General features: G+C 45.8%; 1 protein-coding gene across 3 annotated transcripts; it reads right to left on the bottom strand.

Annotated features, from left to right (window-relative positions):
• Positions 1 to 43,672: 43,672 nt before the first annotated feature.
• Positions 43,673 to 60,026, bottom strand: LOC117217478 (uncharacterized). Of its 3 annotated transcripts, XM_033465109.2 has the most exons (5): positions 58,996 to 60,025; positions 57,491 to 57,648; positions 53,645 to 54,013; positions 48,687 to 48,764; positions 43,673 to 48,047 (listed from the first exon to the last, which is right to left on the bottom strand). In XM_033465109.2, exons 3-5 carry the CDS (start codon positions 53,801 to 53,803, stop codon positions 46,845 to 46,847), a joined length of 1,440 nt encoding a protein of 479 aa, XP_033321000.1. In that variant the 5' UTR covers positions 53,804 to 54,013; positions 57,491 to 57,648; positions 58,996 to 60,025; the 3' UTR covers positions 43,673 to 46,844. The 3 variants fall into 3 exon arrangements, with proteins under 3 accessions (XP_033321000.1, XP_033320999.1, XP_076381586.1); XM_033465108.2 differs by lacking the exon at positions 57,491 to 57,648; XM_076525471.1 differs by lacking the exons at positions 53,645 to 54,013; positions 57,491 to 57,648 and having other exon boundaries at positions 58,996 to 60,026.
• Between the last annotated feature and the right edge of the window lie 922 nt (positions 60,027 to 60,948).

The following is a 60,948-nucleotide window of genomic DNA, read 5'->3' on the forward strand; positions in this document are numbered from 1 at the left end:
AGGGTATAAGACTTTAATTGCCGACATCATCGAGGGAAGCCGGCTGCGAGGAATCATCGTAACGAGCGGAGGAAGTATCGGAATTCCACCCACCAATTCGTAGTTTCTCGTAGCCGCGCGGCAGGACAAGATATAAACGTTTTTCCGGCGAAATTAATTGCCGGACTTTTTACCGGGGACACGGCCGCGGCTCTGGCCGAGGCGACGTGACCGAGCGTAATGGCCGGCGCACGAACTTTCTGTTCCGTGAACCACGTGTCAGATCGAGCCGATTGGTCCGGCACATTCGGCTCTGTAGGTTCGGATCGAAATTCGTATCTAAATTGGTCATCGATACAATCGGAGCGCTCTTCCTCCCTATCCGCCACCTTCTTCCTTCGACGATCGCGATGCTTTTATTAAATTAGCGACGCTCGTCAGGCACACGTCGCGTTTCGGTTCAGCTGCCAGTCAGAAGAAAGAGGCGATGAATAGTCCCTTCGACCTGGTATCCCGTCGGAAATGTCCCTTAATTGTTTTCGAACGATCGATTCGTCCCGATCATCTTTCTTCTGTACCCTTCCCACTTCTTTTACTCTACCACCATCTCTCTTTCTCTCCCTCTCTCTCTCTCTCTCTCTCTCTCTCTCTCGGTTCGTTTCTCTCTCGCTTGGTTCCCCGGGATATCTTCCGTTTGATTTGTACGTCGGTGCGTCTCTCGGTCGCCAAAGAAGTCGCCTAGGTATCCGAGGTATCCCAGCCGCGCCAGGCACTCGATAATTGTCGATCGTTACCGCGGACGATCTTGTCAACGCGATTGAAGACCGACAGCGCATGCATTTTCATGGGTGTTCGGCTGTGTCGCGTGTTTAACGGTTTTGTTCTCGCCGTGGAACATCGACGGGACTACGGGTACATGCCCGATCTGCCGCGGGGCACCGGTTCCGGAATTTATTTCTGGACAATGTAGCCGACGCCGCCGTCACATTGTAACGTGGCTGGTAAGCACGCCGGTTCTCCGGCTAAATATGAGATATTAAAGCCACGAGCACCGGCGACTATCTTCGAAGTGCAAATTGCTCTTGAAGCGGCGACATTTTAGATACATAATGGCCGACCGGCAAACAGGTCTCATGGAAACTAGTTACAGAACGCGGCTGGAATTGTTGGATCTACCTTTTCACACGGGTACATTGGAATTTCAGCGCTACGACTGGAACATCCAACACGAGGTAAACAAAATTCCGATTTATACAATATGTGTGTATGTGTGAGAGAGCGAGAGAGAGAGAGAGAGAGAGAGAGAGAGAATTATCAGTAAACTGCGGATTTTCTGCATTTGCGATAACAATAGATTGGCAAATATTTGAAACTGTATAAAGACCAAAAGAATTTAAGATTATTCATATATTATTAACAATTGTACGTTGCAATTTGCGAGGAAGATTTTTATCACTGGTTATCACTAATTATTCCGGTACGTTAGCCATGCCTCTAAGAATACTGAAGATTTTTACGCACTTGCATCACGCGCAAACTTGAAAGCTAATCGTTAACGATGACGTTTTATTTTCCTGTTAGAAATACTTTTTAGTCGCCGAAAATTTTCCGTAATTTCTCAAAACAATTTCCAGCAACGTGTCTGCCATCTTTTGCCCAGACTCTCGGTGACTCACTAAATCAAACTTCTAATATCCGATCAGACGATCGCAGCCATGAGAACGAAAATCTCCGGTCCTGATTAGCGGATAAATTAATTAACGGTCATACCTGCGACCGGAGCGAAGACACGGAAATGGCGGATACGCGTTTCGAACGGCCGCGCAGTACTCCGCGACGTATTCCACGAATCTGAAGGGTCGCCGTCGAAGGGTTAGAAGGTGGAGGGTCGATTCTACTTCAAATACGAGCCACGCCCATCCACCTCCGGCCCTTTTTCTTTCTCTTATACGGCACCCGACCTCTGACCCGCCGAGGTAACCCGTACCGTACGCGCTCGCGCGTCCAGGTCCACGCAAGCCGCGGCTCGGAACGGGGAGATAGATAGACGCGCACGCATCTACAACGAGCCACGGTACTTCGAGGAAGAAAAGGGTTACACGGGGAGGAAGAAGAGCGACGGCCGGAATAAAAGAGGGAACAAGAGTGGGGGCGGGGAGGGGGGGACGCAGCGGCGAAGAGAACGCGAAAGGGACGGAACGATGAAACCGCGGGAACATACTGTACATAGAAAGGAGACGAGCGGTAATTGAAGAATAGCGGATTTGAGCGTATATTATAGGCGGACGGGGGAGCCTCGATTTTTTTTTGGTCATCGTAAATAAGTTACGCAGGAATCCCATAAGCCGTTAATGCGAGTGAACGTCCTCCCGCTGAAACTCATGCGCCGCGGAGCCTCCACGCTCGAACACGCGCGTCGCTGTTGATTCTTGTAGGGGAACGCGTCTTATCCACGATAAATTCATCGCGATTCATCTTGATCGTATTAATTGGCACCGCTCCCCTATCCCCGGACCCTGCCCCTTGATGAACGCTCGATAACGATGACGCCTTCGACGTTGATTGGACGTCGTTTATCACCGCGAAGGGAACGCTTAAATCGCAGTGGCCGTCCAATGGTCTAGAGAATAGGCGGGATTTGAATTGGTTTGGTAACACGGCGATGTTACCGTCTACCACACAAGTTATTTGCCTCTTTTGGACGGTTTATCGATATTTGGAAAGTGGCAACTTTTTCATTTTCGCCGGTGCAGTTGCGAAGCCAAAGGCACCATCGAATTGATCACTCGTCTCCGATAAACTGTTTCGAAGGATCGTCTGACTTTGACTCTTGTTTGAAAAAATAGTTTGGGGTTTTTAGCGATCGATCGAAGCAAGTATACTTATATGAAACTTGGGGAGAGGCATTCCTTAAATTTTTTACTTGGGGATTTGATCTTCATGAGGTCACCGAGGACATTGCAGCGGCCACACACGTTTAATAGATTAAACAGCATAGATGTGGATTTAGTAACGCAATGATGTTACTGTTCACCAAGTTATTTGGTTTTCTGAACAGTCAATCGATATTTGGAAAATGGCACTTCTCGATTTTCGGCGCTGCAGTAGAGAAACTTTCAAATTAATCCCTCGTGTCTCCATAAACAGTTCCGAGGATTCATCCACCGTTCATTACATTCGTCTTCGCTTTAAAGATTAGTTCAAAATTTTAAATGATCGATTCGAACTCGAGAAAAGGGAACTTCTGCCGACAAGAATAAACATGGTCGCTCTTATCGGCGTTATCGTTATTTTCCGGCGAACACGAAACAGAATAGATTCAAGCATGTGTAGATCTGATCTTTAAGAGGTCACCGAGGAACGCAGGGGTTCGCAGATCCCGTTGCCATATAAGCTGTGACATTATTTAACCTCCTGTCTGACCGGGTTTGACAATAGAACCTTCCCCGTGGCAGATAATAAGAGGCTAAGAAAACCATATAAAGCTGCGACCGAGTCCTTTCACATTTCGCAATGATTGAAAAGTACGGTACCCAGGGATAGGTCGCGGAAGGCGGCATTATGGATTTCCAGCGGGTCTGATAAAGCCAGAAAACCCTATCGATCTTCCAGCGCACCGGCGAGATGGGACGTTTTGTAACGAGATAAATGTCGTGCCCGGCCGATTGGGTGAGGAGGATCCAACGGATATCTCCCTACGGGAAATCTATGTTTATGTTCTTGCGCGGAGAGCTGGCCGGGTCAGGTTGTGTTAAGAAATTGAACTCCGCCGAACAAGAAATCGCACGCATACAACGCGTACGGTACACTGACAGCGTACACACTTTTTCAGCCGCCTCACTCTGTTCCCATGTATTAAACGTCTGGTATCTCCGACTACCATTAGACTCTTGCCGCGTGTAACGTCGAAACTGGAAGGCCTGTCAGTGTTCCATCAATTTGCACGTTGACTGAGGAGATCGATAATTCAGTGAGATGCTGGATTCTTGGGCCCGATAGCTTTACAAATGCCGGCATTCATTGAAATAGTCGGGCAACTTCTTTGCTCTAAATCTACGCTTGGGACGACCTCCTTTTCGAATTCATCGAAATTCAACGGGACTTTACGGAATTCATTCTTCAAGGACTTCGTATCGCAGAAGTTGCAAGCCTGCATTTTAAAGATGCAAATAAGAAAAGACGAAGATTATTAATTTTTCCTACTATTCAAGTCTTTCATATGTAATTTAATTCACTGAGGAAAATGTTTGTTCATAGTTTAGAAAATGCCGCACAGGGTTATTTTACAAAATTAAATTTAATTATTACACAAGATTTACCAAAGTTCTCCGCGAGAAAAATAAATTTTTGACAATTTAATCCAGCGCAACTCCATGCGAATAGTTTCTGTTTTTATTGAATAATATTTATATAAATGGGGACCCATTTCATTTGTACTAGAGCAGACTAATAAAGTAACGATAACGTTAAATATAACTTGAAAATTATCCCTTTTAAGTTACAATGATGTTAAGAAAAAGAATTCTTAACATAATTGAAATTATTGTGAACAAAATGTACAAACTATTTCAATTCCTTTTTAATATCGTTGATTCTCCAACAATTCATTACAACTATTATGACAAAATTTTAAACGGATAAAAAGTCAGTAGAATGTACAAATATCACGATAATTTCTTTTTTTAACAGCTAGAAAAAATGTATACGGTTTCTAAACATCTAAGTACGCGGCGGTCGTCGTCCATCAAATTCAAGTTCGGCACAGAAAATTGTGCGCTCAGAAAAATGTTTCCGGACAAGACTCGTCGCTCCCACTTAAGGGGTTAACACAAATTGCGACACGATAATTCGTGAACGCCGTATGAATCCGAGGTTTACGCGAAGCTAGTTCCCTTGAAGCAAGTCGTCGACAAAAATCCTACTAGAAGAACTGTACAACCATCGAGTGGGAAGACACTACGCGCATTGTCCGAGCAATAAACATTTAAGCCGTGAACTGGCCAGTGCCGGCTGAGAGCGACACGCGTACGGAGAAGGCAAGGGCGAGAGAGTTTCGCGGAAAAGGGCACGAAGAAGGACGAATCGCGGCGCAAGAAGCGTGGCTACGTTTATTACGGGTAAATCGTCGAGACCCTCGGAAGTACAGCCGTTAATCTCGGCACGTCCGACGTGGCCGTCGATGGGGCCATACCTGGTGCACCTTCTCATCCCTCTCCCTCTCGTTCCTCCCGCCTCGGCCGGTCCGACGCGTTCGTCTCTCCCCTGCGCTGCGCGTCGAACCTTTTCCCTCCACGCTCACGCGCTTTGCTCCGCTCGAGCGCCGCGAAAATTAGCTTATTAAAATAACAATTATGGAGTCCCGTCCAGCCATTGTACCTCGTGTCAGGGGTTAAGCGCCAGTCGTTGTAACTTAACGGAGAGACGCGGCGCAGGTACCGGGCAGCGTGCACCAGCCTCGCCGGATCCTCCGGTTTCTTCGTGGAAATCGCGAATCGTTTCACGGTGTTTGCTAAACGCTCAAGATTATTCCGTTCCGATCGACACGCTCTTTTTGCTTCGATTTTACGACGCTCTACATTATCGTCGCTACGCGTGCATTACCACCACCCCCCACCCTCGGCAAAAAGTATTCGAACACCTTTTAAAACGCGATAACGTTTTTGGAACTGGACCAAACGACTTGAATTTTCTTTAGATTTCAGGGGGACTAGTTTACTGTACAACGACTAAAATACTTTTCTTTTATTTTTGCTATTATGTGGAATGATAAAAAAGAGTAACAAATACCATCGTTTGTCAACCTTTTTAGCCGAGCCTGGAACGAAAATTTAGAAAAATGCTTTTCGTAAATCTCGGTAATTTATGTGACTACATTATCGTCGCAACGCGATGCATTACCACCACCAACCCCCTCCCTCGGACAAAAAGTATTCGAGCATCTTTTAAAGAGCAATTATGTTTTTGGAACTGTGGACCAAACGACTTGAATTTTCTTTAGATTTCAGGGGGACTAGTTTACTGTACAACGACTAAAATACTTTTCTTTTATTTTTGCTATTATGTGGAATGATAAAAAAGAGTAACAAATACCATCGTTTGTCAACCTTTTTAGCCGAGCCTGGAACGAAAATTTAGAAAAATGCTTTTCGTAAATCTCGGTAATTTATGCGCCTTATGAAAATTTCGTCGAAATTGGTAGACGTCGTTGTGAGTTGTAAACAATTAGAGATCATTAAAGTCGCTGTTTTTTTACGAATTTCAACCTTTTAGTAGTTGTAGCTTGACCACGTGTCGACCGATTTCAATGAAATTTTGAGTATCCATATAATTGGTACTCTTTTACAAATAGTCCAGCTATTACGACACTGAAACGATATTTGTAGAATCGATACAAATGATTTGCGAACCGTATAAGTAAACAAGATTCGCTAACTTGAAAAGGATAAGGATCTGCATTTATTCATTTTAATTTATTTCAAAATGAGCAGCCAGTTGCAAGTAAAGTTTTAACGCTTTGTAATACCAGCAATAACAAGTGGTGAAAGCGTTTTGCCCGGCAAGCACGAATTCACCGGCAGCAGTGTTTAACCGACGAAAATGACGGCGAATCGGTGAACCATAAAGGATTCGTTAAATATTATCTTTACGCGGAGCCCGTCCGAATGGAATCAGCTTTTACTCAAAAGGTCCGCGTCACTTTCGAACAGATTTACGGTTCATCACGGTGAACCGGTAGCAGAGGCTGGCAGATGCGCGGGAGGTATTAAATGCAAACGAATTACGACGTTAAGATACCTCAATGTCGCCCGTACTCTCCGGCGCATCGAGTTTCATATGACGTACGATGAACCCGCTTTCTAAAAGAGATTACAAGAATGACGCTCATAATTCCCCACTTTATCTTACGCGCGGAGGACCGTCGCCTGGTTCGCCTGGAAACGACTGCCGTATTTTTCAACTTTATTCCCTTACAGGAGCACGGCGTACTCGTCGCAGGCGAATAAATTAAAATCCACGAACGGAACGGAACTCGGCTTCCGCGTGATCGCGACAACGTGGTCGGAAACAATGCCGCGGCTGCGAGAACGGGGAGACAGTAAATTGCTAGCCGCGCCGCCGTTAGATATCCCGGATGTGACGATCCAATTACGTTCTCGTATTTATATTCATTCGCTTCACGCCCGCTCCGACGTTTATCCCTGGTCGCGTGCGCGGGTTAATGAGCGCGGATCGCTCGCGGCGCGCGAAAAAATCCGCAGAATTTATATGGGGAGCCGGCCGGGCCCTTGATCATGGCATCAAACCGGCGAACGCTATCGGGATCCTACGAAAGAAACACGGACGTCTTAATGAGCCTTTCGGAAAAGATTGCTCTCGATCGCGATGGCCCCGAGACGTACTCGGTGCTCTCGAAAATTAATGCTTCCTGATCATTCTTAAACAGCGCTATGCTCTAATAAAGAGTATCAATTATATTGTTACATTGTACAAAGGAAAATTCTGAATTAGAAACTATTTGAGTCGTTGTTTTACAAAAATGAAGCGTTTAAAAATGAAGCATAAATCCAGTGAGACGAAACTGATGTCAATCTTTATGTCCAGAAATTGACATGTTATCTTACCTTATACTTTAAATGTGCTGTATATCTAATCATTTTGAGTGATACCGGTCCGCCTGTCCATCAGAGAATTGTTTTAAATCAAATTTGACGTCTTAATGAGCCTTTCGGAAAAGATTGCTCTCCATCGCGATGGCCCCGAGACGTCCTCGGTGCTTTCGAAAATTATTTCTTCTTGATCATTTTTAAACAGCGCTATGCTCGAATGAATAAAGAGTATCGATTATGTTATTAAATTGTACAAAGGAAAATTCTAAATTAGAAACTGAGTCGTTGTTTTACAAAAATGAAGCGTTTTTGAATCGAATATGGTACACGTTTCATAAATCCAGTGAGACGAAACTGATGTCAATCTTTATGTTCAGAAACTGACATATTATCTTACCTTATACTTTAAATGTGCTGTATATCTAATCATTTTGATTGATACTGGTCCGCCTGTCCATCAGAGAATTGTTTTAAATCAAATTTGACAGCCTTTTGCACCCGAGGCCATTTTAATGTCAGGCCTCTTCGTACAATGGCCAGGACGTTCTGTCAGGACGAATGTCATCATAATGACACGATAAATATCGAAATACTGTGCCGGACAAAATGACAGGACGTTTGCCATTTTTTAATGTTTCGCATAATATAGTGAACTATATGTACATTGTGCACACCCTATATATTGGAAATGCCCTTTAAACTGAGCACAGTAAACCTTAAATAAGCACAGTAAACCTCATGTATAATATACACGAACGAAGCTGGAGGAAAAAAAGGAAACATGAGCTGATTTCACTCGGTCAAAATGATAAAACACATCACATATTTTACATTATTGCGTTCTCTGTCAGTCGTTTCTCAACATTGACTAGATATGAACGTGTTAGTCTGTCATTTATCTACAGTATCTCAAAACAGAAGTTACAAACATGCAATGTCAATACGTACGTAAGGAAAAATCCAGCCGTATTGTTCACTTTGTTCATTACTTACGCCTCTGTACATAATCTAGTAAGGTAAATAAAGAAATGGAACTAACGCACATTGTTTTATAATACTGGCAAGATTGTATTGATTCGAACTTCCCACGATTTCCATTATAATGTAAGCTTGAATAAAAAAAAGTTCGCCTAAAAATATCCCATAGAAACGGTTTTTGCTGTAATAATAATATCAGGAGCTGTAAGTGAGTAAACCAGGAGCACAACAACACAGTTCCGGCGTTAAGAAATTCTCGGGGAGGGTTAAAGCTTTAGAAATAGATCGGACTGAGTAAAAAGTGCCTAATCGCCGGCGAAGCGTTTGGAACGCGTCGAAGACAGCGCGAACGGTTCCGGTTCGAGAGGCTCGAAGGATTCGAGCAGTTCGACGGTCGAGGATGATAAAAGGTGTCCCGGTAGCAATCCGGGGGTGCTTTCACGCGTCGAGAACAGGATCCTCATACATCGGAGACGGTCAGGCGCTAACGGGCGTAAAATGAATTATCATTTATACGCGCGCGGCCGGTCGCGTGTAAATTTGCGTTGACGGTGTCGCGCGGCGGCCGCTGGGCCGTTGTTCGAGCCCCACTTCGCACCTCTCCGCGTAAACGGTGCCCACTGTCGGGATATATACCCGCTTATTTATTCCGATACGAACCGGTGGCTTTATGGCGGAAAATTAGCGAGGGTTACGCCGGTTGAATGCCGGCGTCATCACTTAGACTGGCCGGTGCATTCAAGGCTTTTTTAATGGGCGGCGACACGCCCTCCTTAGCGTCCTTTAACACCTCACGACCTCCTTTAAAGAGCGCCTTTTGGCGAGACGATCTTTGAACGCGGCCGGCAAACCACCGCGCGAAAATTCGCGAGCAACTCGTTTGACCTGCCTTCGCTACGTGCTAAAGACCAGGGCGCTCTCTGCCCGGCCGGATGCTGTCTGCTGTCTTTTAAGGGCGACGCGCGTCGCTGTCGCCGCGACTGCTTCGACGAGTTTTCGGTTAATTCGAAAGTCGATAACTCGCACCGCTATTCATTCGCTGTCGATAATGCCCGGACATACGATACACTTTTTTCTTAATTTTGTGGAGCAGTTGTGAATAGATCGCTGATTTCTGTGCGACCTTTTTTACTTTGACAGCTTAGTTTCTATGTATTCGATTCGAAGAACAATTTCTTTCGTTGATTGGATGATGCTATGTAAGAATGTTAGATTAACAGTGTTATTAATTTTTGGTAATTTTTGTGTTTCGCGAATTTACCAAGTCTCTTGTTACTGGACATTAATCCTCGCACTGCTCTCATTTTATTTTCTTTAAATCGTTCGTTGCTGTACGATCGGCGTAATGATAAAGATCAACGAGAAGTCCAACTTTGTGGATTCCCCGGTTTCGAAAATAAAAAGCCCGAAACGTACGTTTTGAAACAAGATTACTCGCAACGCGCGCGCATCTGTAATAATAAAACACAAGGTGCAGAACAAAAACCATTTACTTAGGATCCGAAGAAACGTTGCGAAGTTCATAAAACTTTACGGCGCAGGAACTAACGCAAAAAACGTTTTATGGTTCCTGATTCCTCGAAAGCAATATCTGAAAGACTTTTACGCACTCTCGGAGATGTACATTAGAAAAATTCTGTATTAATAAGAAATTAATATCGGCAGTCCGCGCAAATAGTTTTCGACGGGACAAAACGAAAGATAGAAGCGGGGAGTCGCGATTCATATTTAAGATCGGAAGGAACGTTTGTCGAGTTCGTGAGACGGGGTATGCCCGCGGAACGAACGGCGAAAGATATTTTACGACGCCAGATTCCTCGTAGGAAAATTCTAACAGAGTACGGGGATCCTACATTGCAGAAACACTGTATTAAAAAGAAATTAATGCCGGGTGCTCGTGCAAATAATGTTCGATAGAACAAAAGGGAAGATATGAGAGTGGGACGTTGCGGTTCACCGTGAACAATAAAATAAAGGTTAGCTTTTTTTTCCTAGGCGGTGGTACAACGTGTCTGGAACTACCGCTCAAAGCCGCGGACCGGAAAAAGAGTGTGAACCAGCGGTACACGGGGTTATACCTGTATGGTGGACCGGGCGGCACTCTGCCAGCCACTTCCAGATATGATCGTCGTAAAATAAATTGCCGGCGTGCAAGGGCCGCGTGGGAGTAAATTACGAGAATAAATAAGGCGTAAACGACCACGGAGGGAACTTTGAACCTCTTTAAGCCTAGGAACCCGAGTGTGGGCGCCGGAGACTTTTAGATCCGAGCAGGGGGGCATAGGTGTCACGAAGACAGGGCCGTAGCGAATGCAGCTTCGCCGACAGGTGAACCGTGTACTCCGGTCGGGCTGCCTCCGAAAAACTTGTTCGCTGTTCACGGTGGCGAAAACTGTCATCCTACTTTCAATCTTCAACCACTTAACCAGTTAGCTGTTGCAATCTCTTCGAAAAGTGTGTGAGTTAATGTTAGTGTCCTGCATATATGTTTGATTCTCCTCATACTTCTTTTCAATATAACACTTTTACAGTATTTTTTCTATTTTTATTCTTTATTTTTAAATTATCTATAATTTATGTATTTATTTATAATTATATATTATTATAATTATATATCCTTTTTAACCATTTAGCTATTTTCGACGAGTATATTCGTCTCGAAGAAATGTCAACATTTTATGTTACGACGAGTGTACTCGTCAAAAACACCTAACTGTTTAACAGGAAATATATGACAGTTGACAAAGTGCCACAAAAATGGCCTAGTTAACAATTGTCTACTAAAGGCTGCTCTATTTTTCAGCAAGAAAGTTATTCTTTATTTCTTGAGATTAAGTATTTGTGGGGACAATTTCATAGCATTCAAATTATTATGCACATGATCAGCTATAAATTTCTATTCGGAGCACTGTTTGAGACTGCTTGACAAAAATCTCACAAAATTAATGTAATATTTAACCCTCAAAAAAGGACATTTTTTTTTTTCGCGGTAGACTTCTACTCCACGCGTAATATTTGCATTCATAATTCAAATACGATAAATAGAAACAAATTCGAAATATAGTACAATATTCATTACATACCTGATTATAAGAATATATATTATCCAACGAAATTGATAAGATACGATAGATCAGCGTAAAAGTTAATTTTCCATTCCGAGCGAATAATTTTGTCGCATATGGGCAACGCGGCAATCAAGATGTTAAATTACAGAGATCTTGTGCAGAATATTAGTGCTTTCGTGCGATAGTAGCGTACAGATCCTTAACGTTGTGTATGAAATATTAGCTGCAGTTACTTGATAGCTGCATAGCTGCACACGATTCAAGTTACATACCATTCCGCGAGAAATTATTGCGCGGATTGTCAATTGGAAATCCAAGAATTGGTTCTCGTTTAATCAAGTTTATTTCCACAATTTTGCGCGTTATTGCCGCAATAGAATCGCCAACTTTTGCTACGGGAAGCGTACGTACACGGTGCACCAGGCGACGCGTAACTACAATTATTCGTGCCTTTAGAATCGAGCGACTACGACCCGTGCTTCGCAAATTGCCATCGGAGATCTATACAAAAGCTCGTTAAAGTCGAACAGTCGGCGTTCGTTATGTTAATACGCTTCCTCTGTTCCGTCTAGGATCAACCGGATTATTCATAGCTGGATATGTCAGGCGCGTCACATTTTGACACCGGAATTACCGTGGAAAGAGGTGCATTGTCTGAGGAGTCGTGGCGATATCGCATTCGATTTAATAGCCATTACTTTGGCGGGGCGATCAGAAAGAGGCGGATGTGGACGATTTCATTGGGCCCGCGCCGACCGTGTCATAGTCGACCATTATGTGCAAAACTCGGGCTGCAGCAGCGTGGAGAAAAGGAGCAGCAGGGTAGGTATATCTCGGCCGGGTCCGCGGCGCAAGAATAAATTCGTGGAAGGGGCTGGGTCGCCTAAACCCGTAATCGACGACCCACGTCTAATCTACACCCAATATAACGATCAAGACCGCTCCGAGAACTTTCCTTTCATTCTGCCGCCGTGAAAAAGGACCGGCTAGAACGACCGCACGATGGACATGACCGGCGTCACCGAGTTGATATTCCGCCCCCTTTATCGGAACGGCCGGAGTTACATATTTTCGGGTGATACAACAAATCGTGGATCGGAACGAACCTCGAGAGAGAGAGAAAGAAAAAAAAGGGGAGAGGAAGGAGCCGCGAGGAACCGAGAGCAATGGACGGCCCGGGCAAAGAAACAGGAAGAAAACGTGAGAAGTTCGACGGTGCCGAGTCGGAACGGCTCGAAATAAACGCGAAATGTCTGGTATCGGGCCGCGACACCGAAAGAGTTCCTCTCGGGGTCGAAGTGGCCCGGCCCTGTCCCGCCGATAAAACCACGCTTGATCCGTCGTGGATACTCGCCGCGTAATCTGAAGATTCGCGACTCTGGCTGCGACTGTGATTGTGATTGCGACTGTGTCTGTGTCTGTGTCTGTGACTGCGACTGCGACTGTGACCGCGGCTGCGGTTACGGCGGCTGTGGCGGCGTACGAGAAGGAATCGGAATCGAGGCTCTCGAGGAGTGAGCGGCTCGAGAAAGAGAAAAGGAGGGCGGCGATAAGAGGACCAAGAGAGAAGGTAGTAGGGGATCCGGAGAGTCGTCCTCCAAGGTGTCGGCAAACAGGGCCGTTCGACGAGTGGTTCGACGCCGGTGGTCCACGACGGTAATGCCTTAGTTTCCATGCAAACTGGCCGTACGCCTCCATACCTTACGCATAACCGGATATTAACATGGGAAGTGGCCGATGAGACTCTCCGGCTCTCGTCCTCCTCTCTCGCTGCCATGCCGGCGTGCATCTCCGACTCGCTCTCGATCCTTTCCCAGCCCCCCGAACCCCCCTCCCACCCTCCCACTCCGCAACGTGCGTCGCCAGGGTGGAAGGTGGGAAAAATATATGGTAGATCGTGATCTCGATCGAGCCTATAAAACGTGTCCCTGCCGCTCGCAGAACTATCCTCTCGATCGACCGCGGGGATCGCCGGCACCGCAGATCTATTCCAGAGATAAGAGGGCCCCGATTCTTTCGATCGGGGTTTAATCGATGGTACCGCGGCGGCTGCGGCGGCGAGCCGCATGGATCGATTAAGCCGATGGCTGACGCGTGAAACGACGCTGGAAAGCAGTCCACCGACTGCCACGACCTTCGTTCGCCGGCTTGCTTTTCCATCTGGTCTCTACCCCGGATGGTTTTTCAGCTTGAAGTTCATGGCGTTCTCACGTGCCACAATTTCGACGCTTCCCGATCGCGAAAATCGACGCGACGCGATCGTTCCCGCCGAAATCCGCGAGAACGCAGGTGCACGAGATCACGGTGTATCGTGGCTTGAACGAAGAAATTTCGAACGCATTGCAACGATCGCGCGTCGTCGCATTGAAGATCCTCGTGGAAATTGCAGTTTCGTTTTAAGAAAACTGGCATCCGTTTTCTGAGTAGAATTCGATTGAACTTGTCGATTAACCCCTTGCACTATGATTTCTTTTGCAGCTACCTTGATCAGCTGTTCTTTGTCCTCAATCATTACCCTGATAAAACGAGAGAATTTTTATACTTTGTATGTCTTCGTTTACTTTGGATCCTGGATTTTAATAACAGTACAATCAAATTTTATTTTCATTCAGAAGAGACAAAGAATGTTTGCATTTAATAGATTGCGCATAAAATCTTCATCACGAGTCTGACTCGTTATAGTGCAAAGGGTTAAGATGTACCATAAGTGGTGATTCTGATCGATAGTTGGACCTGGATATCTCTAGCATTTTGCGACAATTCATTTCACGAAAACTATTTCTTTCTAATTAGACTGTCGGCCCGATAGAGTAGACTGAAAGATTCCCTGTAATTACTGAGAAATCAAAGTATATTACTAATTGTTATCAGTGCACAGAGTTTCTTATGCTGTCGCAAGTAATTTACCTGTCACACCTGCATTCGACATAAGTCAAAGTCAAACTTCTTCTCAAGCAGAACTAACTCTGATATAAGTTGGTTATTCTCCTAACTCGGTATAAAGACAATACCGTAACGAATCTCTGTCCACAATGCAATCGACGGGCTCGTGAATCACAAATTACAGCAACCTTTAAATTCCTGTCCGGTTAAATTGCTTTCCGCTTAAATCACATCCATCTGAAATTACTGTTCGCTTAAATTGCTGTCCGTTTAAATTGCTACCACTGTCGGGGGAAAACGGATGATTCTTTAGAGCGAGATATTGTTAAATGAAGTCCGCAGAATGCGTCGGTTCAGGTGTTAACAGGTCCCTGGCATTACGCGGATCGCTCTCGTACGGTTCATGAGTGTCGACATTGACTCTCGCAGGTCGTTTCTCATCGATCATGTTCGACGTCACGTCAACGGATCGGGCCCCGTCCGTAGGCAAATCGAGGCGGCGAAATCGTTCGAGGTGTAATCAACGCTAACCACCGCGTTCCCTCGAAAACCATGACGCCCCGCTCTTACGTGATCGTCGTTTGTCTCTGACGTGCGGGACTCGAAATGGCCGGTTTCCTGCACGTACTCGCGAGCATGTACGCTGACGGCTCGTCAAGGCTCAACGAGAGGAACACACGTACACCGTCGGCCGATCTTGATCGCGATCTAGATCGCCGAGGAGCGAGGAGCGCAGTCCGGCAACAAATTGAGTTCAACGATCGTTCGATCGCGTTTCGATCCAATATGCCTGCAATTTGCGAAAGAAATCGCGGCGGGGATGGATCCGCAGTCACGCGCTCCTTCCATACATCGCGATGCGCTCCGTTTCGCCCGGTTCGGCTACCTGGTTGTTGCATGCAGTACGCAGTCCAGTTATGCGAGCGTCAGATTATCGCCGGGCATCCGTCGATTCGCCGCCGTTTCACTGTAGCCGGAATCGTCGATTTTTATGCACGGAATTCCTCGGTGTCGACAATAATCTTGCGCCGCACGAACGAAACTTCCTGGACGAGCTAATATGTTCTTGTACAGATTGGCAACTAAATGACCGAATGGCATAAAACAAAAATAACTTTCGGGAACACGTGTTTTTTTCATTTTTCTTTTTTATTATTTTAGTTGGAAATACAGTAATGTCTCTCTAATTGACGCACAGATTGCGCACAAAAATGGACAATTTGGGAAGAGGAGATACGATTATTCGAGCCTCGCGGTTTATTTTTATAGTTATAAATTGTCCACAATTATAAAAACGAGCCGCAAGGCTCGAATAATCGTATCTCCTCTTCCCAAATTGTCCATTTTAATGGACAATCTGAGCGTCAGTAAGGGAGGCGGATATTATTTATTAGAGAGATTATTTATTTATTAGAGATATTATTATTATTAGAGTTAACGGATATTATTCAGTATTACGGGTGAAAAACAACATGGCCAGAAAGATCGCCGTCTGATCCAATTTGTTCGAAGCGAATAATGTTACTGGTATTTTCTCTGATTTTTAATCATTGATTTTTCACTGGAATGGTAAAACTGAATGAATTTTACTCGTCGCTGGACATCGTACGTAGCCATTTCAAGAAAATAAACAAAAATTGAAAATGAACAAGTCACGACTTTTCCAGACCCTTCAGTTTCCCAGTGACCATCCTGTATTAAATGGGTTAATAAAAAGAAGACTTCTTAAACAACGAACTTCCGACGACATCTCCGTTGCAGGTACAGTAATGTCTCCCTAACTAACGCTCAGATTGTAAACAAAAATGGACAATTTGGGAACAAGAGATAAGATTATCCCAGCCTTGTAGCTCGCTTTTTTATAGTTGTTGACAATTCGTAACTATAAAAACGAACCGCGAGGCTCGAATAATCGTATCTCCTCTTCCCAAATTGCCCATTTCTGTGGACAATCTGAGCGTCAATTAGAAAGATATTACTGTACTCGCGAAACAGCGACTTGCTCGATTTATCAGACGGTTTTCCGATCGATGAAGCAACACGCTGAAAAGTACCATTCTGATTAGACCGTAGCCATGAATCAAGCCTCGCTCGAACCGGAAGAGGGCGCAGGGAGCTGATGAACGGGCACCGAGGAGATTCGCGATCGCGGCGATTGTAAAACACCTGATCGCGAAAGGGCACACAGCTTGACGTGGACGCGGGCGATGCATGAAAAAAGGAAGAACTGAATAATGATAATTGTTCGAGTAATCCCGCTTTCCGTACGGGGGCCCGGCAATATTTTGTTCCCAAGATCCCGCGGCGATCGCGTGCATCGCGATAGAGCATAACGCGGCGCAATAAAAACTTCAAGCACACCGTAATTAAACGAGCCCAGAAACCTTTCGGTCACGCTAGTTCTTACGTGGCCGGTCATACAATAACTCACCGGGGCAAGTTCGGCCCTAAACAAAACGTGGTTTACGAGCATGCAAGTTAAGTTTTGTATCCCCATTAAAGGCCGGCCGTGCCCCGCGTGTTCCTTCCACGTCCCGCGATTTCTGGTTACCGGGCCGATCTAATGAAAACGTTCCGCGGGAGACGGCTAGCCCGACGATCTCCTCAAACCGGTAGCGATACGGGGAATTACCGGCGACGACGACGACATTTCACGGGATGTCCGCTGACTGAGCCCCGTCACGGATTAGATAACGTCCGCGGAAATATATTAGCGAGTCGCGCTGAACCATTTTTCAAGCGGACAGCGAGTCCGCCGTTTAGAAGTCTCAATTAATAGCGAATTCCCGTACCGATGGTCTGCAGCACTCCGAGCCGACACGTTTCCCCGAGCCTGACCACGGAAGAAACTCTCGCGCCGCGGCGAGAAAAACTTCGGACGAGCCGGTGGACTCGAAGAATTTCATGTAACGAATCGATCAGACAGCCGCGTCTACACGACAGTGTGACGCAGGCTGCTTTATCACTCGAAGATTAAAGCCTGTTACCGAAAACGTTTTCGTCGGCAACGCACACAGCGCGGTGTACCGCGCACCCTTCGCAATTAAACGCTACAAAATGCTGGCATTAAAGAAACAGCTTTCGAATCCTGTTGGCTCGGTCTTCGATGTTTCTGGAGTTTCTCTCTCTCTCTCTCTCTCTCTCACTCTCTCTCTCTCTCTCTCTTTCTCTCTCTCTCTCTCTCTCTCTCTCTCTCTCTCTCTCTCTCTTCTGGAAACAGGAGTCGCGGCGTGCACCGAACGTCCCGTCTATCGACAAAATTCCACGGTCTGGACCGTCATTCCCACGTTACCGATTCACCGAGCCGCGTCGCACGATTATCGTAATGGCGGCCGGACAGACGTGCAGGGGTCGCGCGAGAGGAACCGATTGATCGGCCAAAGGGGGACGTTTAATGCCAGACGCATTCCTGTCCGCGGTGGATTCCGAAACAGGAAAGGCGATTGGTTCATCCCGGTAATCTCTGATCTATGGACGTATCTGCCGCGGCCGTGAGACGCTACGGGACGGGAGTCCCGCCATAAACATACACTACCGTCCGCAAGTATCTGGACACCTAGCATGTACAAGCGAACAACACCATGTAAATGAGCTGGCTGTGTGCAAAAGTGATGGTCATTTTTCATCCGCGCGCGCACGACATGTGTACACACTTTCTTCCACCTTTCTTTCGATTTTCGAAATTCCTCGCGGGAAAATGGCACCGGACCAATAATCTGGTGCAATGTCTTCGACAAATTCATCGATATATTTAGTCACGTATCCCGTCAATTTTTAAACAGCTGCTTTGAACAAAATGACAATAATAGTAATAATAATGGATACCCTTGAATTTCTTATAAGATTATTGACAAATGTATTATATGAATTGAAAATTTCCTCATATAAATTTTATATAAATTTAATCACATTTGTATACCACACCGTCGTCGGGTTAATTATTGTTTTACAAAATTATCGTTAGTGTAGATACTGATTTAGACGCGAGAATTGCGTAAAAGGATAAAAGATCGTAACCATTACAAAGTTTTTTTTTATCACAGTGGATTGCGATTTTTCCTATTGATATGCTTCATTCTAACGTAAATTAAAATAATATTGTTATTATTACTAAAGCTGCGACTTCTGAGACACTCGGGTATAAAAGAATTCAACTGCGGAAAATGTTGAAAAGCCTTGAAACCGTGTTTGATTTCTTTGGATCCATATTTATGAAGTCCAAGATTTTTGCAACCAAAAAATTAAACTTATCATTTCTACTAACTCTCATTATCGCCATTTAGTAATAGATTTAACTTTATATTCGACGAGTACTATTCAAAAGCTTCTCTATGCTGGTCCTTATTGTAATTTTCATAGTAGCAGACCTTTTAGAAAAGTCCACGTTTGAACTAGAATCTCCGATTTGGTCGACACCTGCACCCACGTAAGTGTCCAGATACTTTTGGCCCGTAGTGTACACAGCCACGGCGAGGACACAGGACGCGTCGCGTCGTAGTGAGTTCAACAGGTTCCCTCTTTCCCTATTGCGCGCAGTTGCGACAGTTATTAGTCAAGATTAGCCCCGGTACGTGGGAGCATCGGCCCTAACGGCGGTGCCTGTATTTTGACAGGGCTCATCTCGGAATTAATCGGCACTCGTTCCGAGCCTCCTGGGATTACGATTTGTCTGTATTATCCTCGTATAACCAGCGGGCGTTACGAGGAGCCTCTGTCTCCGTTTCCCTTCTCACTCTCTCTCTCTCGTTCACACGACCCCCGTTCGGCCCCCTTTGCCAACAGCTCCGCCGTGTCTTTGCCTCTTTTCTTCGTCGCCCCGGCTTTCTATCGGGGCCCGGTGTTACTCTTCCGAGAATTAAGATTTCTGCGAGAGCGTCGCGTGAAATCCTCCTCCCAGGTTTCACCGTTAGAGCGCACAGGTCGAGGGTATTGTGTGTACACGCCGGGGCCTGCTCGAGCACCGAGAAACTCGCGGGTACACGCATCGAGCGACCCCGGCTGGGTCCGAGGCTCCTATGATTGGGCCCGGCTCCGTTCGTGTCCGAGCCCGACGTTCTATCAGGCCGTTCCGTAAGTTTCTGCCGCGAATAATGTAATGGTGCCTATTATGGAACGCTTTTCGGCGGCTGTAAGATTATCGTCGATTTTATTGCAATTAAAAAGTGTTGTTGCTAATTATTTATACTGTACCGTGCGATAGATCGATGCTTCTAGATAACACACGTTGAACTTTAAAATATTTATTTAAGGGGGAGCCGGTGTTAAACCGTCAAATTAACCATGATTTTAGACAATTCTTTTGTAACGTAAAACATTGATGAAACCTTTCGTCGATTTCCATAGATATCCTTTGGCATTTTAAGATACATACATTTTTATCGATATACCTTAAGGACGATTACACAAATAATAAATCTTGTTCCCCTAATCTAATTTAACCTGATTGATCGGCGTAATTGATCCTTCGATCTAGAACGAAATACAAAACGGTGCTTCTTCACAGAATCTAAATCCTATTTAAGACAAATTTAGGAAGAACGCTAACGCGCGTCTCTGTAAAACTTTTACTTCAATTATGCAATAAACATAGTTTAAATAATCAATATTATGAATCAATTCGGCTTATTAAAATTCTTCACAGAGAAAATACATTTTTATGTTATCATTGTTTTTCGACCATTGACTCGGTAGAAAGCTCAATCGACTACGGATAAAGTATCAATTAAACCTTGTTTAAAAGAACACGTGCAACGATAAATTACGTAACGGCTTCAATCGAAAAGTAGTAATTTTCAAAAGCGTGCCTCGATTATTTGTAAATAGCAGAGCGATGGCTCCGACATCGATGGAAAGACATTATTCGCTGAGGAACGTGCTCGCGCTATAGCGATCCAATCGGATGGATAAACGTTAAACGGGTCTAAACGACGGTCGTGTCGTCTCGCCCGGACATTCCGTGTACACCAGAGGCCCCACATGATTCTGTAATCCATGATACGGTTCGATCGGCGCCGTTAATTGCATTCGAAACGCCAGTCCCAGGTATCAACGGGACTTCACCGACAGCGATTTGCATTTACTCGTCGGACGGATCGTGAAAGATTCTGATTAGGTGGTGAGATGATGGACCAGCGTCCGATTCACCGTGTCTGGAAACGTGTTCTCCGAATAGGAGACACGGGCCCGCTTAATGAGCGATTTGTAGGGGGATAGGCGATCGTAAAAGTATCGGGGATAACCTTCTCTTTCTTCTGGTTCTTTTCTTTTTTTCATGTCTCGATTCTTTTTCCACGGCACGGTGTTGATTACCCGTGATTGTGATCGCCGTGGCTGCCTCCCCGGGAATGCGCACAATGTTCTTAATTGTTCCGCCGTTCGTGGTTGCGGGACCATGCATTTTCTCGAGCGGAGTCGAAGAAGACGTAAGATTACGTTACCTGGTAACAAGCTTTCGACGACACGCGATTACTCAACGGTTCAGAGGTAGCCGCGGCTGTTTGTCCGCTCCCTCGAAAACGCATCCCGCTCACTTTCGCAGCCGATGAAAACTCTATCGAGCGAATTATGCTCGCAATTTCGCCGGCCAACTCGATTGCGTTTTATGCTCGTCTGCAATTTGTGGAGGAATATTCCTAGTTTCGAGCGACGGCGAGCTACTGCATCGATTCGTTCGATTAAATTTTCGTGGTAATGCATAAGAATTACCACATATGTAGACCGTTTTATTACTTTTTCTGCCGGGACTACTGATTTCAATTGAACCTATGAAATACTCGGGCAGACAAAAAATACCCGAATATTTTATAAGGACTATTTCATAGATATATATTATAGATATATATTATATAGAATTATATATTTATAATTTGTTGGTATTTTATTATATATATACAGTTATATATATATACCAATATATAATATAAAAATTATAAAATATAATAATATAAAAATTAAACGATGGAAGTAATATGAAGAAATTATTTTTATTTGATGATACAGTTTATCATTTTGTAACTCTTACTTAAATCAAATTCTGTATTTTGTTTTCTACGTTACATTTTGACTTTTAAATCAAGATATTAACAAATGAACATTTCCCGGCAGTAAACTACTGCGTTTTTCTGTCACTATATTTCCAGCTGTAGAGAATAAACGTTCCGAATTGACGTTCTGTAATTGAAACGCTTAAATGTACCTTCGCAAAATTTGACAATTTTCTATGTTTTCTTAAAGTTACTCTTCCACCAAACCACCAGATTTAAATTACGATTTATTCGTGGTTCTAATAGACGTGTTTCGAGTTCTGAACTTATTTACATTATCTCTTGAAATATAAAATCCAACGCGCTTACATTTTCGCTTTCGTCGGTTGTCACTCTTTTCGTTACAGCAAACACGTTCTCGATTTCGACAAGATTTTCGTCAAATCAGCATCGCCGAAATAATATAAACCTCGGTCAGAACTGCGTAAAAAAGAAAGAATCAGCTTCCCAGCTTCCGAAGGTAACAACCAGAAGAGCCGAGCAACAGAAAAACATTTTCCCGGCGATCCTCTGGCTATAATTTCAGCGGGATTTTTACCGAAAAGCAGGCCCCGAAATGATAGCTTCGTGTCGAATAACTTACACGCCACAAGAGGCGTATTGCACGCGAAAGAAAAGGTGACTTGGTTCGGCATGCTCGAAAGAAAGCCGCCTCTGTGCTAAATACGAACCGCGGTGGAAGCCGGCTTTAACGAGGCGTCGGGGATTCGTCGAAATTCGATAAGAACGTGCCGGAGGCTGACAGCCGCGAGTAGGCAGCCACGCGAGAACCGCGGGTAATGCATAGGTGTGTATTGCCGGGTACGACGAGCGCCGGCAAAGGGACGTGAATACGTCGCGTCGCCGGCGTTGCGTATAACGGGGACCGTGATTAGCAGCTGGTTTCCATCGGCAGAAGAGCGGACCACCCCCGTGGACACGCGCGCACGCATCCTCGGGTGACGATCCTGCACCCGGTACGCAGGTACGCATCGTCACGTTCACGCGCGCGGATTCATAACCTGTGGCAGATTATGGCTGTCGCGACCGCCGCGCATCGTTTTTCATTCCGCCGTTGCGAGCCGGCGGAAAACTTTTAATGAGTATCACGGTTGATTTAGCGAATGAGCGCCCGTTCGACCACTGTCAAAAGCCGCGCCGTAGTTTACTGTTGTTGCTCTGGCTATGGAATCTTAATTCTCTATCACCTTTGCCCAAGCCTCTACAAAATGTGCATGATTGGAGTTGATGAAACTGCGAAATTGAAATCAAGAAATTCTTTCGTTACGCGGAGCGGTGGCTGCGTAACAGTGAGAAAATCGCAAGATTGCCGACGGTCTTCGGGAAAAATATTTCGACTGCGGATTTTATGGATTTCTGATTGAAATAAGTGGAGGTTACAGTAATGTCTCTCTAATTGACGCTCAGATTTGGGAAGAGAAATGGACACTAAACCTACCGCGGTCAAAGTGACCGCTTCCTTATTTTGCAATTCTGAAAAGTTCTGACACTCTTTCGTGGAAAACGCTTGAATAAATTATATTATTGGAGCAAGTTTTATAATGAAAACTTTACAAATTCTAAATAAGTTCGGTCTTCTCACTTTTGTGAAGCAGTACATGCCAGTTAATATTACTGCTTGGTAGGTTTAGTGTTAATTCTAGCCTTGCGGTTTGTTTTCATAGTTACGAATCGTCGACAATTATAAAAACTGGAGAAGACTGGAATAATCGTAGCTCCTCTTCACAAATCGTCCATTTTTCTGCACAATCTGAGCGTCAGTTAGGGAGACATTACTGTATATAGCACGACAGAGAAAGAGATCGAAGGAATTTGAGAATGTCGACGCATTGTTCTCAATTTATTATGATTATCGAAGAAACTAATGATCTCTTTAAATTAGTTCGAACATATAAAAATGAAGAGCGTCTTTACAGTCAATTTTGTAGAACAATTTTCCCGAAACTAAAACCTCGAGGACTTTTAAAATATATAGTCCGGCAAATAATAAATATTCTGATATATTTTATCGTATTCGAAGATGCATCAGTCTTTTATGATTTATCACCTAAATCAATTATTTCTAAATATAAAGCCAAATAGATATTCGCAGTTTCCGGATCGGGTGGATTCGGAGTCCCACGAAGTCAATTACGTAAGTCCAAACAGCGAAGGTTCTTCGAGAGTTAATTACCTGGCAGAGAAAAGATCGGACCAGCTTTTAGCCATTTTCTTTGACTAGAGAGTTTAGAACGAGGATTAGCTTATCAATTCCGGGCTGGCAATGGGAGTTATGGGAACGATTTGCGCATAGCACGGTGGTCAATGCGGCGAAGCTTCCTGCAACCCGAGTTTCTCGCGCTGGGGTACAGGAAGAGTAAATCATAACGTCGTGGAGCGGTTAGGAAACCAAGATTTTCCACGGACTAATGAAACCATTGAATCGTCGAAGTGAAAGTGACAGATTTAGATCTGACAGCGCTAATTGCGTTCGGAGATACGGGTCGCAACCCCGGGTTCCCCCCGGAATGACTCTCTCTCTCTTTCTCTCTCTCACTATCACTCTCTCACTATCACTCTCTCACTATCTCTCTCACTATCTCTCTCCCTCTCTCTCGCTATCTCTCGCTATCTCTCTCCCTTTGTCTCCCTCTCTCTCGAAAGTGAGTGCTCAAGAACGAGCGTTCCGCGATTTGCACGCATGACACGCCTATCGCAAATACGGATTAATGAACTGCATACGCCCCGGCGGAGCAATGCGAGTGATCTAAACCTGATAAAGGCGAGACTATATCTTCTAGGTAACGGCAATCCATAATGCACCGGGTGAGTAACCGGCAAACCCGGGGCCTTAATTTATATCGCTCGTAGCGGGCAACCGACGTGCCTTCATCCACGGTATTCCAGACACGGGCATCTGAACCGTAAATTATTCATCCCCGACCGTATTACGGCCTATAGTTACTGCCATTTAGAGCTGGAACAATCGTTCCGATTCTTGCACGCTCGCGATATCTTTCGAGAAAACTATCGTGCTGCTATTCGTTTATACGTCGATCTTGATATCGATCGAACCGGCGCCGCGTGATTTTCAATTTATTATCGCCGACAGTTATCCCGGCAATTACTGCGCTAACTAATTCGTGATTAATCAATGACAACTTACGTTCGTTTGCAATATTTCCCGAAGTAACTGCGACGGTTCTGACCGGTTTCAAAAATCGATGTGACACGACGTCGACAAGATCGCAGGCGTACGAACTCGTATTTGCGAAAAAGCGTACAGACGCGAATTATATTAATGCGTCCGTCGATCCGTTTACGCGTCGATCTTAATATCGATCGAGACACGAGACGTTCAATTTACCTTTTGCCGACAGATATCCCGACACGATTAATCAGCGACCACTTCAATTAATTTACAGCGTTTTCCGTAGAAACTACGATACGATGCGATCGATTTTCAAGATCGATGCGTCTCGATAACGGCCGAATTAGTGTCGCACGAATTCGAACACGTGAAAAAGGTACACAGACGAAAATCATAAGCGACACGCACACGTGAAAAGTGACAAGACGGTGTTAATTTTCGGAATGTTTCGTAGAGATTTTCACGAAGCCATTTTAACGTTTCGACTAAACACGATCGGGGTCCACGGCGTGTCAAGAGGGAACAACAGCTCACGAGCATCATTTATATCAATTAGAAAAATTTGTTCGGCCACATTTCATCCGCCATTCCGCCCACGGGCAGCGCATCGAGCCACGCTTGTTCACACGCCTCAAATTAGCATGATCAAAAATCCCTGACGGATATTAGGGGAGCCACGTCCGATCTGCGAGAGTGTAGGTTACCACCCTTGTACCTCATTTGTTTCCAGGTCTTTTACACCCCCGGCCCGGGCCGGGCCGCAGCCTCGGCCACGTACCGGGTGCAAAATTCGCGGCCGACCTTTTTTCCCCCGGACGATCGGATCGGCACGATTAATCATCGACAACGGGCCGTCTCGGAACAACGGCTGGCCCCCGAACACTTTTTCTTCCCGCGGCGCGACGCGTCCGAATATTTCGTAGGTGCAGCTACGATTAATCACCATTTCCTCGCGGGAGCGAGCCTCGTCGTCGCGACGGAACGAAAAAAGGAACGGATAAATCACGATCCGCAAAAGTCCCGATGCCAAGGTTCACCGTTTCGAGGCTGTCCCTCGGCGTCTCCGCAGCAATGACGCCATAAACTCGGCTCGAGGCGACCATCCGCGCTCGTTCTCTCCTCGCAGCCGCGTTAAACCTCCCGAGGAAGCGTTACGCCCGCGTTCGAGCGAGTCGGATATCGGAGAGAGAGAAAGAGAGAGAGGGAGAGCAAGAGCTTCGAAATTTGTCGTCTCGGACCGTCGAACGAGGGAAACGATGAATTCACGGGAAATTATTGTATCGAGCCCTCTCGGCGACCGAATCCCCGGCTCGTGATTTTTCTCGCGCTGGCTACCAGTCGACGCGACGGGTAGTTCCGCGGTAAGGAACGACGCCATAAAACACCCGGCAACGGGGAATCGTAAACGCGGTACCCGGTGACTCGTTCGATCCCCGTTTACCGGTGCCGCTTGTCGCTGCAGGGCCCTCAGTGGGCCCCACGGACCCACGGTCTCCCTCTCTTCCGGCGCCGATTAACACCGGTTACGTTCGGGACACCGGGTAGCCTCCGACGAGAGTAGGGTTACAGCACACGTACCCGCGGCCGAGACCACCCACAGGTTGAATCGATCAGCAACTGATACCCCTGAGGAGAGAGCGAGAGGCCGGGGAAGAGATAAAGAAGAGGAGTTACAGGTGTACCGGGGCTGCTTATGCGGCCGCGGAACGCGCTCAATTCACGATAACAGCCGCATCTCGCTCGCTCGCTCGCTCGCTTCTTGCTCGTTCGATCGTTCGATCCCTCGATCGCTCTCGCCTGCTTTCCGGATTATCGAGGCGCGGAAGCTTTTTAATGTCGATTTTATCGCGCCGCTGAGAAACGGTCGCGAGATCATGCCGGATTTCCGGCCGATCGTTACCGTTCTGCCTACTTTACTCACCCAGATACGAACGAGAACGATTTTCTCTCGCTTTCTATGCTCGTTTTTCGGGAAATTTCTTCATCTCCGCGATGCTACCTTCTTCCAATCCTTTCGTTACACAGATTTTGATAAGCGCACCCAGTGTGTGATAATTCGAATACGATGTAGAGCGTAGAGAAAATTCTAACTCTTTATGAAAAACGTCAATCGACTTTGTTTTTCGAATTCTATGTGTTTTTTCGCATCTATTAGCACTGCTCTCGTGCACGTTTCTATCTTATTCAGTTCAAGCATGAATACGATAAAGAGCCGGTTACAATTTTGAATTATATTAAGAAGGTAGAGCGGATGTTAAAAGAAGGATTACATTTATTATCATTGAAGATAGATCTCACATCAATCATTCGAGTCGACGAATGAATGTGCGACAATTATTAATAATTTTCGAAAATGTATTGAAGCTGTGGAAGCTGAGCTTGTAGATTTAATTGTTCGGTTTCGTGACTAATATATTTGCTAAACTGGTAAAATATATAGAATCGTAAGAATAAAATCGTGCGAAGTTTAAATAAATGGAATCTTGCTATTATTGTAAAACAATATACATGAGTCGCCTCAAGAGATCCGCAGTTCGAGTGTGAAACTCTATATTTCTCGATTCTTTGAAACCGTTTCATGTCTCGAACTTGTCAATTATTCGACAGCGAAGCTAATAAAAATCATGTTCGTAATTCGGTAATCCAAGGTTGCCGTTCGAAGGGAAATTTCGAAACCCGCGTTCCACGCGGCCCGGTCATTAAAAATGCTATTCATTGGTAAAGTATTCGGGCCGTAAAACGCGAGGAGATCTAGATCAGAGATTCGGCCCCGAGAGAAAGAATTCGGAAGATCGACTCGCGGCGTTCCATAAAAAGCGAATGACGCCGGCCGAGGCTGAAAGCGAGCCGGAGCATGCGTGCATACGACGACGATGAAAATAAAAATGACAGTACAGGGACACGTTGCACGGGTCCAGTTCGGAGCGGCGGGAACCCGCGAAATCTCGGCGATATCGTAAATTCCGGCAATTATCCTTAATTAATAAGTATTCAGTTAGCCGTGCGGGCGCGCGCGAGCGAGCGAGCGAGCGAACGCTTGGGCACGACCGAGCCGAGCGGAGCCGAGCGAGCGAGCGAGCGCGCCCCAGCACGAATTTAATGCCGACTGTGGGAAATTTAGGTGAGGAGCTCGAGTCTCGGAGTCCGCGTACCGTAAAGCAAGCTGTTTATTGGTGAAGCGGCGAAACGCGCTATTCGACTGGCACTTTCATTACCGTCTTTCTAATTGCCCGCCATTTAGGTAAACGTATATAAGCACCGTAATCCGGGACTCGTCGTTTGCTCGCCCGCGATCTCGCGTCACCGCGCTCTCGGATCCCTCGAATGTCCACGGCCTCGGGAGTTCGAACGAAAGAAAATAAGCCGAGCGTCCGCGGCCGGCTCGGCTTGCGAGCCGAGCACCGGGTCCCTGTGTTTGAACAGACGCGTGAGTTCAATAATTCATTGATAGCAAATACCGCGGAGAAACTGAGACAGAGAAGTGGCCGCCATTTTCTCTAATTTCTCCCGGGGAAATCCGTTCCAACGGCGGCCAGTGGAGATACGCTCGAGAAAATTGATTTCCGCGGCTCTCGGATAATTAATCGGATCTCTGCGGCGGCGTTACAGCTTCCTGCAACCAGCGCGACTGGCTCCAAGCCGAAGTCGCCGGGAAACGGATACAATCTGGTAGAATCGCGATAGATTAGCTCGCGATAGATTCCGTCCTCGCGTTCCACCGGATGGATCACTTTCATCGGACAACCGGGCCTGTCGCAACGTTTCCCGAAGGCTACCCAATTCCGGGGCACTTCGGTGTCCATCCTCCCGTGGACCTGTTTGTGCGAGTCCTCGCTGGCCCGGCGTCGAGTGTGCACAGGACGCGTTCCGTGCGCCGAATCAGCTCGGCCGCGTTTAAAGATCGAGGTCCGTCCACGGGATTCCGTGGAGCGTTGGTTATAAAACAACATTGACAAGGCGAAGCCAGCCTTGGAACTTGAGATCCTCGGCCGGCAGAATTCGAGAGCAAACATGGGCGCGATCCGGCGACCGTTTTCGACATCACGACACGAAAAGCACTCTGCATTCACAGGCCCTCCACTCCGCCTCGCCGTCTACCGTCTCGTTAGTATATATGCTCGCACTCTCCAGATTGACATTTGAATTTCAATGAGCCGCGTCCTCTCCCGGGAGGCTCCTCGTCTTTCGAAACGACCGGGGAGGAGCGCGCACGGATCCCAGGCGCTAGCTCGGCCATTAGTCGCGTCCACCGCGGCACTCGTGAATTTTCGAATCTGAATTTTAGATGACACGAAAATTGCTGGCGATACAGCCGATTTCCTGGAATCGGGTGTTTGCCGTCGGACGGGGATCAGACAGGTGGGTTAACGGTGTTAATCGTGCTAAACGCATCGACCGCCGCGTCCGTGGCCCCCCTTTTTTCGAACCCTATTGTACCGGACTTGGTTCGTGGTCCCCTAAGCCGCGTTAATTTGATCACGGTCTTCGCGGGGAATTTGTCACGAGGAGCTAATCACGTGTGAATTAGATAACTGCCGTGTAAATAGGAAACGATATCAAATGGTTTCTTTCGACGTGACGACGCGAAGGAGCATGACGGAAGTTCATGCTAGTCTGTCGGGAGTACGTTAAAGTTCAAAGAGGAAGACGTTTTGAATCTCTGTTGGTTGATTAGGTTGCGCGAGAAGCGTACCAAAGCGACCAACAGCATGAAACACAAAGAAGAGAAAAACGATAGTTGTAGTTCCTTAAGTTTTTCGTTCATTTAACGTCACTCGTTGGATTAAAAAAAGTTCTGAGCTCGCGTTGCACGCATTGATCAAAAACGAAACGAACTTTTCAGATATATCGATAAAATATGTACGAGGCTGGATTTCCAGCAAAAATTTCAAACGATTGCAGGATACTCGCCTAATTGACGCTGACGACTGTAGTTAGTGACTGTCAAATGTCTAGCTCAGAGTCAGCATTTCAGCATCGGGAAAGTTTGACGTTTCCGAAATGTGAATATCGTAATCACTGGACTGCGGATTTTATGCATTCATCGTCAAAACGTGGTAAACAAAACTGTGAAGATACCGGAGGAATTTCACCGTTTCATATTCATTAAAATTAATGAAAGAAAAAATTAATTTTCAATTCGATTTCTGTATCGCAAAATTGACTTGGAAATTTTTGATTTTGCATACAGGTCCGAAATCTAGCGATCACCGTGCAATCACCGTGCTGATTGAGCACACTGTACATAGCGATTAGTAGACTGCGGATCTTTATGCATTTATGACAAACATGAATATGTGAAATACAGGATAGTTAGAAGCTTAGAGGGATACAAAGATACTATCACATACTTTGCAACTTGGTAAAATTAACTTTTAACCAGGTTAATCTTTCATGACGAGTATACTCGTCGAAAACAGCTGACTGGTTAAGAAAAATATATTCTTTGATATTGTTCATTGAATTATATATTTTATAAAAGGGAATTTTATACAGAGAACTTTAGAAAAATAGACACGACGATTTTGATGGAAATGTAACAATGAGATTTAATAAAATAAATATTTGTCTTCTATATTTCATATAAAAATCTTTAGCACATAATCTCTGTTACTCGTACGAAAAATACTTCTTGCAATTAAAATATGCCGCAATAATTGTAGTTATAAATTTGCGGCTAATAAGTAAACAGGATGCGCATCTTTAACCTATCCTGTAACAAGAACGATCAAATAAATTCATCTATCTGCTTCTTGAAATTAATGCAGGCAATTATCATTTTGCATAAAAATCCGTAATCTAGTAATTAGTTTGGCTCGCGCTTCGTGCAGGCAAACTATCCGAAAGGGGCGTAGAAAGCCAAGTGAACTCTGAGACAAAGCGTGCTCGCCGAAGCTCATAAATAAGCAGCGAGGATCCCGGCATGGAAGACAATTTATTCGGAAAGTACGGTTCCTAAGGAGCGAATCCTGGCCAATGAGCGTCCTGGGAGCCTTAATTTGGCAGTGCTCCGAGGAGAGCCGAAGAGCCGCGGACGCAGGAGTCCCCGTGGCATTCAATATTTCATAGGGGGCTGTCCGGCGAATTTTGATTTACGGGGTAGACGGTATTGAAAAAACGCGATGGCTCCCGGAAAGTATCGCGACCGGCGCGGCTCGGTACCCCGCCAGCCCGAGAATTCGCCGAGCTCACGGTATAATGATCGGCGTCGCGGCGGAACGGAGGGGAAGTCGCGCATAAACGAATAATAAAGCGGCCGGCGTAATATTTCAAGATGGCGCGGTACGTGCTCGGTAGATGGCACAGCTCGATATTATTTAGCGTCCTGGGGTCGCACCCACTTAACCCTATCCCGCGGCCGGAGCGAGCGCGCAAAAAGGGCGCCCACAAAGACAGAGAATAAGTTACCTTAGTCCGCGCGAAAGGACGTGCCACGGCATTCCCGCCGCGCAGGACTACGGATCCTTAACGGCACGGTTTCTAAGGCACGCGGGAGGGTCCTTATCGTGGCCGGTCGCGCCGCTTTATTAATGGTCCCGTTTCCAGGACGACACTACGCGGACATGTCCTTCCATCCGAATTTTTCGATCATCGAAGTGCACTCCGTCGCTTAAACGGAGCACCGTCAACTAAATGCATCTATCTATCTTTTCGCTGTCTTTAAAAAAAATTCCATTTTAAACCTGTCTCATCCGACAATGTCCGCGATAATGAAACGATAGCGAATCGTGGATAAATTAAACCTACCGAGCACTAAAAGCAGGTTTGAATTTATTTCGAATTTTCGGAAACTTGAGTATCCATGGCAGTCTAATAAGTACAAATTTTATGCACTGGTGGCAAGAAACGATAAACGATTTAAACGAAGTAAAAGAAGTATAACACTTTTATTTATGTCATTAAATCGAGAAATATATTTTTATCTCACTTCTGTTTTAAGCAATCGATAAGGATAATTTTTATTTTCTGTAGAAATCCGAAGATTTACTACTTTGTATAGTGAACTCTTGACTGCATTGCAAGATAATTGAACATATAGGTACAGACTTGCAAAATCGTAGAAGTTCCAGAAGTTCCAGAAAAGTTTCAGAAGTTCCAAAAGATCCAGAATTTCCAAAAAAGTTCCAGAAGTTCCAGAAGTTCCAGAAGTTCCAGAAGTTCCAAAAATTCCAGAAAAGTTCCAGAAGTTCCAGAAGTTCCAAAAAGGTTCCAGAAGTTCCAGAATTTCTAAAAAAAGTTCCAGAAGTTCCAGAATTTCTAAAAAAAAGTTCCAGAAGCTCCAGAAAGTCCAGCAGGACTGAAATGTAGTTCGTCCAATTCGCAATATACAGGGTGTTCCACAATTATTTTAACAGCCGAAAATAAGGGGTAGATGAGGTCATTTGAAGTAACTTTTTCCTTTGCGAAAATGCAATCTGCGGCTTTGCTTACGAGTTATTAACGGAAAAACCTGACCAATGAGAGGTGACGGCGCGAAGTTCGAGAGCCGCAGCACGAGGCTTTGACAGATGGTCGGGACGGACTCGAGCCGCGTTTGAGGTATTGAACAAATCACGAAGCGAGAACATTCCGGATTTTTTTAAATACGTAACCTTGATATGTCAAGGTTATGTCAAGGACATATCAAAGTTATGTCAAGGACATATCAAGGTTATGTCAAGGTCAACATATGAAATTTTTAAGCATGGTTCACAGAGAAGATTAACAAAATACGTAGATGATATTTTAATTTAACTGATTCCGTGTCCGAACACAGTTCAACGAATGATTCACAAAGCTAATGTAATAAATAATAATCGTGTTAAAGGACGTAAGGGATATGTTTGTTTAGAGAAATATGAAGAATATTATGAATAACCTTGATATGTCCTTGATATAACCTTGATATGTCAAGGTTACACACAAGGTGTCATGCGCACTAGAAAATTAAAACGACCGTCACGCTTAAATCAGTTACTATTTCGGGTCCGAAAAATTAGTAAATATTCTTCCGACGTTCTAAAGTAAAGGCGAACAGCGTTTTTCTTAAAAATATCACTGTTACGTAGTTTAAAAAAATCCGGAAAGTTCTCGCTCCGTGATTTGTTCAATACTTCGAACGCGGCTCGAGTCCGTCCCGACCATCTGTCAAAGCCTCGTGCTGCGGGCTCTCGAACTTCGCGCCGACACCTCTCATTGGTCAGTGTTTTCCGTTAATAACTCGTAAGCAAAGCTGCAGATCGCATTTTCGTAAAGGAAAAAGTTACTTCAAACGACCTCAGCTACCCCTCATTTTCGGCTGTTAAAATAATTGTGAAACACCCTGTATAGTGAACAGGTACCATTAATAACACTTTGAATATTTTTCTTCTAATAGTTATGCATCTTATAAATAGATGTGTCTCTCTAGATATATAGATGTATAACCAAACTAGGCTCAAACATAATTCATAATCGAGAATCAATTAATGTCATTAATATCGGTGCAGGTAGCTCCCTTTTTCAAGATAAATTATTCAGTCTAGGTGCACGTTTCACAGTGGACCATTATCAGACAACAACGAATGACGGATCAACTTCGATGCATGGAATTCGTGGAGCACGAAAACAGGACTTCTAAGAACACGCTCGTGGATCCAATTTGAGACGAGAACTTATTTATAGGATTCTACTCATTGTAATCCTAGATTTATGCTCATAAGTTTCTCTTGTTACACGCTGTCCCGGAGCGATATTCTGGGGCTAGGTGTTCCAAAGAAATTTTGAGTCGAGTTATTTCTCTTTTCGGTTCGGATTAAATTGACAGCTGTGAAATATGATGTTCCGTGACGCTTAATTTAACACCGGAATGGATTAATTCGTTTCAGGCTGGTTTTCTCTCTCTCTCTCTCTCTCTCTCTCTCTCTCTCTTTCTCTATCTCCCTCTTTCTCTTGCTGTATTTGTCGTGCATGATTGCGCAACTTCGGGCGAAAGAAAGAAAATAGCGTCGAATTAGAAGAGAGGAAGCGGACGCGCCGCGAAGAAAGTGTAATCGGAGATTTCCACCGGGGGACACAGTTCCGTGAGTGAACGTTATTCCCACGGATTTGGATTCCGTTTCGATCCGCAGTTCCTGCTCGTCGGCCGCATAATGAAACGCTCGAGCTTCGAAAAATATGCATACCCGGCGCGCATCGGTTACCACAGAATTCCCTTATCGCGGCCGGCCCCTCGACCTTATAAATGGCCACGATTCAGGAACAAGAATTCACAGATACGCGCGGTCCATCCGAACGATTCCTTCAAGTCCCTCGGTCCGTCTCGGTGGAACCCGACATCGGCGTGTAACACGATCGTCAATTAATTACCGGCGCAACAATGCAAAGCGCACGCGCTCGGCCAGCCCCGGTTCTAGCGATTTCCTCCGCGTAATTGCCCGCGATACGTTCCGGTACCGTGGCGGACGAAGAGGAATAAACAAAGCAGAGGGAAAGAAATCAGACAAGAAAAGCAAAGAAACCGAAGATATTTGTCAAGTGTCACGGGGCCGGCTGATCACGCCGCGCCGCCGCCGCCGCGCGATGATGCGGCTTTTATTAATGATCCGCCGCGCGCGCGATTTCTCGAAAGCGGGCCCCGCGCCTACGCAGCAACTTTCGATCAAGAAAGTCCCGATGACACAGCTGAACGGATCATTGCGCGCGGCGATAATTAAAAGGCCGGCGTTTTCGTGAAGATGGAACACGGACGGCTTTCACGTGCCGCGGAAGCCTGTATAACCCTTTGCGGGCGAACAACTTTTAACGCTTTGGCGGACCGCGCCAAAAACATCAAAAATGTCACAAAATAACAATGATCCATTCAATCGAATTAAAATTGCAATCTGGCATCAATTACTTTTACAGCGTGCTTACATCTCGCGAATCTTAATTATATTAACACGTTCCGTGCCACGTGTACCATCGATGGTACACGCTTGCATGTTTACTTAGTGAATTGAACAAATTGTTTACAAGAAATTTAGAACCGAAGAATCAATTTCCACCGCAAGAATGGGCGTTGATAAGTTTTTGTTACGTTGTTATGTGTACGAGAATTAATAATTGCACGTAATACATCAAGTTTTAGTAAAATATCAAAGTGTGAAGATTCGAGTAAAAAAAGCTTGGCACGGAACTTTTTAAGAAATTATGATGGATTACTGTAAAAGTTAATTTTTAAAATAATTCTGTCAGCCACATATGGCTGACGCGGCGATCGAAGTGCTGTCAATGTAATCATAATACACTTTCCTAATAGTGCAATTTTGATATAACCTTGTTAATAATATAAATAGGATAAATCTTCGAAATAATATAATTTTTGGCGAAGTCATGTGTAAGTGACAACGGCCGCCAAAATGTGAACAATAAATTTCTCGAGCAACTGAATTACGTATCAAGATCATAATAACAATCCAAATAACATGGAAACGAAGATCTTGATGCAAAAGCTGAGCGAGTCTGTCAGTTTTGATTGGAAGCGTAAGGATCGGATTACTTGGATAATTTTTGCAGAAATTATTCTTCAATTTCTAGAAAACGGTAGGGACAAGATAAGTGTGCCTAATAAGTGTGCCAGTATGACGGCATTCATCCCGAAGGGGTTAATTAAAGTGATTGAGGAACCTATTAGAGTCTGCAGATAAGATTTAAATTATTCAAGATTCAGCCGCCAGAAGTCAGTCGATTAGCGTGTTAGATGGTCGCACGTTTCAAAAAGTAATTCACCGACGAGAGAACCGTGGATATTTATGCAAACGTACATCTTTGTCGATTCATTTATAAAAGAAGAAGAATATATATATATACACGACGTTGAGCATACATGCGCGAACATACACGAATGTTGAACTTTGCTGAAACCTTGACTATGCTAGATTTTATAAAATTGTAAGATGGTAATTAGTAAACTTTGATCTTTATGGAAATTTTTAATCTTCACGCTTCGTTTTGTAATGTCGAAGTAGACGAAAAGCTTCGGTCGTCGAGAAAGAGAGATTCTCCGTGATAAAGATAAAAGAAAAATATTATTAATGTTTAGACCGCGTACCTGCGATCGTAAAACGATGTATTCGATTGTATCGAGTTGCCAACGGAGTAAGACAAATCGTGCCAGCATCAACAATGTGGCTACCGTTAACTTCATCCGTCTCTATAGCCCGTAGCCGTCGATAATAGGTTTAGCGGGCCTTTCGGCACAACCTGTTCCCCGTTCTTTTCATTAATCTTTCTTCTTGTTGTCCCTTGACGCATTAACGATTGTAACACACAGCCTTAATGGCCCGAACATTTTTGTTCTGCCGAGACACGTACTACAAACGTCAGCGGCGAGCCGGAAGGCGTGAACACGAATTTAGCCTGTTCTTAAACGTTACATCGAGCAATCTATCAGAAACTGTCTTCGTACATCCAAAATTACTAAAAATAGAACGAGTGTCAATCACTGACAACCTTGACGAATTCTCAAAATTCCTGAAGATGAGGTCTAACTTTTATTCGATTTTCTTTTTCTTCGAAGAAATTACGATCGATCCTCCTATAAGATGATATATTCGTTCCGTCTTGTATCGATAATATTGTAATCGTATTCTTCGATTGCTCTGTCACATATCAAGAAAAATTTCACGAATAAAAGAAATCTAAAAAATTCATTTCTAACGATTTCATGCAACATAAACAAACATTGAACATCTTTGTCAACCTGAAAAGCACAAATTTCAGAAATACTGAGGTCTTCTTGTCAGACACTGCGACAATAGGATAATTAAGCAAATCAAATGTTCTTTAACTCAGTAATTATATGTTTTACAAAGTACGAGTCAATTAGCGGAACTGGGTTTCGTACGCTGATCTTGCTTCTCATTGGACAATACCAATGTTGGAAAAGGACTGTTACGATTTTATTGTTATAATATTATTATTATTGTCATAGAAGGGTCGACCGTGTTACAATTGAAACAATCCTAATCATTGGTAATTGCGAAGAAAACGGTTCGGCGTGGAATTAAGAAGGAGAAAGACAAAGGTGCGGCTAGAAAAGCATTAGGTGAAAAGGAAACTGTCAAAATACATGTACAAATATACTAGACATTAGAACGATAGTCCTGTTAGCTAGACATAGCAGGATATGCACTTTGTTTCGCATAACGCATCAATGTACGTGATTTTCTTGAGCCGACTCGGGCGCCTTGCTACGACAACGAATTAGACAGTTCTTCAATAAACAATAATTCGAAAGCTATTTCTTGATTCTCGTTGTAGACATTCTCGTAGCTGAGCAGCCTGTATAAAGCAACATTTATGATCTCCACGTTCGAGAAACCGTGCGGCGCGGCGCGGCGCGGCGCGGCGCGTCGGCTCCGTCAGGCGGAGTCCTCATCATCCGGCCGCGACAGCATCCCTTTCCCGTCCAGCGGCGATATTAGGTTTACGTCCACTCGAGGATCCTCTTACGACGGTGCGTGTGCAACGTACCCAATTAGCGGGACCGCAAGAGAGCGACTTCTCCCCCTTTCTCCGTCTCTTCCGGCTCCCCTGGTACCCGCGCCCGTCCGGCGCACACTTACTTAGGGTCAAACGCTCGTAAACGTCCGGCGAAACGTTCGACCCGACCCAGCCCGCGATGCTCGGCCCATCTCGGCCCGGCTCGGCACTGACACGTCGCGTCGCGCTCGTCGTGAAAAACACATTCAGAATTTCCCGACGGCCAATCGGACGGTAACAACGTGACCCCGGATTGTCAACCTCAACAGTCGCGCGGCCTCTCTCTCGCCTCTTTCTCTGCGCGGCAGCTTTTCACCGGAATTTTCTATCGCGGGCCCCGGCCCCGGCTCGGGCTAACGGCTTGATTGGCCAAGCCCACAGGCCACAGGTGTAGTAAACCTCTTTACCTCACGCACTCGTGTCTAATGGGCCCGCTTACGCTCGTGCCCGCGCATCTGCCGACCTCGCCGCGCCATGCCAGGGTGTACGCGCGTTACTATTCCCCGGCGATTTCTTTGCAAACAGATTGCCTGCGAGAAAGGCGGCGGAGGTGAAAGTTCCGGTGTATTTTGTTTGGAATCGCTCGGAGCGATTTTCCAGGTTTCACCTTTGCTTACGAATTTGTCTGCGGAGGCTCCTACGGAGGCTTGTAAAAAAAAAAAGAAAATGAGAAATCCTCCTGCGAGGAGGTGGTCCCTGGCTCGCTGCTGAAAGAGAAAAGCTCTTCAGCCCGATGGATCCAATCTTCCTTCGACGTGCTCGAGGATTAGATTTTTCCAGCGCCGTTGATTACTCGTCAATTGTGATTAACACAATTGATGCGTTTGCAGGATCGGATTGAAAATGACGGAACGAGTAGAAATCTGTGGGAAACAATGACGTTTAGATGACAGATCGTATCTTGTCGTGACTCGTTCGTGTTCGAGAGCAGAGGTAGACGTTATTTTAATTAACCAACTTGATCATTTTTCAAAAGAACGAGGCGTGCACACCTAGAAGCTGCGGCAAACCTCGATGCTTTAACCTTTCGTCGTTCCCATTTAAAGAATCACTGCTAGGAAGGTATCACCGCGTTTTTATAACTCGATAGTTCAATTTACCGAATCCGAGCGGAATTTTCTGTCTGGCGAAAGAAAAAGATCATAAAAGATAAACTGTTATCGTTGAAATAACTTTTTATCTGATTATAAAGCAAAATAAAATCTGTTCACATAATTCCAATATATCGATTCGAATGAAACCAGCAGGAAATATTTACAATAAATTCTCCTTAATCGACGATGAGATTGGAAACAAAAATGGACAATTTGGGAAGAGAAGAGAAGATTATTCCAGCCTTGCGAATCGTTTTTATAGTTGTTGACAATCGGTAACAAGCAACAAGCTGAGTCAATTAGGGAGAAATTACTGTACATCCTCAACGGCTTGGAGCGTCACGTACAGCAAAGGGTTAATAAATGATTTCTTTCGATCCCTCATCGATTAGAATCACTTTATCAGCAAGTTAAACACTAAATATTAACGTTTAGTGCTTCAAGCATTTATCGACAACAAATCTACCTACAAAAACAGTCTGACAGAAAATTGAAAATATCTGTGATTTTCTTCACTTTCAATTAACATTACTGCTATTATCAAGTGTGAAGAATTTAGGTTCTATCGCAATGCACAGAATCGCCGCTCGTTTGCCGCCATTTTCGCCAAAGATCGTTCAAGATGTCGCTCCTCCTCGGCGATCCCTGTCTCTAGGAATACCAACCTGACGTAATGTCTTGCATGAAAAATCGCCATGTACCCGCTCGACAAGAACATCATAATAAGTGGAAGAACCGGCTATTAACAATATGAGATGTGAAATTGATAATGTGATCGATGCACAGAATGCAAATCAGGATTGGCTGATTGAAGCGGACGGAAACCGAGTGTTTTCCCCCGTAGATCTAACGTCATTTACAGACCTGATCTTTCCGATCGGCAACTAGTCCTTCTTGCTTTTCCAACATTTCCCTCCCCGCCTCGCCCCCGATCCGTTCCCGCGTCTACGAGAAAAGCGTTTATCAATTCACGATAAACCGAACGGTCCATGTAGAACGAACGAGGAAAAATGAAGTATCCGTCGTAGGATGAACGCAAACGCGAATGTAACGCGACGGTTTATATGTTTGGTTTCCTCCTGCAACGAAACCGAGGACTTTCCATCCTACGAAGGAATCGTCCGATACGGTGTCAAGCAATCCGGTCTTTCAATTTCGACATTAATAACAGTCGCGTGTGACTACAGCCACGTAAACATCGTAAATCATCCGGGGATGCGTATTACGTAGGCGTGATATACAGGGTGTCCCTGAATGTTATGTGCGAGCGGACAACGGGAGACTTCTTATACAAAGTTATGAGAAAAGTGAACAATAACTTTTTGCCATTTGAGCTCACTTTTCGAGAGAATCGAGTTTGGAGATCCGCATTGTTTATGCACTAAGGTACGGTTCGTCGAGGGACGTATATCGCTTATCACGTTTGAAAGCAGCGTCAATTTCACACAACATTTCTGTAGTTAAAGTAATAAAATGTTCTTAGCAAAATATCTTTTTGCGGTTTTCTGGCTACCTGGCTACCTGGTTGAAGTCGCATACACGTTTTCTATAAACACGATAGGCGATATACGAGCCGTTTATTTTGAAAGTGGCATAAGTCACTTTGTTTTTAAGGGTTTGCGTTTTAACACGTTTAAAAATATGAATGCTAACTTTCGAGAAGATTTACTTGTATTTGTTATCTCAGGATACTGATATTTTTCTCAGTATAAATAATTTCGTATAAACATTAAAAGATCACCACTTTTCACATTACGATCAAGTGACTTATGCCACTTTCAAAATAAACGGCTCATATTTAGGCGTAATTTTGAAACTCGATTTTCTCGAAAACTGAGCAGCAATAAGAAAAGAGTTGTTCCGCAGTTTTTTCATATTTTTTTCATGAGGAATCACGTGGCGCTCGCTTACACGTATCCTCGAAGAACACTCTACACACGAAGACTTATCTCTGTCGCATAATCAATCTCGCCAACAGGAGGTCTACCGTATGAATCGACACCTCGCGAGAAAAACCCGCGGCGGGAAACAAATGATCGAAAATCAGCGAAACGAACGTTGCACAAGTGGCGCAGGCTTTGTGTGCAATTCGTCAAAGATGTCCACGCGGATTCCGACGATGTTTCCCGGGAGATTAACATTCGTGTTGAACGAGCACTAGGCAAACACGCCTCGCGACAGGAAGAAAGCATTTTGGCGAGTACTCGGATCAACCCTCCAAATGGTGCAGCTGTTTGGCAACGTTACGTAATCCAGGAACACGATCCGCCTGTGGAAGAGGTTCGCGCGGGTGCACACGTCGTCGTTGTCAGTGCGTTGGCAGCGCTTTTTTCCGGCGGGACACGTGGACCCAGAACCTCGGAAACCTGAAACGTCGGGCCCACGAGAAGCCACTAGAGCTCGTTCGCCGGACATCGAGTGGCCGGGTCCTCCCTTCCTCGTCCCACCTAAGTCAACATAACAGTGGGCCCAGACGTTTTAACGTCCGGGGTTACGGGCACCGGGAGTGTGCCGTGAATACACGCAGGTGCACGCAGGTGAACGCGGCCGATTGTGTCACTTCTCGTGAATCCTGTGTCCTGTTGCGGAACCCGTGGATACTTTCGAGAGCAGGTTCACGATTTGTTCTCGTTACGTCGAGATGCCACGCGATAACAGGAAAAGTCGTTCCGGGAACGAACGTTTTCATGAACGATCGTAAATACAATCGTTAATTTTCTATTCGGAAGTGGGTTACGGTGACGCCAATAAATGACGTAGTGTGTTTCGGCTAATTTAGCAAAATAAAAATTCTGAGTCAGCGCTTCAGGTTACGATCACACATCCGTTATTTATGCCGAGCGTGTTAACAGTTCGTTGAAGAAAATAGAGCACTGCATATTTGGTTATAATTGTGTCCGGTTTGAAATCTACAACAGATACTATGGAAACAGTGACACAGTAAAGTAAAAGAATTATACATTGAATTAACAAGAAAGAGAAGATTAACGAGCAAACACCTTTTCCCTATTCGCGAACTAACCTTTCTTTCTCGATACCGAAGCCATTTAAAATTGAACAAATCGCAAAGTAAATCTGTCCAGGAATTAAAAATTAACGTAATCATATGCGAATATGTTTCTTCTATCGGCATTGCTTGGAATTGCTGAAAAGTATGAAAGAAGTTCGTTTAAGCATTCGAGAAGTCCTATTTCGGTACAACCGAACCTGCAACAAAAGATTTTTCTTAAAAAGTAAGGGTCGATTCACATCTACGTGCCAGGCTCGGGCCGTGCTCCAAGGCCGAGCAAGGCCGAATTATTCTTACATTTGACTTACATTGGTGTGTGTTTAACACGTTCCGTGCCACGTGTACCATCGGTGGTACACGCTTGCATGTTTACTTAGTGAACTGAACAAATTGTTTACAAGAAATTTAGAACCGAAGAATCAATTTCCACCGCAAGAATGGGCGTTGATAAGTTTTTGTTACGTTGTTATGTGTACGAGAATTAATAATTGCACGTAATACATCAAGTTTTAGTAAAATATCGAAGTGTGAAGATTCGAGTAAAAAAAGCTCGGCACGGAACGTGTTAATGACTACGCGAGCCGTGCTCGCAGCGTGCCAGGCCACCCGGCACCAAACTTGCAGGCAGGCCCGGACTAGGCTTGCATCGCCCGTAATCAAAACAAAGCGAGACGGAACTACGGAACTAGTACGATGTAAACAGAGGGATGTAAACAGCAGGCAATAACATCGAGAAAACATTTCGACTTGACAAAGCATGCAAAAAGAACGAATCTATGAAGGCTAGATAGTGGCTCGACTTCTCGTGACCATCTGTGGACAACAAATGTTGCAAATTTCTAAATCAGACTTAACCTTGACATAACTTTGGCATAACTGTGACATAACCCTGACATAACTTTGGCATAACTTTGGCATAACACAATATTTAAGCATTCAATTAAATGTAGACACGCAATAAACATACACTTTCTTCTTTAAGCATTCCAGTAAATGTAGACACACGTAAACATAAATATTTTTCTTTAAGCTTTCAACTACAAACAAATAAAACCATAAATACATAAATTTTTTTTAAGCTTTCAAATGAACGTAGAAACATATAACTTTGCCATAACCCTGACATAATTTTGGCGTAACTTTGGCATAACCCTGACATAACTTTGGCATAATTTTCGCATAACTTTGGCATAACCCTGACACTTTGGCATAATTTTCGCATAACTTTGGCATAACTTTGGTATAACCTTGGCATAACTTTGGCATAACCCTGACATAGTCCGTTTCTTTTTTCTTACGTGAAGGAAATTTGCTCGTCAGACACCATCGAAAGGACAGAGATATGGTGGACATAGTCCACCATGCTCGCACATCTAATGTGAACACTCTCAATCGAGCACGCTGCCAGCACGACCCGTGCCTAGCACGTAGATGTGTATCGACCCTAATTGTCCAGAAGCCGTTTGAAATAAATGAAAAGTGGTTCACCCTGAACACTGTTTTCGAGCCGCGTTATCGCGCCTACGCGGTCATCGAAGTCTCCGGCAAACTGTACACCGAGGAGCTCGCAATGAAAGCCCGTCGAAGAAGATCATTATGACTTTACGATTTTTGTCCCCTCGATGCGTAAATCACCGGCGTAACGCGGCTGCAAAGACAGGTCAAGATTTACACACGGCATTTATAGATCGACAGAAGAGAAATGATAATAAATCGAAGCAAGAACGTCCCTCTTGTCAGCTGTAGCGCCTCCAGGGAACGGTTTCTTTCTCCGTTTCTTCCTGTTCTTTTTCTAACGGGAGGTTCTTGTGACGAATCGTCCATAAACCTCCCGGGGGAAAAAAAAGTGATGAAGACATATTAGAGATATAATATCATTAGTCGACGGATCTTTCTGCGAAACGAAAGTTTCCGCTGACAAAAAGTAAACGATCGTAGAGATCAACCGCCTATCGTTACGAATGTTCATCTTTTTAACGTCGATTATTATTATTCTCATCATCGATTTAGGTAAATGCAATGATAAAACGGTGGCGTCGACAACCTATGACCCGCGGGTCGTAAAGTGACCCATTTGGCAATTTATCAATTGCATTTGTTCTCATAACAAATGGAATTAAAATTTTGAATCTTTATGTTTAAAGTTTAAAAGCGTTTTGTAATTATTTTTTCAATAAAATTAATTCCTAATAGTCGTCTTAATAGTCACATTTTGGTTGATTTTAACTCGCAGCCAAGAAGCGTCGTCGACGCCTGCTGTAAAGCGTTACTATGAAAACGAACGTGTTGTTCTCTCGTGGAACACCGAATTCTCGAGCACGCGGTGATTTAAGAAAGGGTTAAATTATCCTCGAGCTGTAAGAAACGTTGCTGGGTGAAAAAGTGTTATATACATCGTCAAGCTATTTAAATTTGTTTATAGAAGTTATTACATGATATATTGCGTACAATACTGTTCTTGGTTTTCCAGTAATGACTCGAATAATTTTTTTGAGCAACCACATTTACAGCACCGATCGGATACTTCCTGCCAGGGTTTAGTCCGTTGACCGAGTACCGAGAAATTCTGCCGATAGGAGACCAGCGCAATTAGCAGTAAAAGCTTCATCCCAAGGACGTCCTCGTTCGTATTCCCTATCGCTCGATCCTCCATGGAACAAGCACACACACACACACACGTCCAAGGTGTTCCTTCAAATTGCCTTGTCCCTTCTGCGTGTGGAAACGGCTCGACCAGTTTCGACGAAACGGTTCCGCGGTAACCTAAGGTCGGCTTATTAGCGGCCGTTCAAGCGCGGCTATCGGCGCGCGGTTTCTCCGGACGTCACGACGGAATTCGTCGTGGAAACGCCGCGTTTTCGCGCAGTGCATCATACGGACAAATTTATTATCGAATAAATAATCCGATAGACAGGGTGAGGCTCTCTCTTTCTCTCTCTCGCGTGTGCGTTAGCTCGGGTACCGCGGCGCGCTCGCGCCGACGGCTTGGAATGCGAAAGACGCGCGAGACGAAAGTAATCGAATACCATCTCGAGTTCGAGGTACGTGATTACGGACGCTCGCGTAAGGGAAACGATGATCGAGGAGAGATTTAATGAACGACGATCAAGGCGCCACATATTGGCTATACAATATTCTTTATTTTACTTCGTATCTTCGCCGAACGCTCGGCGGGCTCGCGCGCGTATCGGCCGATCGCGATCGCCGCCTCTCTCCGCCTCCTCTCCCGGTTCTCCTTCCTTTTTCCCCTCTTCGATCGTTTTCTACCGGTCTCTCGGCCGCGTAAGAAAATATTTGTAGAAACCGTACGCTCGCGTCCCGTATTACGATTTTCGAGAGGAAACAAAAAGAAGACGCTTCTCTCCCTACCTCCCTTCCCCGATCGCGTATCGCGCCGGCAAGATCGGTATCTAGCGCGCGCCCGCAACGGTATCACCGATCGCGAGTGTGCCCCTCGCTCTCGTTAAATTAGACGGCTCGATATAAATAAGATGCGAAAGGATCTACGAAACACTGGCCATTACCGAGCGCCGGGAGACTTCCGGTCGTCCCGGTCGATCGCGGATCCTCGGACGCGCTAGCACACGCGTGCGCGCACAAGCGTGTATATTTTATTTAATCTACGCATACAAAAGTGTTACACACGCGCGCGTGCCCGTGCGAGCGCGGTTTATCATTTAAACGTTAAACTATCACGTGGTTTTTACTGGCACACTCTACCCGGCTGGGAGAGCTCAAAGGCACCGGTGTGTCAAGGCACAATCGTCCGTCGTACATCAGGCCTGGAGAAGGATGTACCGGAGCCGGCGTTCGACCACTTCGACGAGCACCTGGCCGACCGATGCCGAGGACTTGAGCAATTTTAAGCGTCGATCCGTTCGCTGATCGTAGAGTCATTCGCGACGTCCACTTCCTGCCGCATCACTTTCCCATTGAACTAAAAATCCTGCACTCCTCTGAAGAATCCTTCAGGTTTCTTGCTCGCCGCCAAATTATCCCCTGCTTCCTCGTCGCCTTCTGTCTCCTCGGCCGCGACTGGAAATGTTTTCCTTTCGCGAGAACAGCTTCTTCGCGCAATCTATTCCCCCCCGGTCACTTCAGTCGTAACTCATCTCCCAGTCTTCGCGGAAGGCCAACAATGTGGCTCTCTGTGCGTAGACCGGCGACGTCTCGACGACGATCCCGGACGAGCCACTAGCAAGTCCCGTTCCTATCGAGTACCGTCGTGGCACCGGGGTCATGTCTTCTTGGCAGGCGTGCGGCGGGTACCCGATGCTACGGGGATCGGAACGGGTCGAAGAAATTCGGGCGGGATCGGGCGGGATCCCGATACGTTTCGCTGTTCGAGATCTCGAGAGATTCCCGTGGGTCTCGGGCCCCGAATATGGAATTGGCAAGCGGCCCGAGTGGCTTCGAATAAACGCTCCACGATCCACAAGCGTCGCACGCGATCGGTTCGGGATCCAGTTGTCGACTACATATTGAATAGACAAAAAGAGAACGGAACGTTGTTACGACATGTCTTCGATAATATTTGAAATTGTTAACGTGGAATAGTTCGCATACTTTGCCCTTATGTAAGCTTGACGTAAGAGGGATGTAAATGAAAAATACGCTCTTATCAACGACATATGGAAAACGTAGAAAACGTAGCAAAAGATTTTATTAAAATTGTCGTGACGTCTTCAAGAGGTTCTCCTTCGCTCTTACTTTTTGGGGCCGCGTCAGCGACGAAAGACAAAGCTCGCACAGTGTCAGCGTCGCATTGTTCACCCGAGAAAACGGAAAGTACACGAGAGTTCGAAAATTACGAAGTCGAATGCTTTGTGTATCTTTTATACATCGTTGCTTTAGTGTCGCGTACTTCACATGGATAACTATAATTTATTGCAATATGTAGTCTCGGCATGAAATATACAACAATGCATGGATAATGATAAAATAAGAAATATATTGTAAATATAAGTTTACAAAACCAAAATGATAGATATCGTTATTTAAAAGTACTATTGTTGTTGGTGTTCTATTACAAAATCTATATTGAAGAGAAAAGAAGAAGAAGAAAAAGAAGAAGAAACAGTAGTTTAAAAATGGTGTTTATAGATAGACATATCGGGTCGTGTGTTATTAAAAGTCCCTGATCATTTCTTATTCGTTACGTGCAAATAAATCAAGTATAATAATGTTCTTCGAACAAACGTTGAGAACGACAAGGGAAACTGAACGTTTAATAACAATTGAGAGACCTGCGGATCTTTATTTTCAAACGATCATTATAGAATGAAGGGAATGCAATTGGCTTCAATATAGGATATAAAGCACCAATGGTACGTTTTTATTTTTAGTCATTTCTGCCGTTTTATTTTAACTACAATAACTTTACACGAAGGACTAAAAGGTACGCGAAGTATAGTTTCAATTTTCAATACGTATTCCTTTATCGGGCTCCCGAACCGACGGTGCCCGACGATGCCCGACGATGCCCGATGGTACCGGATGGTGCCCGACGGTACCCGATAGTACCCTATGATGCCCGGTGGTACCCGATGTTCGCCGACGCAACCCGAAATTACATTGTCCGCTCATACGCGCCGTGTCCCAAGTCCCGAGTCCATTCTCGGGATCTCGAACGTTTCGGCACCTCGATATAAAGAGAGTATCGGGATCCCGCCCGATCCCGCCCGACTCTATCCGACCCGTCCCGAACTTCGGGTTCCCGAGACTCGGACGGTTTTGCACAATCCTGCTTCCTGGTGAGATCGAGCGGCGGCCCCGTGTCCTGGAGGAGCTCGTTGTCCTCGCTGTCCATCGACCTCTCCTCCTCCGAGCTGGCCGCGTCGACCCCCTCCTTCTTCGCGGGGTCGCCCTTCGTGCTCAGGTCGATGGGCTCGTCCTGCTCCGGGCCCAGCGACCGCAGGAACGCCAGGGTCTTGTCGTACGCGACCTCCATCTGGCTCCTCTGGCAGCCCTCGTCATCCTTGCACTCGTCCCGGCCGCTTCTGTTCTCCTCGTCCTTCTTCGGGGACGGCGTCGACCGAGGACTGACGCTGTCGCTCGAGGAACTGCTCAGACTCGTGACCATCTGGGACGCGCCGACCTGGTTCACGTAAGGGACAATGAATCGCTGCTGGAACGGGAAGAACGGTCCGCTCAGTAGCTGCATGTGCGTCAGGGCCGGATGGAAGAACGGCGGCCCCCGCCATATGGGGAACCTGGACACCTCCGGCCTGAGCAACTCGTGGGGTGCCCGCACCAGGTCCACCGGCCTCAGCAGCGGGTCCTGGCCGGGCCTCGTCGGTATGTCCGGCGCTCTTAATTGCGTAGGGAGCTCCTGCAGCCTGAGCACCGACTCGTCCCGCTTCGGAAACCTATCCTGTTGATGATGAAGGTGATGGTAACTGTTCGCTGTGGTGGTCGTCGTGGTAACCATGCCGACTACGTTCGTCGAGCTGGTCGTGCCCGCGTTCTCGTTATTGTTATTGTTATTGTTCGCCACGTCCAGCGAGCCGAACGCCTTCTCGTAGATGGACTTCGGATCCTTGATCAGGCGCGCCTGCGCCTGGTGCGACTGCTCCTGGAGCAGGCAATGGATCTTGAACCAGTTCGAGCGACGACCGTACCGGGAGCCCGACTTCGACATGCCCACATTCAGGCACTTATGCAGCCGGCACGCCTTGCACGCGGTGCGGTTCTTCTTATTGATCACGCACACACCGTTGTTCTTGCATTCGTTGATGCTGCTGGGATTGTTGTAGGTGCGGCCGAAGAACGACTGCGGGGCAGAAAACAGGCGGGTGTGATTCGCCGGGGTCACGGGATCATCGATCCGCCGGAGTTTAAGCTGGTTACCGATTGATTAGATTTGCGCAAGTAGACTGCGGATTCTAGGCAATTTGCCGCGGCGGCAATTGGTAGCTGCGACTTCAAACAGTTAAGGGAACTGGAAAGAATCGATGCGAACGATTTTTTTATCTTGCAGCCCACGAGCATCCGCAGTCCACGAGCATGCGATAATACACTCGTTCTCCTAAATGTTACGCTTAGGGCAGAGTCGTGCTGTGCTGGCCGAAATGAATTGCCGTTTCTGCCGTCGATCGCGCGAACGTCGATGGACAATGTCGACGGACTGTTTCGATTGTTTCGATGTTTGTTTCGCTTAACGCGTAAAATGACCATGAATCGATGAGTAACGCCGTTCGCAAAGAACCGAACTCGCAGTGACCCCGCGCTGCACGACTCTTCCTTGCGCGCAACGCTGAAGATGAATCGGATCGTTGCTCGGCTACCGAATCTCTAGCATTTAGCTAGCCAGTCATCGAGCAGACGGAGCAAGTAAACGATTATTAAATTAATCAGTTTTTGTCGCAAGCGTGGCGAAAGGAAGCAAGCAACGTGCTCGATGGCTACTGACCTTGCAACCTTCGCACGTGAAGGCTCCGAAGTGAAAACCCGCGGCCGGCTCCCCGCAGACCCTGCACAGCTGATTCATCTGCAACAAAAAGACGCGACGTGTGGTTACGCTTCAGCTAAGAAACCGAAAGCGCTCAGAATGCTGCAGTGTCGGGGATCGTTCTCAAATACGTGCCAATCACGGAAGACGGTTTCTTATCCGATCGCACCGACAACAAAAATATCCCCACCCGACCGCGGCAACTGTGTTCCCGCCGCAAACGCTATTTATTTCAGCGACGATCGCGGGAGGCGTTTAGTAACGTCGGATTAATCATTGAGCACTTAATAAGCTCCTCGTAACGTCGCATATGCCAAGCGGATTCTCTCGCGTCTCGCAACACCGAAACGATTAAAACGCCGCCGGACTTTATACCGTGCCGTGGAAACCGAAAACAAATATCGATGATTTTGCATGATTTATAGGCGATCGGCCGAATGGATCCCGTGAATGATGGGAAGTCCCGTCGATATCGCGCAACGTGGCGGATACCATGGCACGGATCGAGCGCAATACGGCCGCGAGTCGATCGACAGTCATTAACATGAGTATTTGATTGTATGTTTGTTTAAGACGTAATATCGTCTCAACGTTCGAATTCCAGCCGTGGAAGAAGGATCTTCGATGTAGCCCGCAATTTGTCAGCGGACCGATGTTTATATTCCATTACCATTTGCTGGACGCTTCGTCCGCTCCCCGTTCGCCCTACTTAATTCTCACAATGATGAAACAGAAGTTGTGGGGACCAGAAGTAGGTAAAGCAAACTTTTCGATTTCAAAGAGACGAATGAAACTTCTCCGCTCCCAGGCGCAAGATTATTTATTTTTCTAACCAGTGGGCGCTAAGTAATGGACTTAACATTACATTTTAGCGCTTTCCTGAAAAAAAGAAAGAATCACGCGTTGATTTACAGAATGTTGAACAAGCGTTTCATAGTTGACAGGCGTTTGAAAACAACGAATTAATGTACGAGGGCTCTTGATGCGCGCGCGTTTCGCTAGAGTTTAGAGTGACCAAGGCAATTGTTGCTCCGAAAATGGTGCAAAACGACGATGCGGGAGCTACGACCACAGTTTTGTAAATCGATTTACAATTGAATCGATCAACGTATTATAATTAGAAAGTAATTCGATCACATTATAATCCAATCATACTGTAATTCACCGTTCAATTAAATTACAATGTGATAAGTAATTGCAATTGAAGTACAATCACAAAATACCAAGTAAATGAATTACATTAATCACGATGAAAAAATAATAAATGAATAGATAATAAGAGATTGGAGAATCCATGTAAAGATTTCAAACAGAAGAATACTATTATTTATAAATTCATAATGTTTTAACAGAAATAAATCGTGATTTGAAGAACTGTATTTCAATTACATTGTATTCGAATTACACTCGTTATTTGCAGTAATTAGCAATTGAAATGACTGAAAGATTTGAATTATGTTATCGATTTACAACGTAGTAGTTGAATCACTGTGCAATTAAAATGCAATGTAATCAAATTAGCACAACTCTAGCTGCGACCTACCAATTCGACACATGTTTTGCCATTTGCAAATCACCTATCCGCTGAATTGATTTTTGACCATATCAATCGAACTTCAAGAGACCGATGCAGTCGTAAAAATGAGAATTAAAAATTATTTCAGATTGGAGAAATTATTTTGGTGCGACCCGTACGCGCATGCAACAACGTGTGAAATCGACGCAAGCGACTGACGCGGGTCAGGAAAATGCAAAACGAAGCGAACAAAGAACGATTCTCCGTTCGCGCAGTCCCAGTGTATCTGGGTGAGACGGGCAATGGCTTCTTGCTTAGGAACGCCGGCAAAAGCTTAGGCCGGTGGAAGGTAAAAAAGGTTAAACGTCCAACAGATGACGCGGCCGTGTCACCTCGGTTCTAATCCTCTGCACTCGAACGGAACTAAATAATGGTCCCCGGTGTCCCGATGGATCTCTCTCTCTCTCTCTCTTACTTACTCTCTCTCTCTCTCTCTCTCTCTCTCTCTCTCTCTCTCTCTTACTTACTCTCTCTCTCTCTCTCTCTCTCTCTCTCTCTCTTACTTACTCTCTCTCTCTCTCTCTCTCTTACTTACTCTCTCTCTCTCTCTCTCTCTTACTTACTCTCTCTCTCTCTCTTACTTACTCTCTCTCTCTCTCTCTCTTACTTACTCTCTCTCTCTCTCTCTCTCTCTTACTTACTCTCTCTCTCTCTCTCTCTCTTACTTACTCTCTCTCTCTCTCTCTCTCTCTTACTTACTCTCTCTCTCTCTCTCTTACTTACTCTCTCTCTCTCTCTCTCTCTCTCTCTCTCTCTTACTGACTCTCTCTCTCTCTTACTTTCTCTCTCTCTCTCTTACTTACTCTCTCTCTCTCTCTCTCTCTCTCTCTCTCTCTCTCTCTCTCTCTCTCTCTCGTTCTCCCGTCGCCGTTTTCTTTCTCCCATCGACACCGGGCAACCTATCGCGTTCCGTTGCGTTCAGCAGCCGCGATTCGACCCTTCTTGGGTCGCACGCCCGCAACCGCGGAGACGCGTCTCATTAAGTAACGCGCGAAGGTAATGCCGATGACGAATGGCGCTCGACGAAGAAATGAAAGTACCGTGCCAACCGGGCATCTTTTTCCTCGCGTTACACGGCCGATGATTCGCCTTTACAAACGCCGCAGCCCGGTTTTACCACTGTCTGTCAATTTTTTTTTTTAAACAGGCCCGGCGGCGAAGCGACGATTTAACCCGTTGACCCGACGATTTTTCTGCGAACAATTAAAACCGAGCAGCAACGTTCCGCGGCAATCCAGAACCCAATCGCCCGCGCGACGACGTTGTGGTCTTCAACCCTTGAGGCTATAATTTTTCTGGAGTCCGCGTCCTCGTCGAACCCTTTAAAGCGTCTCGTTCAACGTTGAAATCGAGCAATCTTATTTCTAATTATGTTTAGGCGATGGTGAGCGTAATCGACGAAAGCAATCTTCGAAAAGACAATCGAAAGCTGAGAATCAACGTTTGCTTTTAGAAAGAAGAACGATATTCTCGAAACCATTTCTACGCATCGGCTGTTATTCTAGTTCTTCTAACGAATTCTCGATAATGCCGGAATCGTTTGAACCAACTTCGAAGAAGCCAGTGCCCAAAGGGTGCGGCGAAGACTGTTCCGATCCGATCGCGCATTATTTGGATAATACGCGATATATAATGCGAAAGGTTCGCGTTCTGACGTAACATGATTCCGTCGGCCGGCGAACGCCCCTTACATCGACGATTACTTTCGTTACGAAATCGCAAACTAGAATCGATACACCCTTCTTGCGCCGGGGAATCGAATAACATCTCCGGTGAATCCGCACGCTCTCTCGTCCACGATTTACCTTTCCCGTTCGGTCATCCTTTCTCATTTGATCGTCGCGATCCGCGGAGGCCGCAGCCTGGTTCGCCGGTAATGACTAGCTAACTAGGTTTTAATAGGAACACGGTCTCGCAACCGAATCACCGACGGTTCTTGCCTGGCCGGGAGAAGGCAAGAAAAGGACCTTTTTACCGTTTTCGAGAGCGAACGAGCGCCCCGTTCACCCGATGATTCTCAACCTACCATAACACTCGAGGATCGAAGCACTCCGATCGAGCAAAAATAACTCGTCCAATTCGTTCGAACTAGCCGCGGGAGTTTTAACGGTCCACGCGAAATAATATTACGTCTTGCATAAACATAGATATTCTGTGCCGTAACCGAGGCAAGAATAATCTTCGGCCGCTCGACGCGTTGGTGACATTTAGCACGTACACTTTGAATAATACCCTTTTGTCAAGACCGATAAGGCGGGTCCTAAAAATAGACTTTCGTGTGTAAACTTATAAAAAAAATATCTTTCCTCGAATGTGTTCTATTGTCTAATTTCCAACGTGCGGTACGACAACTCGGCTTAAGGAAATAAATCATCCGATACTGACATTTTCTCACTTCGGCAAACATTGCGGAACGCGGTGTCCAACAATCTGTAAATCAGCGGTTTTCCAGTTTGACTGGAACACAATGAAGTTATAACAATTGAGAATACCGCTCGTTCGATCTGTTTTCGCGAATTGCGAAGAGTGTAGAGTACAGAGCGCCCACTATTTTGCTCCTGCAACAATTGAACCGTTTAAAGTAAAATTGGCATAAAAATCAATTTTTGGCTAGGCCGATTTAATATTATTAGATCATATTTAATTCCATATTTTATTTGACTTCTTATTATTTTAAGTTAAAGTTTGAAAGTGGCTCACACGAAGAGCTGTAACAATTTTGTATGTTATTGCATTTTACAGAATCTTTAATTCATCCTTCGTTATCCACAAATGAACTTTTTCCTCGGCTTACATCGACTTACACGATTACAACGGCTCGATTCAACAAAAATGTTTCCATGCCTCCATTCCAGCTGCATTTATTCCGACGAAAATATTCCTATACCTCGAACACTGGACAAATTACAGTAATGTCTCCCTAACTGACGCTCAGATTGTGCACGAAAATGGACAATTTTGGAAGAGGAGATACGATTATTCGAGCCTTGCAACGCGTTTTTATAGTTGTTGACAATTCGTATCTATAAATATGAACCGCGAGAATCGAATAATCGTATCTCCTCTCCCTAAATTGTCCATTTTTGTGGACAATCCGAGCGTCAATTAGAGAGACATTACTGTATCCCAACAAGAGAATCATTTCCTAGCTTACGAATCGAGAAATCTCAAAAATCCCTCAACTTCTCTAGCCTGTACTACTTGATCCAGGTTCCTGCGTCAACCTCGCGGTAAAAAGAATTCGATAAAATAATCGATGAAGTTGTTCGCGGGTCCCGGTGAAATTCGGCGAGAAGGCTGAAGCATCGTGTCGATAGTAAAAAGACCAAGAAGAGGAACTCACCACGTCGGTGTTGGCCGCTGCCGAGGCGATCGTCGACGTAGGCGTCCACCACCCTGCGGTGGCGGATGTCGTACTTGTAATGATACCAACACCCGTTGCACCAGGGATGGATCCGCTCCCAGCCAATCCTGCCGAGCTCGACAAATCGCCCACGTCCATTCGATGTTCTTTAATCTCTCGGAGTAAACGGTTCGCGCCGGGCCTTCGGGCCGTCTGTTCCGTGTCCGATGCCGCGGGCCGACATTTTCGCGCGTGTCCAACAACCTCCGGAACCGTTGCCAAATTTCGTCGGCTGCCACGGATTCACTGGATCACGGTGAAACCGGGACCACCGGCCTCCTCCTCGCTCCTTACCGGATCCCGTGTGAACTGGAAGCACGAACAGGGGCTCGAATACTTTGGAAATCATTCGTTTCGTCGTTTCGTTATGATCGCGTTATGGTCCATAACAGGTTTCAATTCTCTCCAATTGTCCTTCAGCTTGTAAAGAAAAATTGATCATTTGGGAGGTGATACGGTTATTCGAGCCTTGCGGCTCGTCTTTATAGTTGTTGACAATCGGCGACTATACAAATTATTTAAAAACTATCTAAAAACTATCTCCTTTTCCCAAATTTAATTTGTGTTTGTAATCTGTGGGACAATTGAAGAGAATTTACTGTAATTGCTTAGGAGCTCTCATTTTACGGTGGAGAATCAGATAAAATTTGAATACGTCATTGTGGAAAACAAGGCTGCGCTGGCTACCATCTGGTCCACTTTTTGCGGAGCAGGTATATAGTTTAATTGTCATATAATTCGTTGCACTGAATATCAATCTATCGATACTGGAATCGATTATGCTACAGCGTAAGGTAAAACTACATTGTTGGCACTGTATCTGCTGGTCAAACTGACCTGTTTCACCGTTTTCGTTTAAAATTATAGAAATTCTAAAGTAAAAAACTCTGTAATTAAACTCTAAAGTAAAAAAACTCTATAATTAAACTCTAAAGTAAAAAACTCTACAAAAAACCCTCTATAATTATAAAATTATAAAAGAATCTTTCATAGGGAATGATTGAAGCATGCATTATAATAATAAATAAATCAATAAATAATAAAAATAATAATAAATAATGATAAAAATGTCGGAAAGTCGAATAAAGTCGTCGTCGTTATAAAGCAGCACACGGTAGTTACACTGAGGACTAATTAGACTTTTATGCAAAATGAAAATTTCTTAACCAATTTCTAATAACCAGGAGGTAAACTAAAATTTATTATCTTTGTGATTCATCTACTCATTTTTGCCCGCAGTTTTCTAACAATAAATGAAATAAAATAAACCTCTCGAAGAGGAAGACTAAACAGAGAATATCGTCGAAATTCAAAGTGAATATTCTATTCGACATTCGCCGAAGCGTTCCCACTACTAAAATCGCGAAAACACATGTCAATTTCCAACGAATTCTATCAAGAAAATTCCGTTCGTTTTTCTAGAAAGCAAAGACGAAGTTCCCGTTCCAAATTAACCTCTAATCACATGCTTCCAAAGGACTTCTGCGGAAATTAATTAGCCGGCGCAAGAATTTCAGTTGTTTTTGCGCCGAACGAAGACACGTCCCCGCTACCCCCTCCCCCACCGGCCGAAAAACCGAAGCGTTCGGATCCGCCATTTCTTGCGCGAATCTCGCTGGGATCAGTCGAGATAACATGTCGTGTTTACAGCGGTGTAACGCCATTACCATGTTAACGGAGCCCGCCTCGCAAGAGGCGCATAAATACGAGCGCTAATTACGGCGCCGACCACGTATTAATTTCATCCGCGCGCGGGAACCGAACCCGTGTACGCCTGGTGAACCACGACGCGTGTAAACGTGTCCGCTTCCGATTAACGAGGTTCCGTTTTTGACGGGTTAAAAACAACAAGCGCCGCCCTCGCACGCCACCATTTTGTTCGAAACTGTCCGCCACGCGAAATTGTTTCACACGAACGAATTACGGCCCTGGAGAGTTATCGCCGAGCACTGCTCGCTAGCGAAAATTTCCCAGAAATCTGAACGGAAAATAAATTACAGTAATTTCTGCCTAATTCGCGGTGTAGTTGTTGACAATCGGTGACTACGAAAACGAGACGCGAGGCTCGAATAATCGTAATCTCCTCCTCCCAAATTGTCCACTTTTGTGCGCAATCTGAGCGCGAATTAGGGAGTAATTACTGCGCCCGACGAGAAAATCGAAATTAAAAGTTCGTCCATTTCCAGAATTCTGCAAGATTGCGTATCGATGTGTTTCTTTCAAATACGTGTACAAGACTTTTCGAAGACTCTTTACTCGTTAATTAAATGTAGGCCAAGAAATACCGTCGACGTTGCGCGTGCTCGATGTTTCCGGAAACGTTATTCGGCCGCGCTGTTTTCTGAAAACGTAACGAACCTATCAGACAGCCCAATATATTTTGAAACGAGTTCCTTCGATCACTGATAAATCAATGTCTCCTACCGCAAGATATCGCGAATAATTGTATGCGGAACATAAGGAAACTGGTGCTCGTTTATTTGAACCGATCGCGATATCCACGACGGAGTCCGAGGAAACGTCAAATGACGAATGACCCGGGACGGAGAGCGTTCTCCTTTTTTTCTGTCTTCGGCAGGTTCCACTTGTTCGCTCGTCCGGTGGGTATCGATCCGTTTGAAGGATGACCGACAAGCGAGAAATACGAGGAGCCTCGCGTCGCCGTGACGACGGTAAATTTTATCGCGGGATATCTTCCTTAAATAATGACAAATTAATTAAGACCCGTGTACCGCGGAAGACCGGTTCGGAGCTGAATGTATCGTTCGCTCGCCGCGGATCCTATAAATCGCCGTTCCTGCAGGCTAACGCGTCTCATCCGTGTGGGAAACGTAAGACGAAGTCGAACGTCGAAGCTTCCAGGACCGCGAACGTCAAGAGAACAAGATCGCTCTCCGACAGGACCGCGAGGAAAAAAGAAGAAAAGATCCTGCGCGCTATCTTAACTCGGTAACAGTGAAACGAGAGACTCTTAAGAGACTCTTAAAAGGCGGTTGACTCGATAATGGTCGACTGTGGGTCCCGTTGGGAATTAATTTCGGTATTAAACTGCTCAGATAAACTCACGGCTATCTATTACCGTAGCGAACAGTTCGACACACTCTAAAAATCCCGCAAGAAAGGCTCCCGGAGTCCGGCGAGGGACCTGCGGATGAAGAAACCGCCCGGCCGCCAGACGGTACCGGTTCGCCGAAAAATTTCGCCGCAATTACGGTATTAATATTCATTATCGAATCGCTATTACGGGCGGCTTACGCAACGCGCCGTGAACGGCTAGAGAGTTTTCGCGCCGAAAACTAGCTTTCGAACCGATAAGTTCCATTAGACGGGGCCGCGATTGAGTCGTAAACGGCTAATTGGCTGGATCGGCTGACACGCCTCTCGGGGAAATCAAACGCGGACAGGATTCTTCCGTCATTCTCGAAATTCTGCAATTAATATTCCCGACGGCCCCGAGGACGCGAGAATCGATTGTCGTCGGAAGCTGTCGCGGCATTCGAGAACAAGCGGCGCCGGTGGGAGGGGCGTAAAAAAGAAACGGAGGGAAGACGAATGAACGCGCTTACTACGGACACGATTATTCCCTCGTTGATATTTTCAAGACGACCGGCCGCGAAACCGCCGAGAAAACGGAGAGAAGGCGCCCGGTACGGCAACGATGCGCGGCCGCAACAAGTTTGCAGTCCTTGAAATAATCGCTCTTTTACCAGCGCGCGCGTTATACCGCGTGTATGCAAACGTAATACATCGCGTCACTCTTCAGAAGACTGGATTAGCGGCACGCACCTTGTATCCTACATAGAAACTGAAGACGACGGAGCCCTGTCGACAGCGAGTTATTCCGCCCGCACGCCGCCAGCCCGAACACCACCGTGGAATTGAAACTTCAGGTTCGAGAGGGATTCTCTCATGGAACAGGCTCTTCTCGCGACGACAATGGCGAACTATGATACACGAAAAAGAAAAAGGAAAAAGAAAAAGAAAAGACGAGGACGAGAATTCTGAGGCACACGCTCGGCTTTCGCACGTTCGTAGAATTAGCTCCGGCGAGCGAAAAGAAGCGTACAAATTCGGAATCGATCGCGCAAATGGCACGCGTATTTAAAAATCAGCTGTTACGTTTCGGAGCATGTTACGACTGTTGAAACGCGAGTTACACGCCAAATCGAAACGCGCGACCGGCGAGGAATCTAATAAACGGGCTCTCGCTTCCGTAGTAAATTAGGTTTCTCCGTAGCCGGACTAATGGCCGAGCAAATATTTGAAGCAAATACTCGAGGCAATCATCCTACTGTTCCCGACGCCGTTCACGATTTCACTCGAAAAATATCCGGCCAATTGTGCGCCGGGACACAATGCCAAGCACCGGCCTGGCGAAGGAATCGCGTGTACGCGCATGCTGCCGAGTCGCGAGCATTCTGCGCCTTTTTTTTCGACTTTCCTAGGCCGTCACGCATCATTAATATCCTAATTGTCCGTCAACTCGTTCGGCCGGTGCCTGGCCGTCCTCCCGGGCGATCGGCGCGTTCGCAATAATAATGATTGAAAGGTGAAACACTCGCGTCAAAAGTATCGCCGCGGCCGCGGCTTGTATCGGTGTTCTTCCCTTCTTTTTCTCCCACCCTTTTTCGATCGTCTCTCCTCCTTTTTTTTTCTATCGCAAACATCACGATCGCTGGCAACCCGTGGCAGCCAATGAGTGACGAGCGGCTGCAGCATTAATGAACCGGTTGTGAGCGGCACGTCACACGGATATCATGGCACCGACTGCAGACAGTTGAAATTGTTGTGCCCGGACGTCGTGACAAATTAATCGTCGGCGCCACGAATCGGTGCGAAAGAGAGACGGTCAGAGAGAGAGAGAGAGAGAGAGAGAGAGAGAGAGCGAGAGAGAGAGAGGGAGACACACACACACAGAGAGAGAGAGAGAGAGAGAAATTCGAATTGGTTTTTTGTGCGACTGCGTAGCCAGCGGCTATAGTAGCCTCGTTAAACACGCAATGAAGCCACGTTGTTCCGAATCACGTTGTTCGACGATCCGCGAGAATCCTCATCGGCGTCGCGCGAACTCTACTTGTCCTTTGGATTAGACATCGAGTGGCTGACACAGTTACAGATTCTGGACTCCGAGACGTGCGTACCAATGGTAAACGATGGAAAATGGGGACCGGGAAACGCGGTTTTCAAGTTTTCCCCAGCCTCTGAATCGAATTCGTAAAAGCAACCATTTCGTTCGTTGAACGTTCATGCGCGAAGCTGTCGCGCTTCGCCGAGCAACAAACTCTATTTACCTTTTATGATTAGACGATAATCGAAGTCCCCCGGCCGCTGACATCTTCCTCGAATAAATTCAGCGCATCGATCATTCCTATCGAATTCACACTGTACAACACTCCCTCACACTCCGAAACGAACTCGAATTATCCATGAAAGCCCTAAATGCTTCCGAAGATCACTGCGTCGAGTCTGCTCACGGTGACCGGAAACTCCTTCAAGAACAGACACCAATCGGCGCACAATGCGTTTCGATCACTGGATACGTGCAACACTCTGGATCAACTTTAGTATTTAATCATCTGCGTGGAACAGGCGTGCCGTTATTAATCGTACAGAGTCCAGTTTCTTTCAGCTGTACCGAACTGGTCCACTTCGTGCGTGTCATCGTCATCTAGAAACAAGGATCTGCCGATGGGTTCCCTACGTCGACCGCCGTCTTCGTGGTCGAGCCAGGACACTTTGCGCTTCGGGACACAGGAACCAGTCGTTCACGCGTGATCCTCGACGACGGTAAACATCGTGGTTCGAACGATCGCGCGTCAGATCCGGAGGGAATGACGACGACGGCAGCAGATTCGCGAGATTCGCCTCCGCTCCTCCGGGCAGCATGCGAGCGCTCGTGTGTGTCGTTTGGCCTTTGAAAACTGTTGTTCGGCGAGCCGGTCGTTTCGAGCGGAGCGCCGCGTACCCGCGATTTCCCGGGCCGCGAGACGCGCTCGAGCGGCGTCCACGGAATCCGCTCGGTGCGGCGCGGCGCGCGGCGGAATCGCGCGAAGAACACGGCCGGGTGGGAATCGGACGGTCGGAAGCGCGGATACGAAAAGAAGAGGAGAGGAAGAGAGAGCGAAAAAAAAGGAAGCGGAGAGAGGAACACGGGTCGGTGTATAAAAGAAGAATGGAAGGGAGAAGGAGGAACCGGGAAGCGTGGGACAAAACGGGACGAAGAAGAAGAGGACGGAGACGTGGCTGGACCACCGGCCGGCTCGGGGCGTGCGCTCGTGTAGCACGTGGCCGCGAGACTGAGTATCCCCTACCTCGGCCACCTTCGTCAGTCCGTTTGTCCGCCTTGTCCTTATCTTACCTAGTCGACCGAGAAAGACTACCGCGACCTTCTCTCGATCTCTCTCTCCTGCCCCCACCTCGATCCCTCTCCTTCTCGCTCCGAGGATCCTCTTCTTCCTCTTCCTCGGCTTCTCCCAGCCTCCTTTCTTCTTCTCGGCTTCATCCTCCTCCTCCTCCTCCTCCTCCTCCTCCTCCTCTTCTTCTTCTTCTTCTTCTTCGTCGTCGTCGTCGTCGTCTTCGTCTTCGTCTTCGTCGTCGCGGTCCTCTTCCTCCTCCGCAACTTCTTCTTCGCCTACCTCCCCTGGCCTTCGCTCGAGCTTGTCGATCTCTCCCCGCAAGCAGCATTCATCTCTGGCGTAAGCGCGTCTTCGTCTCCCTTTTCGTGTGCACAGTGTGCGTGGTCGCGCGAGCGATCCCAGGATACGCTCTCCGTTTCGCTTGGTACCCGCAACCTGCTCGAGCGAGAACGCGCCTCCATCCTGACGATCGGCACGCCGAGATGACTGGTTCGTCGATATTGGTACCGACAATCTCAACATCGACACGCGATGAACTCGAGCACCCCGGGTGTCTCATCGGCATCTTTGGGCGAGGCCTAAATTTTCTGTGGCTGTTCTTAGGAACCGAAACCAAACTCGGTGCATTAATTGGCGAAAAGTAGCTGTTATTTTAATTCACGGTTAATACGCGCACGTTGGTGGCCAATCAGTATCGTGGGACAAATGAATAGAAAAAATTGTAATGTTCAATTTTGGTGGGAAACGTGCGAGCAGCAGAGGCCAACGTAGGTTCTTCAACTGTGCCGTATTATCATTGAAATATCGGATCGGGGATGTGATAGCAGAAGCAGATATATCCTCAAATATTCGCCTATATTAATATTCCCTGCACGTAACTTCCTTCTT

This window comes from Megalopta genalis, chromosome 12 (assembly GCF_051020955.1).
Source record: "Megalopta genalis isolate 19385.01 chromosome 12, iyMegGena1_principal, whole genome shotgun sequence".
Classification (NCBI taxonomy): domain Eukaryota; kingdom Metazoa; phylum Arthropoda; class Insecta; order Hymenoptera; family Halictidae; genus Megalopta; species Megalopta genalis.

Bases quoted from the DNA above. Each gene is read 5' to 3' on its own strand.
- LOC117217478 (XM_033465108.2), bottom strand. From the start codon at position 53,803: ATGGACGTGGGCGATTTGTCGAGCTCGGCAGGATTGGCTGGGAGCGGA. The intron at 48,765-53,644 runs GTGAGTTCCTCT...TTTTTGTTGCAG, and splicing joins CAGCGGCCAACACCGACGTG to ATGAATCAGCTGTGCAGGGT. The intron at 48,048-48,686 runs GTCAGTAGCCAT...TCTGCCCCGCAG, and splicing joins TCACGTGCGAAGGTTGCAAG to TCGTTCTTCGGCCGCACCTA.